This window comes from Malus domestica, chromosome 14, assembly GCF_042453785.1.
Source record: "Malus domestica chromosome 14, GDT2T_hap1".
In the NCBI taxonomy this organism is placed as follows: domain Eukaryota; kingdom Viridiplantae; phylum Streptophyta; class Magnoliopsida; order Rosales; family Rosaceae; genus Malus; species Malus domestica.
In genome coordinates, this window is record NC_091674.1 from 11,904,560 (window position 1) to 11,976,648 (window position 72,089).

The 72,089-nt window shown below is 37.6% G+C and overlaps 3 long non-coding RNA genes across 8 annotated transcripts; all 3 read right to left on the bottom strand.

Moving 5' to 3' along the window:
- Window positions 1-9,963: 9,963 nt before the first annotated feature.
- Window positions 9,964-10,501, bottom strand: LOC114822882 (uncharacterized). Its single transcript, XR_003771053.2, has 2 exons — window positions 10,269-10,501; window positions 9,964-10,230 (listed from the first exon to the last, which is right to left on the bottom strand). It is a non-coding gene; the product is annotated as an uncharacterized lncRNA (long non-coding RNA).
- A 5,725-nt stretch (window positions 10,502-16,226) lies between these two features.
- LOC139191570 (uncharacterized) lies at window positions 16,227-16,765 on the bottom strand. Its single transcript, XR_011575635.1, has 2 exons — window positions 16,532-16,765; window positions 16,227-16,493 (listed from the first exon to the last, which is right to left on the bottom strand). It is a non-coding gene; the product is annotated as an uncharacterized lncRNA (long non-coding RNA).
- A 7,218-nt stretch (window positions 16,766-23,983) lies between these two features.
- On the bottom strand, window positions 23,984-39,652 carry LOC108174880 (uncharacterized). 6 transcript variants are annotated; one of them, XR_011575517.1, is made up of 13 exons: window positions 39,377-39,652; window positions 38,799-38,950; window positions 29,144-36,421; window positions 28,867-28,932; window positions 27,818-28,298; window positions 27,176-27,376; window positions 26,724-26,965; window positions 25,797-26,624; window positions 25,388-25,684; window positions 24,855-24,959; window positions 24,552-24,707; window positions 24,306-24,456; window positions 23,984-24,221 (listed from the first exon to the last, which is right to left on the bottom strand). It is a non-coding gene; the product is annotated as an uncharacterized lncRNA (long non-coding RNA). The 6 variants fall into 6 exon arrangements; XR_011575516.1 differs by having other exon boundaries at window positions 23,984-24,456; window positions 25,797-25,872; window positions 26,584-26,624; window positions 39,377-39,649; XR_011575514.1 differs by having other exon boundaries at window positions 23,984-24,456; window positions 27,176-27,365.
- Between the last annotated feature and the right edge of the window lie 32,437 nt (window positions 39,653-72,089).

A 72,089-nucleotide genomic window follows, 5' to 3' on the forward strand; every position in this document is an offset into this window, starting at 1 on the left:
TACATCCTCAGATTTGATCCAAGGAATGGTAACACTTTAGAATAGTTTTCTTGAAAGATATCAAGGAAAGAAGCATCATAAGATAATGGATTTCTTCATTAGGAGAAGAACGAACTTGAATAAGATTTAGTTCGTTGGATATTATCAATTACCCATATATATAGGATATATACTTCTAAAAACAATATGATTGTCAATTAGAAGATCTTCCAAATTTTTCATGACTCCATAAGATGTAGTTGGAAAGAAAGACAGATCTTAAGCATGTTAAGATTTGGGGTTGTGTGTTAATACACAATATTTGTTTGATAACAATCTTGTAGGATATCCTTAAATTAACTTTTGGATATCGCTTCTATAAACCAACTAACAAATGTTGTTTTGTTGGGTAGTTCATTGTAATCCTACAATGTGATTTGCCTAAGAGCAAATGAACGAAGGATAGAACTCAAAGAATGGTTCTTTGAGAGACAAGAAAGTAATCAACAAATATAACAACCTAGTTCCTATACCATAAGCTCCAAGGTAGTCGAAAAGGATTTATAAACCGTCTCAGTTGAATGGTTTGAACTTTATGACTATGTCATAGAGTTGCACCTCTTAATTCGAAAGAAATAAGAATGAAAATCCTTATGACTACATTGAGTGCATATACGATATATACTCATGGGAATGGTAAAGTACCATTTGACCCGAAATAATGAAACCTTCATAAGCTAATTGGTAGCTTAAGGTGACTACAATCAAATAGAATGGTTGACTTTGAAGGAACCATTTTTGACGTAGTCTTAGTTTCAATTAATTTGAAGATTGCTAGCTACAACTAAATGGTGATTCAATGTTTGGACATAATATGGGTTTCCGAAACCATTATTAAGATAGTCTTGATAATATATGTCTAAAACTATGAATCACAAGACATATAAGTTGTAGAGATCCATCCATCATGGATCTTAGCAAGCTAGTGGGAGCTATAAGCGTCTTATGAGAGAAAGGTCAAATCGTTTGATTTCTCATAAAGATGTAAATGAATCTTTTGTTTACTAGTTTTACAAAAGATTAGTGGGAGTTAATCATATTCCTAAATTTGTATATATATATATATATAAATATATATGTGATATATATGAATATATGTATGATATATTAATTTTGGAAATGAAAAGAATATTTCTTCATTAAAGTTATGACTTTAAACATTATATGAAGATAGAATGTATATGGGAGACATAGTCTATACACATGGGATGGAAATCTATATTGATAGATTTTAGGATATAATTTGATTATATTAATCCCTAATAATAGACAAAAGATGCTAGGAAGTTTCTCATATGATGATAAACTTTAATCAGAAGAACAACTCTAGTGAGACTAGGAGGTAGCTCTTCTCAAAGGGAACGTACCCTTTGACTCCCAAAGAAATAATGCGTAAATAGAATCCTTTATGCGTAAGCATAAAGGTGATTTATGTATTTCATATTGTATGAAAAACATTGATATGGGTTGTACCTAGAAAGGTACAAGACGATATCAGTGTACGCCCAGGATCAGAACCATGGCAACTGTTAAGTAAGTCCTTAAGTATTTAAGAAATACTAAAGGATAAATTCCTCAAAGAATGAGGAAGAATCAGAGTAACGTAATGGAAGCGTAAATGTATTAGATTATGAATCTAATCCATCATTGGATGTTTCTTCATTATGAATGAAGAGATAAACAGATATCTCTTTATTATGACTAAAGAGATATTTGGATGGAAACATTAAAGTAATGACTTTAGTGTGTTCCATTATGAATGCAAAATATATTGCCATATAGAAGCTTACAACAATGTTGTTTGGATGAGAAAGTTCATTTATGAACTCTCTATTCGGTTCCAACCAGAAAGTGTATCTAGTGTATCGACACTATAACACTAATGGGGCGATAGCTCAAGCCAGGGAGTCAAGGTCTCATCAAGATCCGAACTCATATGAGAGACTGAACCACATGATTGAGAATCATGTATAATGGTGACGTCGTTATTCTCAAGGTTGCTTCTATGGATAACATATAGATATCCATTGCCTAGGCCTACTATTCAGCCATTTATGAAATGACTACAGAAGAGGTATCATCACTGATGACTAAGCTGATTGGCTCTAGTGCAAGTGGGAGATTGTTGGAAATGTGCCCTAAAGCCAATCATATGATGATACTTTACGGACATTTTACATGTTAAACTAATCTAGTTTAATATAAAGGGCAAAGATTATTGTTTGAGCCGTCTCATATAAATGTTATATGCTTAAACGATAAAGTCCAAGGAATATGTGATTGGAAGAATGTAATCTAATGAAGTTAGATTCATGAGACCATTCTTTTGTAGACACATCCTAAATGTTCCTGATCATAGGATTGCCAATTGGGCATTGACAGTCCGTCAAGATCGGTACGTGCTATGTCTTCTCTCAGGGAGAGTGACTAGTCTCGAGTCATTGGTGTGTGTGACATCAAGACAAGTACGTAGGTGCTCAGTAGAGAATGAGTTCACTGAACGTGATCAACGAAGAGTTCTCATACTCATGTCATATGAGAACTCATGTTTGGGATAATGCAAATTAGTCCTTTGACCTGAGGCATCACAGTTGTCTTGTGGTTAAGGATCTTTGATTATGTCAAAGTCACCCCATCGGGGTGTCCACGGCATCGTTGGGGTTAAGCCACTTAGTCATGGAGGCAAGTGAATGCGCAACAAGGGATCTCTAACCTTCAAACCGTTTGAGGGAGAATACTCTATGATATGATTTAGAATCTCTGGCCAGAGTATGAATGAGATTTAGAAAAGTCGTTCTAAATCACATTCAATGAAATCATATAAGCACACGAATCACATTGGATAGTAGACATGAATAAATAAACTATCAAACCAAACAATGTGGTCAGGAGTATTAGATTAGAGAAAGACCGTATTGCATTTGTAATCCCAAACTGAATAGGTTTTCTCTACCTCTTCTGATTAGCTTGGGTAACCATGATATGCTGCAAGGTGTCACTCATGGTTTGTGGAAGCCCTAAACGTGTGTAATCACTAAAGGGAGAATTGAAAGTAAGTTTCAATTCACAATCGATTTGAAATGGTTTTAATCGCCCACTGCCTCGCTAAAAGGAACCTAATGGATCGCACACCATAAGAGGTGGAGATTGGAGATTAAATGGAGATGAGTAAGAATGATTAAATGGTTTAATCATTTATTTATGACAAGGATTAATTAATATGTTAATTAATCAAACGAATAAGTTCGTTAAAGACCTCGGGATATGTTTTGGACCTTAAGGCCCAATGGGCTTCGAACGTCAAGCCCATTGACTTAAGTTGTATGACAACTTAATGAATAATGATTCACTAAGACCCAAAAGCCCAAACAACACCCCATGGCCGGCCATTTAGAGGAAGGGTAGTGAACTTGCTTTAATTACAAGTTTGCCACTCAAATGAATAAAGGTATAAATATGACTTTATAGCCTTTTATTCATTAGGGTTTCTTTTAGAGAAAATTGGTGAGAACTTGTCTCTCCATTTTCTCTCTAGGAGGCCGGCCCCTTGGGGGGTGCATCTTGCAATCCCACTACTCCAAGGTCACTCATTTCTTCTCCAATCTCTCCTTGGTGAAGAGACTTAGAGGTTCCCTACTTTGGGAACTTGGAGAAACCTATTCTTCCATCCAAAAATATAGATTTAAGATGCAAGGAATGAAGGCCCTCTCTTTGGGTGATTAGCCTTTGCTTATGCAAAGAGGAATCTACAAAGGTATAAATCTCAACTCACTTTGTTTTGAGTTGATTAATGGTTCACCAATCTACTAGGCTTTGAATTTCTTGGTTAATGTTTTGTTTTTAAGTGCGTGCTAGCATGATTCCGCCTTTAATTGTTAATTGCATGCTATATGATGTTGCTTAAATGAACTTGTTTTCACAAAATTTTCCTTCAAAGGCCCAATGGGATTTGAATGTCAAGCCCATTAACTCAACTTGTATGACAACTTGAATAAACAAAGGGCTTGAAAGCCCAATAAACCCTTAAGGCCAGCCAAATAGAGAAGGGTAGTCAACTTGCTTTAATTGCAAGTTTGCCACTCCATTGTGAGGTGGTATAAAGGCAATTTTATAGCCATTTCATCCTTAGGGTTTCTTTTAGAAAAAAGATGAGAACACAATGTCTCTCCCTTTTCTCTCTAAGAGGCCGGCCACCCTAGAGGATTTTAGCTAGCAATCTTACTTCCTCTAGGTCACTCATCTCTTCTTCAAGTCCTTCCTTGGTGTGGAAAAATGAAAGGTTCTCAATTTTGGGAACTTGGAGAATCCTTTCTACCATCCTCCTCCAAGAAATCGATGGAACTAAGAAGCAAGGAATGAAGGCCCTCTCCTTGGGTGATTAGCCTTTGCTTATGCAAAGAGGAATCAACAAAGGTATAAAATATCTCAATTCACTTTGTTCTTGAGTTGAGTCTTGGTTCACCTTTCTGCTAGGCTTTGAATTTCATGGGTATTGTTTTGTTTTTGAGTGCATACAAGCATGATTCCGCCTTTAAATGTTAATTGCATGCAATAGATGTTGCTCAAATGAACATGTTTTTCACAAAATTCCCTTCAGTTAAATATGTGAATATATGTGTTTTGTAAAGTTTTTAATCTATTGAATCTGTGAAGAAATTGTGAAATTTTTAATATGTTGAATTCGTGAAGATATTGTGAAGATTTGTGTTTTTTTTGCATCTGTGAAGATATGGGTTTTAATTGGTGTTGATGCCCAAAACCGGAGGGGTCTTGGAACAACGTAAATCCGACCATGAATCTGCAAGAAAACACAAGATGCATCGTGGTTCACCCCAATGTTTGGGCTACATCTACATTGATATTGTATTTCTCTATTTGTGAGAGGATTGTGAGGGAGAGAGAGCTTGAGAGCTTTGCTTTGAATATGAAAGGCCTTCTGATAGTGAGGGTTGAGGCCTTTTTATAGACTAAGGGCTCATCCCCTTTTTACATATTTGCCCCCTTCATTTATTACATAATTACATTTGAGTCCCCCGAATATTTATACGAGGTCTAATTACGGAGGCCCTAAGTATGGTATAAACAGTAGTCTCCCAAGTCTTCAGTTAAGAGAGTTTTTTGGTTGGAGACTTGAAATTCAGTCCATGTGTGGGCCGAAGTAACTAGATGTCGTCTAAAACTGATACTCGATATGAGGTGGTGCCCAATCTGAAATGATGCTTAACCAGAAGTAGCACATGTTGCGAGGCTGCTCTGCTTGTGGCTTACGTTGCCTTGGTTGGTTCGGCTTGTGGCGTTGAAGGTGAGGGAGTCCCTTTTATAGAATAAGGGCTCGCTCCTCAATACATGAATGATGGGCTAGAGTTGATGCTCTCTAATGAAGGTGAGGGAGTCCCTTTTATAGAATAAGGGCTCGTTCCTCAATACATAAGTGATGGGTTATGAGTGATGCTCGCGGCGAAGCGGTTGCTCAGCAGGCGGCGATACTCTCTAATGATGGTGAGGGAATCCCTTTTATAAAATAAGGACTCGTTCCTCAATACATAAATAATGGGCTAAGTCCCCCAAGTATTTTTCATGAGGCTAGTTATGGAAGACCTAATATATGGTACATAGTGTAGTCCCCCAAGTTTTCAGTCAATAGAGTTTGTTGGCTGGAGACTTCAAATTGAATCCATGTATGGGCCGAAGTAGTGGTTGTTCGGAGGCAGTATTTATATACCATGCACTGAAGCTTTGTAGGTGAAGCTTTGCAAGTGAAGCTTTGAAGCTGGAGCTTTTGTAAATGAAGTTTTGAAAGCTGGAGCTCTGTAAATAAAGCTTTCGAAGCTAGAGCTCTGTAAATGAAGCTTTTGAAGCTGATTGACATGAATGATGCTCATGAATATTTATGTTGATTGACATGAGTGATGCTCATGAATGTTGACATGAGTGATGCTCATGAATGTTAACATGAATGATGGTCATGAATGTTTTATGTATGATTGACATGAGTGATGCTTATGAATGTTTACGTATGATTGATATGAGTGATGCTCATGTATAATTTTGGAGTACTGGACGTACTTTTGATCACCTGGTTGATGATAATAACGGCAGGGTGCCAAATAATTTTGGAGTACTGGGCGTACTTTTGTTCACCTGGTTGGTGATAATAGTGGCAGGGTGCCGAATAATTTTAGAGTACTGGGCGTACTTTTGATTACCTGGTTAGTGATAATAGCGGCAGACTGCCGAATAATTTTTTGTAGTACTGGACGTACTTTTGATCACCTGGTTGGTGAAAATAACGAGCCTGGCTCTTTTGGGCATATGGGCCTTCGCCCTCCACATAACATTTCAGCCCATTATTTTGGGCTTGCTTTTTTTTTATTTTTTATTACCCTCTGATAGGGTTTATACAGATGTTTCCGAAAGATATTAAAAATAAATTACATCATTCAAAAATAAATCCGACCCTCTACTCAATGGGTCACGCCCATAATTCCCTTTTCTGCATGCCATCACCACCGCAATTATGTCTGCTTCTTTTTATCTTCTTTTGCTTTCTGCTTTTGCTTTTGTTTCGCTTTTTTTTGCTGCATGGTCCACGAGTCCACCCTCCAAGGCTCCATAATATTCTCCCACACTACAATTTGTGCTTTCTTTAATAGCATTAAATTGTTGGTGGACTTGGTGCCGAGAAAATAATCTCTTTTTTGGCTCCACTATATGAATTAATAGTTTGGCAACCTTCGTAGTCTCTGATGAGCATCACAACTATTATCGTCTTCCTTTATTGCTGTCACTTCGGCCCTACTCTTTCTTATTTTTGATGAAATAAAGTAATTCCTTTCTCTTCCATCTTATCAAAAGCTGAAAGAGCACTACTTGTATTGAAGTTTCCCACCATCTCACTCCCTTTAGTTGCAATCTTTGCAAACTGAGCACGTGCTTTGAGGGTATCTTTTTTCGAACTTGCCTCATGTATCTTGCTTTCTAAAAGCCATGTATTAGACACAAGGTTATCAACAACAGCTTTTTGTTGATCAAGTTGAGATTTCAAAGTATTAGCATTATTAGCAAAAGATTTACGCCTCTTTAGAGTCCCACGTGCAAGATCATCCTCTCCTTTTTGACGGGCTAACTGTGCTTTGTGGTACCAGTCTTCAGAAGCTTGTTTAGGTGAAGGTGGCGATGGAAAACGGGGTGCTAACTGTAACTGTGCAGAAAGAAATGAAGAGGCCTGATGAGGGATGTGATGGCCTTAACCTTGTCCCGCTTGTCTTTATAAAATCCTTCGCCCCATCCAAGAACGGCGCCGCCGTGAGAGTTGTTGTAGGAAGATTGCCAGAACATGGTGTAGGTCCAGCTTTCACGCATGCCTTCGATCAGGGCCTGAAGGCGCTGCATGAGGATTTCCTGGTTGAAAGACGTGGCGGACGGCTGGAATTGTGTGCCAACAAGGGCCTTGGGGTAGTCTGAGGTGGACGTCGAGGATTGCGGCTGGAGTGGAGCGTGAGTGGGTTAAGGTGTGGGCTGGGACGGTGTCAGTGGGGGGTTTTGCTTAGGGTTTCTGAATCTGAGCAGTTTCCGGATCAGTTCGTTTGCGATTTGCCCTTCCTTTCACAATTCGACCAAAAGGGTCAAATAGGTCAGCCCTAAATGCTCGATTTCTTCCGCATGTGGCCTGCCTCAGAAATCTAGGTTCCTGATAGATTTGATCCCCAGGGATCTAGGGTTTTTGGGATGAACTCAATTGACCTTGTTCCAGTCCGGATCGTTACGATTTAACCTTTAGGAGAATCAAAACAAATAGGTCAAATGGTGGATTGGTCAGAAATGCTAGATTCCAAGTTCAAATTCGTTGCAGAAAAAGGGAAATCATTTATGCAAAGGAATCGTGGGTGTTTGGGATTTTGCTCCTAGAATTAGAAGAATGAGTCAAATGGATAGTTGGAACGTATAATAGGGGAAGAGTTAGTTCTTTTTCTATGTGATCTTCGCCACCTTCTCAGAAACAAAGACGCGGAGGCAGGGGATAAAGAGAGGGAGAGATAGTCTACGCGAGTTCAACGGTTAGGCTAATTTTGGTGAATGATTGTCTAGGAAGAATCTTTAAGCTGTTTCTCAACAATTCTCAACAAGAGAGAGAGAGAGAGTGTGAGTAAGTGAGTGAGTGCAACGTTGTGACTTAACAAATGGTGTCGGTGGGGGGTTTGGCTGCAGGGTAGGCTTTGTCAGCCATTATGTGTTTATAGGAGAGAAGGATTGGGAAGGTGTTTGATAGTTTTTTATAGATAATACACAAAGAGAGGGGGATGAAGTGTTTGCTTGGTTAAGAAAGAGATGGATTTTTTTTGTGATTTTGCAGATTCACGGTGGAGGTGAAAAAATGAAAGAGAACCGACACAACTTTTCGTATCGTTTCCCACAGACGGCGCCAAATGTTGATGCACAAAACCGGAGTGGTCTTGGAACAACGTAAATTCGATCGTGAATCTACAAGAATGTAAAGAACACAAGATGTATCGTGGTTCACCCCAATGTTTGGGCTGCGTCCACACTGATATTGTATTTCTCTGAGAGGATTGTGAGGGAGATGGCCTCTGTAATGTGAGAGTGAGGCTTTGAGAGGGTGAAGGGGCTTAGAACTTGAGGATTTATGAGGGAAAGAAGGCCTTTTATAGACTAAGGGCTCCTCCCCTTTTTACATATTTGCCCATTCATTTATTACATAATTACATTTGAGTCCCTTGAGTATTTATACGAGATCTAAATACGGAGGCCCTAAGTATGGTACAAACAATTGGTAAGTTTGTTAGTTTTTAATTCGGTAAATTTATTTGTGAAAATGGCTGGCTCTCAGATTGATCAAAAGCGGCTGCCACTTTGCTTCCTCTTTGGCTCAGTGAGTCATTGGCCCCTAGTGTGGTGGCTAGTGGGATCCAGGCCCTGACTGCAGAGTCGGCAGTAAGGACAAGTTCCACCACCCCATTGCCCCCTGTTCCACAATCTACCAGGTAACTTAGCAACACTGTTGCTGTCACCTGCCCCACCACCCCCTAATCACATCACCCACGACTGGCAACGTGGAGGTTGAATTGGCCCCTATGAAGGGAGGTGATGCGTAAAATTACTTAACACACAAATTAAACCCTCTTTTTGACAATTGTAGTATAGATGTAAGTAGGGTATCGTTCTAGGCCGGGGATTAGGAGGGATTGCTAATCTATTCTAAATTAATTTAAAAATATTAAACAAGACTCAAGGACTCAAAACTAGGCTAAAAACTCTAATAACTCGAAACACACTTAAAATGACTCAAAATAATGAAAACAATCAAATTAAACACTAGGAACTGAAATGGACGGAAATTAAATTAAAAGACTAACAATAAAGAAAACTAACTAAATAATATAATTTAATAATAGATGGGTGTTTGGTTTTGATGAAAAGTACAGAATTGATAAAAACATAAAATTAAGGTAAAATGATAAATGACGGACTAGCTAGAGGGTTCTTCTCCACACATGTTATACTTGCATACAAAATGATTTCCAGTTGTTCATTTAATAAATTGTGAATCTCAATACTCCAGATTAACCGTGAACAGCACTTTTTTAATCTTCAAGTTTTCCTTAAGTTATTGAATTGGACGGAAAAACGCATACAACAATTCAAAACATTCTTCAAAAGTCCCCTACGTGAAAAGCACAATAGCGATACAATCAAAGATCATTAAACTTTGTGAAAACTATAAGCATTGACGAGGCATTCGTAACTATGAAAAGCATGATACTCTTGCCAAGAATTTACTTAACGTGATTGTGACTAGCAACCTTTACTACTTGTGAAAATAAGTTCATAACGATTAGGTGAAATTCACTTATATTCTAGCATCAAATTCATGCATGTAAATTAAGCGTGCACTCTCAACCAACATACACAAATCAGTTTTTATACGAACGGATAAGTAAATTGAAATCACAACTTATGAAATCACAACCGAAGGTAATCAATTCATATTACAAATATATTCATGGCTTTGAATTAACCTCTAGCCAAAATAAATTTAATTACACATTATTAAAACAAAAATAAAATAGAAGTTTGAAAAGATTTAACCGAGAGAAATGGAGTGAAGCCTCTAATTTTCTTCTCACTGTGCCCGTCAGTCTCCCTTCTCCCCGTGTCTATCTCCTCTCCTGCCTCTGCGAGCTGACCTCCTGACCTCTCTCCCTCTCCACGTCTGCGAGCTTCACGCTTCCCTTCTCTCCGTAGCTTCACGCTTCCCTTCTCTCCGTAGCTTCACGCTGCCCAAAGGGCAGCCCTCTGCCTTCCACCAATTCCCCGTACTCCAGACCCCCCTTACTTGTCTTGCTGTGCTTCTTTATATTTTTCCCGCTGCTCCTTCCTTTATTTTTTTATATTTTTTTCTTTCTTTTTTTTTCAGCTGCCCCAAAGGCAGCTCCCTCACTCTCCCTTCTATTTCTTATTCTTTCCGTTTCTGCGCACCAACCCCACTTCCTTTTGCTCCTCACTTTATTCTTTACAGTCTGCCGTCTGCTTCTTATCTTCTTCTTCCGCCCAGCTGCAAAGGCAGCTTTTATTGCTTAGTTTTCTTTTCCCCGCAAGGCACGCTGCAAAGCAGCTTGCTGCTTATTCTTTTTCTTTCTTTTCGCTGGCAGTTTTGCTGCTCTCCTATATTATATCCCCCTCTGACCTGCCTTCCATCTCCTTCTTATTCTTTTATTCTTTTTGGCAGCCTTGCTGCCTTCCACTTCACGCTTTGCCCCAACATATTTCCACATGTGTTGTCCATGCAAGCTTTCCATCTTTTTGTCACTGCCAAGGCTCACGTTTTCCTCCTAGCTGCAAAGGTAGCTCCTCACTTTTTGTTTAGTCTGTGACATTACACAAATTAATTAATTCATTAAAGAAACAAATATGTGATTTTCATTGATGGGAAGAAGACAATTAATAATTTAAAAAGACGAATTTAGCCAAGATTCAAGTAATTAAGAACTAGATAATAACTAAAAACTCATTTGTGCCATTTTTATTTTCTTTGCATAACAAATCCTATAAACACAAAAATAACGTAAATAGCTCAAAAATATAAGGAACTAACTAAGAAAAGACGAGTGAATTTGAAGTAAAAATATATATAAATATGATCCGATCAAATACCCCCACACTTAACTTTTGCTAGTCCTCGAGCAAAACAAAGAAAACATGAAAAAGTACTAACATGAAAAACATTAGCTTCCCTCTATGTGACCCTCATAGAATTTCATTCAAGAAAACAAATCATCAAGAACCATAGCTAGCATCAAGGAACTAATCCAAGTTCATCTTCCTAATTCAAATATTAGCAGTAATCTTTAAATCATCCTTGAAGTGTAGTGTGTGAGATAGCCATGCTAATGCAATTTCAAGTTTTTATTTTTAAAATCATCATATGCAAACTAGCAACCTTCTCAGGGGATATGCACTCAATCACACATGTGTTTAGTTTTAATGTGTTTCGCTCAAAGAATCAAATGTGAAATTTCTACCATAAGCTTGCATAAAGATCTCATCTCCACAATCATAATTGCAAAACTTAAATCAAGAGGACTTTTATTGGATGTAATGAGGTTTAAGGAGAGGGTTATTGAATTGAAAGAATAGGTAAACACAAGTTCCAAGCTACATTGCAAGTAATTCTTTTCTTTAGATTTATAAGAACTCAAGCTCTCCAACGATTCTTCTTAAACCTCCAACCACACCCTTAAACTGAAAATTAAACAACTTTTCATTTTCTTTGTATACAATCTTTCTTTCTTTTTTTTTTTTTTTTTTTTTTTTTTTTTTTTAATACAAACATGAAATACCCCCACACTTATTCTTTTGCCAAACACCTTCAAAGTACTTCACAAACATTTCTCATAAAACAATCTCACATTGCTCACTAGCTTGCTTGGAAAGGGTAAGGAAAAAAGTTTCAGGCATAAGGGTAGACATATCTGGTGATAAGAAATAAAAGGCTCAACATACACAGCTCAAATTGGCAATCTAATGATATCCTTTTTATTTGGGAAACATGGTTATTTGGGCCATGGTGGTAAACCTAATGCCTCTATCATTTCCAAGTTCATGCAATCAATGACAAACATTTCGAAAGATCGTTACGCAAGTTCTAGAGATGTATCTCACATAAGTTCATCACACATGAAAGAATAGGAGTGTATGAAAAATACACACACTTTCAATAGGCTCAAAAACTCACATAGGATGTATATGGTCACTAAATTCACATATGAAGCTTTAAGTCATGCTTTAGTTTCACATCAACAAGGCTATGTGTATTTGGTTTTTCAAAGATGATCAAACATGTACAAAACTAACAAGAGAATTAGGAATTTCACAAAACACATGTTAACTAAGTTCTTGATGATCATGGTTCAAATTTTATTCAATTATATCATTGGGTCGGGAAACTAACAAAAATCTAATTCAAAACAATAAGGAAAACAAGACAATATTTTTGGATTTTTAAATTTTCCGAATTTTTTTTTTTTTTTAAAGAAAACAAAACTAATTAAGAACACAAAAAAAACAACAACACAGAAACAAATGAAATTGTGGAGATTTCTACCCCCACACTTAAACTTGACATTGTCCCCAATGTCAGAAAACACTATAACGCAAATAAAAATAAAATAAAATAAATAAATAATAAGAAACAAAATAAAGCAATTAGACTGAAAACTTCCCTAATTTGCAGCAAAGTCAAGCGATGACCCCCAAGCTAAAATTCTGCAATCAACTTCAAGGGTAGAAATAACCAAAAGTTCCTGCAAAGAAAAGAAATAATTCAGTTAAGTAACGCAAGAAAATTAATCAGAGAAGAATTGCAAACGAAAAATTGAAAATTACGATAAAAGATAATGAATAAAACTAATAAGTAATCATTGGTCGTGCTTGTTGACTTTCCACAGCTTTGATCTCGAACTGATTTGGAATTCTGAGCGAGGATTGCACAGTCTGCATTCTTCTCTGCTTGTTTCCTCTGCATGGCGGGCAGGCACAAGGTAGTTGTGTTGGTCTGATTCTTTCTTCAATCTTTCCAAGTGCCCACCTCTTGCTTTCTTTCTCCTTGTCCCTAGCTGAGGATGAATCAGCACGTTGTCTCCACATGCTTCGAGGTATCATTTTCACCTCCCTTACTTGTCCCCCAAGTAGATGTGGTAGACAAAACGGAAGCATAAGATGAAGAAGATGAGTACTCGAGAGCAAGGCTAGGTAAGCAATCAGGAAGGGGTTCCAGGCAGTTGGCTCCAGATCGGAAGATTTATACCAAGTGCTGGCTGATTGCTCGCTTTCTCCTTGTCGGAAAACAAAGACAAGGAGAAGGACATGGAGAAAGCATGATATGAGATACTCTTGCTTTCAACCTTTATGATATGAAATACTTTTGCTTTGAATGGGTTGTTCGCAGGAGTATCCCAAGGAATGAGGAACACAGAGTGACTCGAGAGGATTCTTTGGGAATGCATTTTCGGAGATGAAGAAGTGTTGAGAGGGTGTGCTGAGAGAGTGTGCTTTTGCTGTGGAAGGCGAAGGTAGAAACTTATAGGACTTGTCTTCACAACCGGAACTGTTCTCTCACTTAGTGTCGGCAATCGGTGGATGGGTGAAGAATACAAATTACGCGCTTTCTGACAAAGCTGCCCGTAATTTCCGCAAAGCTGCCAGTTGCATGTGACAAGTGCTGACTAGGCTGAGAGAGACAAATGGTTGGAATCGGCAATTCGACAGACTACCCGTGATTTTCGCAGAGCTGAGTTTGCGTGTGACGGGTGACAACACGTCTGGACGAATTGATCTTGCGAAATCCGGGATTCGGCTCGTGGTTTCTGAGCAAGCCCAACTTTTAAGAAATTAAACGCCTCAATTGAGAAAAGAATCCGGCTTTTGAGAACGGAGACTCCTCTTTTGAGAAAAGAATCAGGCGTTCGAGAAAGGAGCCCCGACTCTTCGATTTGCGAGAGGACGCCTCTTCGATTTCTGAGGAGCGCCTCTTTGATTTCTTCCTTTTTATAGAGACGTTAAGCTTGTTCCACAACACACTTGAGCTCCCTCCTGTAAACACTCCCTTCTTGCACTTCCGAAATCTTGATGAGTCCGACTCTTCTTTCTCAACACCTTCAGAAAATGGCAGGCCCTTCTGATCGACGTTTTGACTTGAACATTCGTGAAGAGGCAGCTCCGCCTTCACCAGACAACATATGGCGCCCTTCCTTCATATCCCCTACCGGTCCTCTTACCGTTGGGGATTCGGTGATGAAAAATGACATGACCGCTGCGGTGGTGGCCCGGAACCTTGTCACCCCCAGAGATAACAGACTGCTTGCTAGACGGTCCGATGAATTGGCGGTTAAGGAGTCTCTGGCTCTCAGTGTGCAGTGTGCGGGTTCTGTATCCAACATGGCCCAACGCCTATTTGCTCGAACCCGTCACGTTGAATCGTTGGTGGCTGAAATACAGAGTCTCAAGCAAGAGATTAAAGGGCTCAAGCATGAGAATAAGGAATTGCACAAGCTCGCACACAGCTATGCCACCAGCATGAAGAGGAAGATTGACCAGATGCAGGACACCGATGGTCAAATTTTACTTGATCATCGGAGGTTTGTGGGTTTGTTCCAACAACATCTGCCTTCGTCTTCTGGAGCGGCACCGCGTAGTGAAGCTCCAACTGATCAACCTCTGCCGCCTCCTCCTTCTGTGGCCCCGCCGACTGCTGAAGCCCCGCCTACTACCGAAGCACCACCCGACCAATGAATACTATTAGTTTACATCATTGTAAAATATTTGTACTTTTTTTTTTTTATTTTTTTTTTATTTTTATTTATTTTTATTTATTTTTTAATTTTTTTTTTTTTATCATTAATTTTAAATTTTATCTTTTTTTTTTTTTTTTTTTTTTTAAATGTTTTTTTTGTAAATTAATGTAAAGAGACTTTGGTTAACCTTCCCCCACACTTAAACTAAATAACACAAACTCACAGAAATCAACCAAATAACACAACTAACTAAACAAAATAAAATGAAAGCAGTAAAGATAAGGGTGGAAGAATGCAAAGCTGATTGGGTTAGTGATTCCAAAGTCTCCCTTCGTTGAATGCTTGGGTTGCCTCCCAAGAAGCGCTTGATTTAACGTCTTTAGCCGGACGCATCTTTCCTTTAAATTTCCCTCGGCTCCATTTGAACCTAAAATCAAAGAAAGAAAAATAAATCAAATATCAAAAGTAAAATACACAAACACCAATATAAACATAAACAAAAACAAAAATAAAAGGATTAGCAAAGTTGCTAATCCCCGGCAACGGCGCCAAAATTTGATGCGTAAAATTACTTAACACACAAATTAAACCCTCTTTTTGACAATTGTAGTATAGATGTAAGTAGGGTATCGTTCTAGGCCGGGGATTAGGAGGGATTGCTAATCTATTCTAAATTAATTTAAAAATATTAAACAAGACTCAAGGACTCAAAACTAGGCTAAAAACTCTAATAACTCGAAACACACTTAAAATGACTCAAAATAATGAAAACAATCAAATTAAACACTAGGAACTGAAATGGACGGAAATTAAATTAAAAGACTAACAATAAAGAAAACTAACTAAATAATATAATTTAATAATAGATGGGTGTTTGGTTTTGATGAAAAGTACAGAATTGATAAAAACATAAAATTAAGGTAAAATGATAAATGACGGACTAGCTAGAGGGTTCTTCTCCACACATGTTATACTTGCATACAAAATGATTTCCAGTTGTTCATTTAATAAATTGTGAATCTCAATACTCCAGATTAACCGTGAACAGCACTTTTTTAATCTTCAAGTTTTCCTTAAGTTATTGAATTGGACGGAAAAACGCATACAACAATTCAAAACATTCTTCAAAAGTCCCCTACGTGAAAAGCACAATAGCGATACAATCAAAGATCATTAAACTTTGTGAAAACTATAAGCATTGACGAGGCATTCGTAACTATGAAAAGCATGATACTCTTGCCAAGAATTTACTTAACGTGATTGTGACTAGCAACCTTTACTACTTGTGAAAATAAGTTCATAACGATTAGGTGAAATTCACTTATATTCTAGCATCAAATTCATGCATGTAAATTAAGCGTGCACTCTCAACCAACATACACAAATCAGTTTTTATACGAACGGATAAGTAAATTGAAATCACAACTTATGAAATCACAACCGAAGGTAATCAATTCATATTACAAATATATTCATGGCTTTGAATTAACCTCTAGCCAAAATAAATTTAATTACACATTATTAAAACAAAAATAAAATAGAAGTTTGAAAAGATTTAACCGAGAGAAATGGAGTGAAGCCTCTAATTTTCTTCTCACTGTGCCCGTCAGTCTCCCTTCTCCCCGTGTCTATCTCCTCTCCTGCCTCTGCGAGCTGACCTCCTGACCTCTCTCCCTCTCCACGTCTGCGAGCTTCACGCTTCCCTTCTCTCCGTAGCTTCACGCTTCCCTTCTCTCCGTAGCTTCACGCTGCCCAAAGGGCAGCCCTCTGCCTTCCACCAATTCCCCGTACTCCAGACCCCCCTTACTTGTCTTGCTGTGCTTCTTTATATTTTTCCCGCTGCTCCTTCCTTTATTTTTTTATATTTTTTTCTTTCTTTTTTTTTCAGCTGCCCCAAAGGCAGCTCCCTCACTCTCCCTTCTATTTCTTATTCTTTCCGTTTCTGCGCACCAACCCCACTTCCTTTTGCTCCTCACTTTATTCTTTACAGTCTGCCGTCTGCTTCTTATCTTCTTCTTCCGCCCAGCTGCAAAGGCAGCTTTTATTGCTTAGTTTTCTTTTCCCCGCAAGGCACGCTGCAAAGCAGCTTGCTGCTTATTCTTTTTCTTTCTTTTCGCTGGCAGTTTTGCTGCTCTCCTATATTATATCCCCCTCTGACCTGCCTTCCATCTCCTTCTTATTCTTTTATTCTTTTTGGCAGCCTTGCTGCCTTCCACTTCACGCTTTGCCCCAACATATTTCCACATGTGTTGTCCATGCAAGCTTTCCATCTTTTTGTCACTGCCAAGGCTCACGTTTTCCTCCTAGCTGCAAAGGTAGCTCCTCACTTTTTGTTTAGTCTGTGACATTACACAAATTAATTAATTCATTAAAGAAACAAATATGTGATTTTCATTGATGGGAAGAAGACAATTAATAATTTAAAAAGACGAATTTAGCCAAGATTCAAGTAATTAAGAACTAGATAATAACTAAAAACTCATTTGTGCCATTTTTATTTTCTTTGCATAACAAATCCTATAAACACAAAAATAACGTAAATAGCTCAAAAATATAAGGAACTAACTAAGAAAAGACGAGTGAATTTGAAGTAAAAATATATATAAATATGATCCGATCAGGAGGGGACGCAGAGGGACAACTCCCTATCGAGATGAGGAACAAGAAGACCCGCGGCATTCGTCGGGGCTTGAAAACAAACTGGATCACTTGGATGACCTATGCTTCAATTTGAATTGTCTACCTCCCCAACCATTGCCGAGCGTGCTTCAATGTCAACAATTTGTTGACCCACTACTAGGGGTCGATTCGATATGGTTACTGTACCAAAACCCTCGTACCAATTACCGTACCAAACTTTTGGTTTGGAAAAATCTATTACCATTACCATACCAAACTTTTGGTATACCGAAGTTTGGTATTGCCAAATAGTTTGGTTGGCATGGTATTACAATGGCAATTGCCACTTTTTTTTGGGACGAAATCTATTTTTCTGTTTTAACCCAATTCAAGGGCAAAACTTTTTTATTGTACCTTTATCTCATACATTGTAGCTTAAATTCATCTATTATTCATCATTCACAATTCACACATACAATAATTCAAATGATGCATTAGGATTTATGATGAAAATTAAGCTTACAATCTAAATAGAAGTTACGAACCAAAACAAATAGAAGTTAACAATCTAAATAGAAGTTAAAGTTTCAAACCAAATGAAAATTGAAACTAAACTTCAAAAAGTAAAATTCATTGATCAATTCTTCAAGTTTGAGATGTTGAAACTTTTGGAGGAGGCATTAAACTTGTAGAAGATTGAGCTTGTGTCAAGCCTACATTACAAACAAAGAAAACATACTAGTAGCAAGAAGAATTAAAGTTGAAAACCATTTAACAACAAATTTACTAAAAAAATTAAAGCATATCTTACTTGTTTCCATTTCTTCCATTTCCTTGTAAAATTGAAGCATATCTTCTGTTGGTTCATTGTAGAAGTTTACTCCATCCGTCCTAAGTCAATCACTAGTACACACTAGTGCCTCTACCATTTTAGGAGTCAAGGATGCCATAAAAGGGTCCACAACCCTCCTCCCTCGGCTAAATGCATTTTCACTAGCAACGGTAGAAGTAGGGATTGCAAAGATATCATTGGCTATTTGTGAAAGAATTGGGAACTCTTTTGTTTTTTATTTCCACCAATTCAAGAGATCAAAGCCACCAACAACAATGCTAATATAAGGAGCGGCGAAGTACTTATCAACTTCATTGGATATCTCCAAAAGGCCTTGCTCCCTCATTTCTTGTATAAGCTCCTTCATCATTTCAATTTTGTTCTCATCACCCCCACAAGCTTGAATTATGTACTCCTCATTTAGTTCTATAGCTCCCAACGGAACCCCAATGGTAGTAGAAGAACCCCTCTTATACTCATTATACAAATTAAGCAAGCATTTTTTAATCTCCTTAAGCATCCAAGCTATCTTTCTATCATCCCATCCAAGTATTCTGAGGCTAATAGTAAACATTTGAAGTTTATAACAAGGGTCTAGAACTTGGCCAAGAAACATAAGTGGGTTCACATTCTCAAAACTTCCCCAATACTTGTTAAATTTATGCATCATTGTAGTAGCCACCCTTTGCAATGTAGGATTGGTAGGATCTTTCTTTTTTCTTTCTCAATCTCTATTTGTAAAGCAACCACTTGATCCCATAGCAAAGTTGATGTAACATTTTTTGGTGCACTAAGCTTCAAAGTAGAATCATGAAACTTCTTAAGAAAGTGCGTAAAGGCTAGTGATTTCTCCTAATCCTCCTCATCCAGAGGTCTCACTCTCTTTCCCAAATTCTTCTTTGAATCCATCTCCATTTTTCAAAATAATCACGAAATTGCACATTCTCCTCCACCATCCTAAGAAACACCTTCCTAAACTTGTATGTAATGTCAAGCATTTTATATGTTGCATTCCACCTTGTAGACACATCAAAAGGCACATTTGACATCTTGTCCATCTTTAATAAGATAGCAAAATCCCTAAACTTATCCAATCTAACCGGTGAAGAATGAATGTACTTGACACAATTTTGAATCTCCTTAACCGACTTAGCAAGCTCCTTTAACCCAATCTTGACAACTAAATTTAAGATGTGATAAGAACACCTCATATGTATGTACTTCCTACCAACTAAGAGAGAATTCATTTCCCCTAGCCTCTTTTTCATGTAGTCAATCGCAACATCATTGGCGAAAGCATTATTAGTTGTAATGCTAAAGATCTTCTCTATCCCCCATTGGTTCAAACACACCTCTAAAACTTTCCCAATGTCTTCTCCCTTAGGACCAGTGATCATTATGAAGTTTATGATTCGTTTGTGCAACTTCCATTCACTATCCATGAAGTGAGCAGTAACTACCATGTAGTTAATGTTTTGTACCGATGTCCAAGTATCGGTTGTGATACTACCCTTTGATTATGCATTGCTTCAAATAATGTAGACTTCTCCAACACATATAAATCCCACACACCGGTCGCAATTTTCTTCCTATTTGGAATCTTGAACTGAGGTTGAGTCTCTTTCATCATATCAATGTACCCACTAGGTTCATCCACCTTAAATGGTTGTTCATCCTTAATGACAAACATCACAACCTTTAACTCAAGTTTTTTTTTTTTTTTTGTTAAAGGTGTGGGGGACCAATCCACCACCCATAGACTTATTTGTTAAGACTGGTTGATTATTATGTGCTTTCATATAAAGAGGTGAGTCTTTACAAGCTTTTCTAAGGTGATGTCCTATGCTTGATGTCCCGCTTGATGTCCCATTTTTCTTAGGATTGGCCGGAACCTCTTTTTTGCATTATGAGAAAATTGCAAGGTGAATGTATTTCCCTTTACTCAAGGTTCTTTTCACTCTCTTAGCATGTAACCAACACTCCGATCACAACCCACTTACATCTTCATATTCATCGGGCATATCTCTCTTACCACTTCCCACACTTTCATCCCTTTCTCCTTGATTTTGTTGTTGAGGTTGTGTTTCAAGTGTTTGGGGTTGAGGTTGGGGTTGGTGTTGGGGTTGAGTGTGGAAGGTGTACTAGTAGTAGAGCCACGCAGAGATTGGCTTGTCCTAGACTTCATCTTGACTTAATACCGAAAACGAAACACAACATTATATCGTATACACATCATATCCAAATATAGTAGAAGCTAATTCGTATACACATCATACCAAAAATAGCACCCATTCCAATTGTATCAATTAAAAAGAAAATAAAAAACAAGTCATGATCAAAGTAATTAATTAAAGTTGTTCGAAGTAAGCAGAATCATGCATCACCTTTAAAAAAGTCATGATCAAAGTAAGCATTTGGATTATGGAAAAAGGAAATTCCCTCTCCCTGTATTTATCTCACTTTTTTACATATGAAATGATAGTAGGCATGCTGCATGCATCCCACATAGCTCCAAATCTCACACCTTTCTATCACACACGGACACACCCAGCTAAAGCTAATCCCTTATCCCTTCACATTTCACACCTAAAACCTCAAAACTAAACCCAAAAAAGCAAATTATACAAACCCAGCAACCCAAAAGCATAAAAGCATAGAAGAAAAAAAGATATGCATCATTGACAGGTGATAACTCGATCAAAAGGTCATACAATTCCTAATCGATTGAGTCTAATTCCATTTAACAAATCAATTACAAATCCCCAATTTATCAATTTAGGGTTTTTAAAATTTTTTTTTATCTAACTTTAGAGAACTAACCTTGATAGACGGAATCGTGAGAGAGACGAAGATAAGATGGATGAGTGTGTTCGACGGGAAGTGTTCAATGGGAGAATTTGAGATGGGTGGGTGAGTTTTTGTCTCCAGCATAGAGAATAGAAGTAGAACGGCTGAAATGAGAGAGTGAGTAGTTTGTGACTCTGTGTTTGTAGGGTTTTATTTTCAAATTATTAGAATATTATAAATATGTGTGTATATAATTATATTATATTATATTTTTGATACGTTACAGTAATACCGTGGTAATGATATCCATTACCAATACCGTACCATAAAATTTCGGTACGGTACAATACCATACCATTACCGATTGGCATAAAAAATTTGGCACAAAATCGGTATGACCAGGTTGGCAATTCGGTTGGTACGGCAATTTGGCAAAAAAATCTACCCCTACCCACGACTGCGGGCCCCTGATCTAGAGCAAATACCCCATGGACGCTTATTGGTGGATTTCTCATCAGTAACAGGTTCGGGACGAGATACGTACCCACTTTCGGTAGTCTACAACTAACAATTAAGATCATTTTTTTTAAATTTTGTTTTTAATTCATTGTTTGTTTCTCGTTAATGAAAATGTGTAGACCAACTTCAGTTGGAACGAGCGGGACGAAGTATGTGAGGATTACATCAATTGGGCCTGGAACGGACTGTACAAGAAGTGGAAGTACAAGCTCCCCCAGTACTATGACTCCTGTCCGACACCAGAGGTAGCATGGGCGGACCCTCCTAAGGAGTTCCTGGATAGGGTGCACGAGTGGAATTGGGTTTGCACCCACTTTGAGAGTGCCAAGTTCTAGGTGATAATTTTTTTGTATATTATATTAATTTGATTTTTATTGTATTTTTTAATATTTTTTATGTAAGCATTCTTCCATAACTTAGTATTTTATTTTTAAAGGCTTTAATTAAGGTTTAAATTCCAATTGATCTAACTTCGTATTGTTTGTATTCTTTTAGGCTTCAATAGTATAAAAGAAGGACGAGGTCCTCGCCACTCTCCCAGCAGCATCCTAACGTGCCTATGGAGGAGCTGATACCTGACCTAGAGGTGTGGTGCTAATGGACGGGGTTGGACGAACAAAGGGCAAGGAAATCTGCCGCCTTGGAGCAAGTCGAGTTAAATTGGGTCCTGTTCTTCGTGGAGTTCTACTGCAGCAATAGAGACCGACTCTCGACTTCAGCAAGTGGAGGAAAAGCTAGCATGTCAAAGGGGATTAGCCCGCCAGTACTTCATGGTCGTATCCTAGAGCTTATTAGCTTCTGGCATTACGATTCCATCATTGTCGCCCGAGCTTGTGCTGCCATCCTAGGAGCCTCCCCAAAAGCTGTCCCAGTTGCCCCCCCCCCCCCATGCAACCGCCCAATGAGCTGCCCCATCAGTGATCATAACCCCTCCTAGTTTACAGTTCCTTTTTTTTTTGTTTTAGGAACTGCTCTGAGCACTCCAAAAATTTCATTCTACACTCTTCACAAGTATATTTTTCTTTCTAATTGTAGAAAGTTTAGAGTGTAAAATGACATTTTTAGAGTGCCAATAACAATTCTCTTTTTATTTTTTATTTTTTATTTTTTTTATTTTACGTAATATGTTTGAACAAACAAATTTTTTTAGTTGTATATATATTTTTTTTCAATTGAACAATATATTTTTTCTAGGTTGTAATAAAAAAATTTAAACCGACATAACGTTTGTCGGAATATACTGTTATCTTATTTTAATATAAAACGACGATCAGGTGTTGTTCGTCGTTTCAAATTATGTTCGTCGCCTAATATGAATACTACACGATGATGGTTGGGTAAGTTGGAACTTAACCGACAGACATGAAAGTCCATCGAGTAAAATTCTACGCGACGATCGCTACGAAACTTGGCAGACGAAAAGCGTTTTCGTCTCGTAATAATTTTTTCTTTTCTTGTAGTGATAACAAATGCTACAGATTTTGAATCGGTTGGTATTTATTTCTAGTGATAGAGATAACTAATCTTTCTATTATCTAAAGCATTAACACGGTAAATTTATTTCAAGCCTGAGTGATGCAATTAAAATGAAATGATGGAGCTCTACAAGCTCATTAGAGAAATTGTAGGAAGAGCTACCTTTCCTCGTACAAACATCTACTTTCTCCTTCAACTCCATGGCCCTCACACTCATTTCCTTCCCATCGTCATCTGCCATAAGTTTTTTAATAGCTCTTTCTATCTCTCCTTTCTCTAACTTATCCTCCAATTGAAACCCTACTCTCCAAACTTGGTTCACATACCTTGCATGCACCTTTCGATCGCTAAAACAGGGCTGGCATAACATTGGAACCCCTTCCGATAAACTTTCTAGGGTTGAGTTCCAACCACAATGGCTCCAAAACACACCCACCGTGGTATGAACCAAAACTTCCCTTTGCGGTTCCCATTGCACAATGCGACCTCTTGTTGGATGTTGGACTCTAATTCAACGGCTAATAGATCAATATAGTTAATAAGGATTGACATGGAATGTAAGTAGGATTAGGGTTTAGTTATAATCTATAACTTGGATTCCAAGTAAAGTATATATTTCGGTTATATTTGGAGAATAAGGGCTCCTAATACTATCATATTTGGATTGAGATTTGGTAGATTGTATCCTTATACAATAAGGAATCCTAATGACATTATTATGTGAAGATGCATTAGGGTTATGTTAGTATAAACGAGAAAATATGCCCGCACGTTGCTGCGGGAACCTGTTGTTTCAGATGTAATTGGATGAATAAAACACATTTAAGTTGAATAAATTCAACACAATTATGTAGCTTTAGCAGGGATACATGTAAACAAATTCAAAGGTAAAGACCTGAAATTGAGCTCAAAAACTGGAAATCTCACTTCAATTAAGCAGTTTTTCAGATGTTTACAGCTAAAATAGGCATGATAACAAAAAAGAAGCATCATTTCTTGACCAATCGGACACTAACAGAAAAACCCTAATTCATATTATTCATATTACAAATACACAGGCGACCAAATAGCTAATAAAGTTGGACAATTTGACCCCAATCCAACACAAAAATTGTTGTGGTTATACATGCAATACCCGCCTAAAATATCAACAATTCTAGATTAAAATGGAAAATGAAATGAAGCAACACAGATTGAATACAATTTGGGGAAAATTATCTCACCTAGAGCTCCGAATCTCCAAGAGGTCCTGATCCAAGCAGGCTCTGAATTGGGCTGAAGCCATTAGGTTTGGGGGGAGAGGAACACAGAGCTACTGTGAGAGAGAGAGCATGCGTTGTCCTTTTCTTTTATACAGCCACTGGACCGCAGTTCCTTCACAAAAAATTATATGTATATGTTAGTTTTTCAAGTTCTAGTCTTGCAATCAACTAAAGAACACCATAATCAAAGAGTTTGAAGGGGTTTACCTTTGGATTCTTCCACTTTCAGATGGAGTTGCTTGGTGTATCAAACTTCTAAGCTTCTTCTTCTTCTATAAGACCTTTTGGTCATCTGCCTTCATCATTTCCTCCTCATCGCCTAATTCCTCATCATCTACATGCCAACACTGCCTCTAGAAGAGCCTTACCAACAACCAAGTTAATAAGCATAAGTTCAAACATTAAACGAATATAAAATTATATATGTACAAAAAAAAAAACAGTTCCATTTTTACATGAACAACTAAGCAAAAGCATTATTACAACTAAGCATAAATTTTGACGACAAACCTAAACCAGATGCTTTCATCATTAACATAAAATACCATCTATATGAATACTAATTGCACACTCCGTCAAGGTCCTATGGATAACTATGAATGTTTTCAAATTCACCTGCCAATGACAAACACAAAAACAATACAAAAAGTTTAACATGAATCAAAACATATGTATACAAAATGGTAAGCATATTAATCCATAAGATATTGATGATATTGGCATACAGCCAATAAGAAAAGTATCATATAAGTGTTGCATAAATAAAATGACACAGTAATCCGAACAACCACTACAAGCGGCAATGCCATTACGAAATAATGCAACTTTCTTTTGATCAAGAACTTAAAACACCAAGCAACTTCACATTGTTCACCAAAAATCAGAAACCAATAATTCATACACATTCACAGATCTTCATAACAATTGAACAACAACAAATTAAGCTAAGCAAATAAAAAAAATTTCTTGGAATTCAATCGAAATTAGTAGAAGATCAAATTACGCAAAAGAAATGCACAGTCATGGCATTGAAATTGAAGTACCTGTTGTGGTGTAACTGGCCCAGCGTCCACCATTTCAAAATCCCCAAATCGGCTCTGAACTGCAAAACCCAAATCCAACAAAAACTAAGCAAAATGAGTAGGATTAAAAAATTCAAAGTTGAAAGCACCAAATGAAAGAAGGTGAACCAGTAGATCTACTATATTACCCTCAATATTCGACGTTGGAATGCAATGCAACACTACAAATGACGAACAATAAATATGAAAAAAATAAAACCCTAAAAAGGATACGGCAATGCATCGGCGGAATGATCCGAATGTACCACAAAAACTTTCCTGCAAGCCAAAACAACAAATTGCCACTATAAATATTTCAGATGTATTGAAAAACCAAAATTGAAGCCATGGAAAAACTAGAAAACCCAGAATTCAGAGTGAAATTTTTTACCTTCGGATGAGTTGGATATACTAAGACATGCCATTGCAGTAAGCGGTCTTTCCTAACCCAGGCAGGCCGATCACCACTTGCCCAAAAAACCATTTTTGGGTTTTAGCATTGAGCAGTAATAAACCCAACAAAGAAATCAATCAGGTAAAACTAACATCTCATGTCAATTTTTCAATTGACTATTTAATTATGTAAATCTCACCTCCAAGTGTTTTAAAATCACAGAAGTTGTTAACTATGTCATCTGATAATCAATAAATTTAAGAAAATTTAAAATGAATTAGATTCACTCCAAATGTTGATATTATATGTTCACATATATATTCACACCAACAAAAAATTCAATTTTGAGCAGCTGGGATCAAAATAAAAACAAAAGACACTAATTCCAATGCCTACACATAAACATCGCATAAAAACACTCATTTTCAAATGGGGGGCAATCTCATATAAAGTTGTATGTTTATATGGGTAGCAAATAAGCAGTACAGATGCAGACACATTTATAAAGCTAAACCACATATCGATTTCATAAGCATATTTTGCTCAAGCTTTTATCAAGGGAGACATGAAAAATCATACAGAAACATCCATGAGCAAATTGGACAATTTCAATATATATGGAAGCATGTATGAAATCATAATGAATTACCAGAAGCTCACACTCCATTACATTAATGAAGCCATCCATTTATAACTCAGGCACAAAACTATACAATGCTTGCAAACATTTAGCCATAAACCAAACATCAGAACTGAATCTACGATTTAAGGATCGATCACATACTAGCTTAATAGCCACCTCTTCCCCACTATGTACATTTACACCTAACACCAGAAGAGCAATTTCATTACAAAACACATTAAATTAACACAATGAATAATTTTCTAAGGAAAAAAAAGGATATCAAGCACTGATTACCATACCTAAATAGAGTTCTTCGAAAGACCCACTCCCAATCTTCCTCCCTAGCTTCAACTTCCCAACAATCACATGCTCCATGATGCAACAATGTCCAATAGGATTCGACCCACATGCTCAAACTAGCTTTATTTCACAACAATTTGTGCAAAATTCTGCCTTCCCAATCAAATCCAGCTGCACGACATGCTCAACCAGCGAAAATATGCATATCCCCTTCTGATTCATCCACTCTAAAATCTGCAACCTAAAACACATTATTACAAAATCAGAGGAATTTCCAATTACTTATGATACAAACAAACACATAAACTAACAAAAATCCTAATTCCCTCTTTCACTCACTTTCTTTAACTAAAATTTAATTACTTTTATGCTTCTTTCAATTTTCTTTCATTTTCTGAGCAACAAAACAGGGGATAACACAAATTGCAAGGTAAGAAAGAAAGATGGAAACCTAGAGGGCTTGGGAGAAGCATTTCCGCTTTCGAAGGTCGTGAATGATGCGCTGAAGCTCAGTGACTCGGACTTTGTTGCCATTGTAGACCCAATCGTTGAGCTCTGGAACCACATTCAAGCTAGGGTTTTCGAGCGGGCTGATTTTGTTGTAGAGGGTCAGCTACTTGGTCCTGCTCATGTAGTAGGTCCTGCTATTATACTGGGAACGATTATAATAGCACATATTAAATAAACACACAATCAAGAAATCCGAAGGCAGTTTTTGGATAGGAAGGAAAAACAAAACAACATTAATCTATCATCCTTTTCGGCCACAATTTTTCAAAGCTTCAATTAACTTTATAGTCACAATTCATTTTGTTAAATATTTTCTTCCTGGAAAGAAAAAATTAAAAAGATTAACATTCCCAAAACATGAATAAGCAGATTCAAAGATTAATCTCCACATGAAACACTTCCAGTAGGAAGAACAACAAACACACTCATTTCAAAACATAAATAAGCAGATTCAAAGATTCAACTTTTGTACAGAAATGAGCCAAAAGCACATGCTGCTTTAATGTATGACACCCCAAATTTGAGCTATATTTGAGACTCAAAAGTGTTTACACAGAAATGTTAAACAACGCAGATCTCTAACCTGATCCTTGTGTGCATCTCGCAGTCATTCTCGCTGAAACTTCTACATCAACAACCTCTTCAATTCTGAAACAGATACACTGGGAACATCTTTTGAATCTCTTCCCTCTTGACGTTATTGTAAACGCATCGCCAAATCAACATTCGCAGGCACACCAAAAGCTGCCTAACAAAAGAAAAAAAAAACAAATTTCACAAATCACCTAAATGAAATTCAGCGCAAAATTCCAAAAAAAAATTGAAAATGAAAGCAGGAAAGAGTGAGAGTAGTGTTCCAGGCCGATGTCCAATTCATTATGGAGTTGGAGCATATCTGGGAATATGTTTCGGCTGGTGGAGTCGAGACTAGTTTTTCAGCTCCTCCAAAAGGCCTAAAGATTGTGCTCCACCGACTCCTTCGAATTGGACCAGACCAGTAGCAGCAAAAGGCTCAACAACATGTGGCTTTGCCATTGAAAAAAGAACGAAGAAGAAGACGACAACTGAAGTGAATAGAAGGAAAAGAATCAATATTTGAATAAATTCAATGTGCCGCAACATGAGGTTTTGGAGTCATTTATATATTAGATTTCCCTTAAAAATAGGACATATGGGAAACCAAATAATACCCAAATCTCAACATTAGTGTAGTAGATGAGTGAATAATATATGACAAAAAAATTCAATGGTGCATACTAAAAATGAGTGAATAGAGTAAGACAGAGTACATGAGTGACTTTGAAATCAATGAATTAAATTCCAAAAGTGAGTGACAAAGAATAATTAAGGCAGAAGCTTAACTACCCTATCAATTTTAAATTCAATGTCTGTTCATTGCATATGCCTTCACTTATATATTAAATTTTGTTCAAATTCAATGTATGTTCACTGCATGCTAATCTGTGTTTCGGCATACTCTTACGGGGTTTGGTCACAAAACTATAACCATTTTTACAAATTCCATAAGCCAACAATGGAAAATGAAACTCACGAAGCAACCTAGAAGGAGGCAGACAACAGAAATCAAAGAACGGAACAGGTGAGAACCAAAACGTTAAAAACAACACATACCCATTTCAAAGCCCAAAAATCATGCAAAGATAAAAAAATCCCAAAAATTAAGTATATTAGCACTCCCTGCAAAAGCCCAAAATCAAAACATTAGAAAAAAAAAGAATTTGATAACATTATACTTTAAAAACACTAAAATTTCCAGTCAAAGGAAAAGTAATACCTCTGCAAAAAATAAAAATAATCAGGAGATAAAAAGTCAAATCGCAAAAAATAAAATCAGCAAAATAAATCTTATAGTTTGATAAAAATTTAGGAGAAGGGTAAGATTGGATACGCAAAGAGAGGGTGGCCTTGTATTTCTTCTACTTTGAAATGCAATCCTCCTTTTCCCGGGGCCCTTCAAACTTCTCTGAGTAACACCTGCACATAGAAACAATATCCATTTACCCTATTCAGAAATCGAAAAATGGATTTTAGAGAGAGGAGAGATAATTAGGGTTTAAGAGTAATCGTGGAAACTAATTGTGCTGAGAGGAAGCAATTGTGGTCTGCATCTGAGAGGAGAGATAATTAGGGTTCAAGAGTAATCGTGGAAACTAATTGTGTTGAGATTGAAGGAAATTTTGTGAAAAAACATGTTCATTTGAGCAACATCTATGGCATGCAATTAACAATTAAAGGCGGAATCATGCTAGTATGCACTCAAAAACAAAACATTACCCATGAAATTCAAAGCCTAGTAGAAAGGTGAACCAAGACTCAACTCAAGAACAAAGTGAGTTGAGAGATTTTATACCTTTGTTGATTCCTCTTTACATAAGCAAAGGCTAATCACCCAAGGAGAGGGCCTTCATTCCTTGCTTCTTAGATCCATGGATTTCTTGGATGAGGATGGTTGAAAGGATTCTCCAAGTTCCTAAAGTTGAGAACCTCTAATTTTTCCACACCAAGGATGGACTTGAAGAAGAGATAAGTGACCTTGGAGGAGGAAAGATTGCTAGCTAATCTCCTCCAAGGGGTCGGCCTCCTAGAGAGAAAGGGAGAGACATGTTCTCTCCAATTTTCTCCAAAAAAGACCCTAAGAATGAAATGTCTATAAAGTTGCCTTTATACCACCTCACAATGGAGTGGCAAACTTGCAATTAAGCCAAGTTCACTACCCCTCTCTATATGGCCGGCCATTAAGGGTTCATTGGGCTTTCATGCCCTTTGTGTTTTCAAGTTGTCATACAACTTGAGTTAATGGGCTTGACATTCAAATCTCATTGGGCCTTGCGGCCTAAAACTAACCCAAGGTCTTTAACGAACTTTATTCATTTGATTAATTAACATATTAATTAATCCTTGCCATAAATAATTAAACCATTTAATTATCCTTACTCATCTCCGTTGTTTCTTCAATCTCTACCTTACACGGTGTACGATCCATTAGGTTCCTTTTAGCGAGGCAGTGGGTGATTAGAACTCTTTCAAATCGATTGTGAATTGAAACTTACTTTCAATCTTCCCTTTAGTGATTATACACGTTTAGGGCTTTCACAAACCATAAGTGACACCTAGCAATATGTCATGGTTACCCAAGCTAATCAGAAGAGGTGGAGAACCTATTCAGTTTAGGATTACAATGCAATACGAACTTTCTCTAATACAAGACTCTTGACCACATTGTTTGGTTTGATAGTTTAATCATGTCTACTATCCAATGTGATTCATTTACTTATATGATTACCTTGAATGTGATTTGGAACCACTTCCGAAATCTCATTCATACTCTGGCCAGAGATTCTTAATCATATCATAGAGTATTATCCCTCAAACGGTTTGAAGGTTAGAGATCCCTTGTTGCGCATTCACTTGCCTCCATGGCTAAGTGGCTTAACCCCAACTATGCCGTGGATACCCTCTGATAGAGTGACTTTGACATAGTCAAAGATCAAGGACCTAACCACAAGACAACTATGATGCCTCAGGTCAAAGGACTACTTTGCATTATCCCAACCATGAGTTCTCATGTGACATGAGTATGAGAACTTCTCGTTGACCGTGTTTAGTGGAATCATTCTCTATTGAGCACCTACATGCTTGTCTTGGTGTCAATCACCAATGACTCAAAACCAGTCACTCTCTCTGAAAGAAGACACAGCACGTACTGATCTTAACAGACTGTCAATGCCCAATTGGCAATCCTATGATAAGGAACGTTTAGGATATATATACGAAAAAGAATGGTCTCATGAATCTAACTTCTTTAAATTACATTCTCCTAATTACATATTCCTTGGACTTATCATTTAAGCATATAACATTTATATGAGACGGCTTAAAACAATAATTTTTGCCCTTGATATTAAACTAGATTAGTTTAACATGTGAAATGTTCGTAAAGTATCATCATATGATTGGTTTTAGGGCACATTTCCAACAGAGATGAAGCAATTGTGGTCCCCATCTTCACACAACAAATTGGAATTTGGGATTTTAATAGTAATTAGCAGTCATTCAAAATTTACTAGTCACAATTAGAGCTTAAGTGATACCTTGATTACAGTCATATATACGCATGCTCACATACTAAGACCTAAACCCTAAATCATTCCAATCCTTCTCTTTCTCCTCCTTGGAGATTCTGATTCAAGTAAAATCAAACATTCAAACAACTCATTTCTCACTTGATTGATTGGTACCAAATGAAGGTCAATAATACTTATTTGTAATTTAATTAATAAAAATTGACGCTTGAATCAAAAAGTAAGAAATTAAAAGAGAAATGGAGAAATACCTGGAATGGAATAAGTGAATCGTAGATGAAGGAGTTTATGTTTTTGTTTCTGTTTCAAAACCAGAACCAAACCAATTTGGGACAAAAATGAACAATGCTTTCAATTTTTTCCAAGAATTTAACAATTGACCTAAATCAAAATATTAAGAGGCGAAGAGCTTACGTATGTATTAATCAAGAAACAAATAAATTAAATCGGTGGAAGACCCTAATTCACAAAAACAAAGACATAATCCGAGCACCTAACTCAACCATTTATAAACATCCATTACAATTTGAATGAAAGAACAAAATATAAATGAAAATTGTAACAAAGCAAATGGCAATTAGACACTAAACAATGAAAAAAAAACAGTACATTACCTTTTGAATCAAGGGAGAAAATTGAAATCCCAGACCTTGCCATTCGTCCCTCACCCATCCCCTCCTCACCGACTCCGTGCGTAACCCGTTAACCCTAAAGAATACACACACCCATGCTTTCTGCTCTGTATCTCTCTCTTGGCCCATCTCTCTCTCTAAAATGGGAGAAAATCCCATACATCCTGGCAGAGCACCTACCTAAATCTCTCTCTCACTCAGTCCAACCCGTAGCTCCAATCTATCAGGCCCTGTGTCTCCCTCCTTTGTAGTCGCTCTGTCCCCTCTCTCCGCTCGCCAGAGGCACACCCAGCTGTCTCCGAGTCAAAAATGGGAGCGATTGTCTTCGACAGAGATGCCCCCCTCCCCTCTCTGTTACCGAGTCAAAGGTGAAATGCAACCAACAGCAGAAAATAGGTTTTTAAGCCAGAGTGGCAATTTTGTAAATTAAGTCAAAGTTGGTTAAAAGCATCCTATCCTAGTGGCAAGCTTGTAAATAAAATGAAATGTGGTTCAAAACAGTGTTCATTGGTACAGTGCAATTGAAAAGCCTTCTTTAGACTAAAGTAATACTAAGGCTAAGTCCCTGCACATACCACCAAATCCAACACTCAGAAAACACCCTATAGGTTTGAGTTATACAGTCGTGGTGAGTGTGCATAAGGCCTTGCTTGTGATCATAGGGTGCTTGAGTGTTTGCTGCTGTGTGTGACTTGCTGTGCTTTCGAAGATTTCTTCTCAGCTCACATGAACATATTAAGTCTAACACCTCTTTCTCCTATAGCTTCAGCAAAACCTTGAGGCAATAGGTCAATCCAATCGGAACCACAAATTGAGCCAGATCTAATGACATACAAGAAAGGTTGCTTGCTGTTAGCTAATCTCCAAGCCATTTTTTCCGCTAGTTCTTTCTCACTAGTAGATGCTAGACTCCCTAATCCCTAAGCGTACATAGATAACTGCTGGAAGCTGCAGTTGCAATCTTGCCAAGAGGACCTATTGTGAGATTGGAACTTGACATCGTTGCTGAATCTGTGCTAGTGATGATCGTCCTCCGAGTTTGAATGTCCTTAAACACACAAAAATGAGGTTAAAAACAATCAAACAACTTAAGGTAATGGTTATTTGAACCACCGAAAGAAGATTATAAGCAAGTGACAGAACCATGAGAACAATATCAAGGTTGATATTGTTAGTACGGGATACCGTACCCTCTCCCAGAATAGTGGAGGCACCACCATCAGCCGTGGTAAACATCAGTCTAAGTAGATGTTAGATGTTCTTATGTTTCCAACAAGCTTAGAATCAAATGTCATATGTGCAATAGCACCGGACTCAATTATCCAAATATTATTAACAACAGAATCATAAACTTTAAAAGCCTTACCCTCTTCACCTGTAGAGGTGATCAAGGCCGTGCCTCGCTCAGCCACAAGTTCCTGTTCATCCATCGTCTCAGCAATGGCAGCACGTTGTATGTTACGGACAACCATCGCTTCAGTCTTCTCCCCTTCACCCTTCATAGCATCCTTCCTGTCTGACTCGCAGCGTACGTAGACATAGGATGCTTGGAGGCTCAAGGTATGTTGGACCAACTCATCGAGGCCTCCCAGGAAAACACACGTTTTCCATCACTTTTGAGTACATTCCCGTGTCGTGTAGCTCCGAACTTTTATTAATTATCACATTATATCAAACCCTAACCATATAGGTTTTCTTAGTCATGAGTGTAACATGTGCGCAAAAATAGATCGGACCATTTGATATCACAACTGATCGGAGCATATTTATGCGACTTAGTTAGCTTATTTTCTTGCACTTTTATAGTTAGTTTGTGGTTATTATAGTGTTTTAAGCTATTTTCGTGTGTTTGTAGGTCCAAATGACAAAGTATGCAAAAAGGTGCAATTTGGAGCCTTTTGAAGCAGTTTTGAGCATAAAATGGATATCACATGCTTGGAGTCAAATGGATGGACGAAATTGAAGATCAAAGGAGGCAAGAAATGAAGAAATGAACATGAAGAACAAAGAGTTCAGAATTGGAAACCAAAGTTTCTAAAGTTGGAAGTTGCTATTCTTGGAGGTTTCCATTCTTGAAAGCTTCTACTCTTGAATTGGAAGTTTCCTAATCCTTTTTCAGCTTTGTTCTAAGCCCATGCCGCACCCTAGGGCCCTAATCCTTTATTTTTTGCTAAGTTTAAACCCTAATCCATCTACCCTAGGGTTGTGCCGCACCTAGTGTTCTAGAAGCCTAAAAATCTGCATTAAACCCTAATTCTTTTCTCCCTTGGATGGGCCAAGCCTTTTATCTCCAAAACCCTAACCTTTTCCCATCAGATTTTGTGAAAACCCTAGCTTTGCCATGCCTATAAATAGATGTTTTAAAGCCTAAATTCGTCACCACCCTTCACACCATTCAGAAACACCTTGCTGCAACCCTAATCACCATTCTACATCAAGAAACACCATCCTCCATCCATATACATCTCTGCCGCACCTTTCGGAGAAGAAGGAGAGCCTTGTCGTGCATTCCATTGATGAATGAGGGCCTTGTGCGCAAGCCATCTGCATCCTTGGGAGTTTTAAGAGTTCTTTCTTCCCTCGTTTCAGTTTCGATGTTTATTTGAATTTGCTTTTCAATTGCTATGAACATGTGGAACTAAACTCTTATTAGTTAGTGGTGAATTTGAAGCCATGGACATATGTTAATATGAATTGATTCCTTTCAGTTATTGTTTCGTAAAGCATGAATGCGGTTTACTTATCTATTTGATTGATAACTTATTCTTGTGTGTTAATTAAGGAGGCCTACTTAGTTTGCATGCTTGAATCTGATGCTAAATTATAAGGGACTTTCACCTAATCGTTAGAAACTTATAATTACAAGTAGTGGAGATTGTTAGTCACAATCGTGTTAAGTAGATTCTTGGCAAGAGTATCATGCAGTTCATAGTTATAATTGCCTTGTCAATGCTTATGATTTCCATGGAATTTAATGATCTTTGAATGTATCTCTATCATGCTGTTTATATAGGGAACTTGAGAAGAATAATTTGGGTTGTTGCATGCATTCATCCAATTCAATGAATTTAGGGAAATCTGAGAGTTAATTTATACATTCACGATTAATTTGGGGCATTGTCGTTCATGGTTTAAAGAAACAATACTGGAAATCGATTTATGTTGCATATGTTCATGTGTGGAGAAGGATCCTCTAACTAGCTTTTCACCCTTGAATTCATCTTAATTTCGTTTTAGTTTAACTTGATTTGCAATTTGTTTAGTTTTAATTCAATTTCGTCAGAAATCAAACCCCCTTTTCTGTTTTATGTTTTTAGGTCAGAATCTGTCCTAATTAGGTTCTTTAGAGTGTTTTGAGTCAATATAGGTTAGAATCTGTCCATAAACATTGTTTGGGTCTTAGTTTAGTCTTAAATTCGTCCAATTTCATCTCTAGAATCTGTTTTGAGTCTAATTGTTAGTATTGTGCTGTTTTGAGTCTTTTAAGTGTTTTATGAGTTAGTTAAGTTACAATCTGTTTTCTTTTAATCTTTTGAGTCAAAGTAAGTTTTAATTTCGTCCAAATCACTTGTTAGGTTTAGAATTGAGTCAATTTCACTTAGTTTTGCAGATTTGAGTGACTTAGGTCAGTTTAGACTCTATAGAGTCTATTCTTGTGTTTTTAAGTCTAGTTTAGTGTTTTAGAGTTTTATTTTAGTAGATTAGCAACCCTAGTTAATCCCCGGTTTAGAACGATCCCTACTTACATCTTTGCTACAATTGTCATCAATAGGGTTTAATTTGTGTGTCAAGTAATTTTCACATCAACAACAGCTCGAGTTGTCTATGTTTGTTGGTCAGAATAAGCGGTTTGGACTAGTACATTAACATACAAACGTTTATTGCATCCAATGTAGTAAACTTGGCATTCGTGTTCGTGTCTCATTCTCTCCTCTCTCTATCTCATTCTACAATTGTAAGCCGATTTTCCAAACTTGGCTGAGATACCTTGCATGTACCTTCTAATCGATAGAAAACGGCTTGCCCAGAAAGATCTAGTAAACTGCAACATTGAACCGACATTGAAAATCTTGCAAACCAAGCATATGAGTTCAGAAGTCAGTTTGTAAAGCCCAAGGACTTATATGTTACAGTTTGCATAGAGCATATATAATATACAGCATTCCATTGTATGCTCACTGTGATGTCCTACAAATCTTTGAGGTTGTATCCAAACATATTTCAAAATTAGAAGATAGGATATACGGAGATAAAATCCATAAGTAGGCATCCTAAAGAATCATATACCTTCTTATCTCTGTTTAGTAAAATCTTAGATAAATAGAACACACCTCAAACTGCATTAAGCATTAGAAAAGCATAAAACCTGTAACTAAAGACGTTTCGATATTTCTATCTTGATTTAAGGCCATTTGCTATGGTAGCCTCACGTTCCTGACGACGCCGTTCTCTCTGCAAAGAAGAAAGAGGATACGAGATGAGTGCAACCAACTCACTGACTCAATCCATTCCAATCCAATCCAATCAAAGCGGTTTAAACTGCAATATTTAATCAAATGGTAGATGACAGAAAATATATTTAAAAGTGAAAAACTAAGAACATAACACCTTGCAATTAGATTTCAAAATTAAAAGCGACAGAAGGTTTGATTGGTTATTGACAGAACACCTTGCAATTAAAAGTGACAGAAGGTTTGATTGGTTATTGAAGATTTCAAAATTGACATGCACAACCTTCACCAATATCGACCAGTTCAAACCGTGCACACAAAAAGCTTCCCCTTCAATATTATACAACCCCATAAAATATGCATGTAATCAAGTTTTCACACAGCCACAAGTACTGTGGTTGGCATGCATTTTGTAGAACAGTCTGGCTAGTGCAAACGAGACAAAGTACAACAGGCATGGGAGCAAAATGCAGAAAGCAAATTGACCATTTGCATAGCATATCATGAACAGGAGATATGGTTTTCAGATTTTAGAAAAGTGTGGTTTAGATTGAGTATGCATCACATAGACTGGTTTATAGACATCATCCCAATACATCAAGAAAGGCCATAAAATCTGTGCTGCAGTTAGCTGATACACATTCTAAATATATAATAAATAAAATTCTTGTATTCCTTTTTTGCGGCCTGAAATTTTCCTCATATTAGTACTTGGTACCTACAACATAATACAAAAATTCCTAGGTCCCTTAGGTTTTCCTCCCAGCAGAAATCAAAGAGAACTTATCTCTGTTATGCAGATATTAAATAGTCATTTCTTTTATCAATTACACAGGGGGACAATAGTACCACATGACTCGTATCTTTGAATTTATAACCAAGAAGTGTAGTTCTTAGTATGGCTCACCACAAGTCTACAAGTTAAAAAGGCTGGAGAAATCTAGTGAATTCGTAGCATTCTTTCTAGGCTCAAACTGCATCTTTTAGTTTTATACACTTGGGGAAAACAATAATAAAGATCCTTCACCAATTATGGGGCTTTTTGTTAACTATTTCGTTTTAGTTTTTTCTTCTCGATTAGTAATAACGAGGAAATACAGGAGAGAAGAGATGGCAAGAACAAGATAGAAGAAGGGTGATGGGAATGATGTGGAAGAAAGAATAGAATGTTACAGAACATGAAAACCAAAAAACAAAAACAATTAAGTAGGTATAGTTTCTAGTCTTTAGTTTTCATTTTTTATGCCATTCCATGTGCATTTCTCCTTCCTCCTTCCTACCACTCCCTCTACAATATTCATCCATCCTTCCATGTACTCTCTCTTTCTCTCTTAAAAAAATGAAAACTAAAAACAAAATGGTCATAAAACAGGCATTTATAAAGGTTTAAGCCTAATGGAAAAAGGACACTAGACCTAATCCAAGAAAGAAATTCTAATAGAAAGTTTAAAACAGAAATAGAAAAGCACAATCTAATCCTAATCCTTATAAAAGTAAGGAACTAAGAAACAATTGATCTTGTCGGAATACAGTTGTTTATTCCCAAGTCCATTCTCACAATGGGGAGCCTATTAATAATTTTGTGCCTAGTCAAGGCTTAAAGAATATGTTTAATGTTGGAATAAATCATATTTTGGTCAAGTTTTCTGCCACTTTTTCTCAAAAAAGATTGTTTGATGGGACTCGTATGCTTTACAAGTCTTAGTTGGGTCAAGAACTTAAGATTTCCAAAAGTATTTCCTTTTCTCATTTTTAGAACACACCAGCTACTAAAATTTTATTTCTCATTCTAGAAGTTTGCTTCCCACCCACAGGAGAACACCGTTGAAATTAATAGCTTGCATATCCCAAACTTAAGTTGGTCAAGCAAGTACTTGCGGACAAGCCTTCCTCTGGGTATGAGGAAAAGAACAGAAAAACTTTGAATAATCATCCAACTATAATAAGTGAGCATTTTCTAATTTCCCAAATTCATTCCACTAATGCCACCATATGTTTTTAGAGATACTGTCATGATGACACCAGAAAGCTTCAATCAACAAAACTATCCCTATGCTGAACACACACTAAAACCAAAAATGATACTTAGGTTTGACAACTTTCACCTCACTGGTACAAATCCATTAAGATGAAGATATTATTAATGCTGTAAATGAATATAATAACATCATGTACAACAGTACAAGCAAACATAGTCATACAATATCAAGTAAGCCATCGACTATACTTTATTTTAAGTTGCATGCTGCATGTGTATGCCGAACATTGTTGATGATGTTGGGAAGATCCAGTGATCACCTAACCTAAAGAAAGTTCAATGCCAATTTCTTTTTCCTCTGGAAGATGGTTTGCTTGACAAGCAACAAATGAAAACTTACCCGTCTTTCCCAATAGGGAAGGAAGCAGACGAAATCATAGACTGGAGTAATGGTTGAAACTAGTACAATATTCAGTCCAGTAAACACCAAGAGCGCAGTCATTGGCCGAGTTCTATGCGGCATCTTTCTTTAGTATTAAGATGTTTTTAGCCCTGTAATCAAAACCACAAAGTTCAGAAACTCTTTTCAGAAAGCAACATAAACATGCACACAATAGTCATAGGTAAACGCAGCTCAAACATGCCCGGTTGGTCCTTATGGTTGAGTTTTCGAACTGAGCCGTAACAATGGAGCAAAAATTACTATAACACAAACAGTAAACAATAAGGGCACACACAGCATGAATAAATTAATAACAAACTTTAATCATGTTTGAATCATTGAGCTCAACCAGTTGCATAATACGATTTGAACGGCCACCAAAAAGGGGAAAAACAAGATTCATAGATACCCAATTGAAATTAAGAGATTGACAGACGCATTTCGTCAAACAGGTGGTAGGTGAGGTAGGTTTCATATATATTTCATCACAAATTGAAATATAATCCAGCAACACTGTTGAAGCTTTGGGAGATTACCTTCAATAACTGTTAAGTGAAAGGCGTTTCAGTGATTGTTTAAAGGGAAGGTCGAAAGAGTGGGAGCGGGTTTGGAGGAAGAAGGGGGGCTTTGGCGTTGTATAGCGTATGCTGAGGGAGACCGGGCCCAAAGACGGTGGATTTTTATTTATTTATTTATTTATTTTTTTAACAAACAACGTTATTTGTACCAAGGGAAGGGGTTAGATTTAGCCTCATAATGAGCTAGAAATAACATGATTCAAATTCGTATTTGGCAAGAATCAAACTTAAAATCTCTCACTTACAAGTAAAGAATAATACTACTAGATCATATTACTAAGTGGGGTATTTTTTTATTTTTATTTTTTTCTAAACAAACAATATTATCTACATTAAATGAAATAGGAAGTTGGCATAGCCTCACTGTTGAGATAAAAAAAAATCCACCAGAAAAATTAAATTGGGCTTCGTTCCAAGAAAAAAAAAACATTGATGCCTAATGCCCAAACATCAAGTAGCTAGCCCTTTTCTGATAAAAAATAAGTGGATAAAAAAGAGGGAGCGGTTACTCCACGTTGGAAAGAAAACTGAAATGGGAGTTTTCTCTTCCTATCTCTAAAAACTACAACAGATAGTGGAGGTGGTTCCAATTCCACTACCCACACCCACTTTCCTTCATCAAAACCGTAAAGAAAAAGTCTATAAAGACTTGTCTCTGTCGAGGAAAGGGGGAGGATAGAGACAGAAAAAATAGACATACGGGAGAGATGGCAAATGACCAAGAGATAGCAGAGAGGAGTAGCTGATAGGAGCATATTTATGCGCCTTAGTTAGCTAGTTCTTATGCATCTTTGTTATGTTTTCTTCGTTAAAGTAGTCTTTTAAGCTACTTTCATGTGTTTTCAGGTTTAAAGGACATATTACATGAAATGATGCAATTTGGAGCTTTTAGAGCAAAAAGTGAGCTTGGAATGAAAAGGACATGCTTGGAACACAAGGTTGGGTTGAAATTGAAGAGTTCGAGATTTGAGGTTTCCTACTTGAAGTAGGAAAGCTAAGCCTAAAAGTTTCCATTTTGGGTTGATCTTTCCTAAATCGGAATTGGCAACCAAAGTTTCTAAAGTTGGAAGTTTCTATTTTTGGAGGTTTCCAATTTCGAGAGTTTCTATTCTCGGCTTTGGGCTTTTGGATGACCCATCTTTGCCTCTTGGACCTATGCCGCACCTAACCCTAACCCTAGCCCACTTAATCAGCCACACCTAGGCCTTGTTCACATGAAAAAAATCTGATTACTTACCCTAAGCCCATGCCGCACCTAATGTTCTAGAAACCCTAGTTTTTGGTGGATTTCCTAACCCTAGCCGCACCTAAACCCTAGCCCATTTGTCTAATCTGATTTCTTTAGGGTTTGGCTGCCTATATATATATGTTTTACCTCCCTTGGCCGAATTACAACCCTCTCCATAATCCAGAAATTAATCCTTCATGCCAGAAACCATTCCCCATCTTCAACAGCACCTATCCTTCATCATTCACCATATTTTCTGACCCAAAACCACCCTAGCCGTCCCATACACCTATCCTACACACTTTTCCACCATTCTACACCATCCATAACCCCCAAAAACCATCACAAACCCCTGTGCCGCAACCAAGGAAGAGGAGGAAGGTTCTTAGATGTTCCTGCTGTGCAATTTAGATTGCTGGAATTTTTAGGTGTGATCTTTCTTATGTTTCAATGTTTCAATTCAATAAACTTTGTGTTGTGAGTATGAGGAACTAAACCCCCTTAGTTGGGGGGTAATTCGAAACCATGTACATGCTTGCAATTTGATTCGATTACATTCAGTTGTTATTTCATAAGTTGTGGATTCAATTCGTTCATCTATTTGATTGATACTTATTTATGTATGTTGATTGAGAGTGCACGCTTAGTTTTCATGCATGAATATGATGCTAGATTATGAGGGAGTTTCACCTAATAGTTACAATCTTATAATCACAAGTAGTGAAGATCGCTTGAAAACGATCGCGTTGAATGAATTCTTAGCATAAGTTTCATGCAATTCATAGTAACAAATGCTTCGTCAATGCTTATGTTTTTCATAGAACGTAATGATTCTTGCTTGTATCTCTATTATGCAATTCATGTAGGGAACTTGTAGGGAATGTTTTGGGTTGTCGTATGCAATCATCCAACTTAATAACTTGTGGAAAAACTGAGGGTTAATTAGTGCAATTCACGGTTAATCTGGGGCGTTGAGTATTTATAATTTATTGGAAGAACAACTGAAAATCGTTTTGTTTGCAAGTGTGACATGTGTGGAGAAGAACCTCCTAACTAGCCTTTTATCCATCTATTTCACCAAAATCGTTTTTACAATCTGTGCTAATTAAAGTTTCTGTTTTGTGTTAAATTTTCGTCCAAAACAAATCCCCCTCTCATTTGAAGTCTTAGATTAGTTAGAAAGTATTTTGATTTGTGTTTCTAAGTATTTTGATTCAAGTTTTCATCAAATTTCGTCCAAATTAGTGTAGGTGCTCAAAACTGCCCAGAAAGTGGTTTTTAGGCAGTTTTGAGCCTTCTAGTTGCTGTTTTGAGTTTTAGGTTTGTTTAAGTCTTTTAACCTTTACTTTTGCATTCTTTGAGTCTAGTTTAGTGTTTTAAACTTTGTTTTTGAGTTTTTAAGTCAGTTTCCAAGTGTTTAGCAATCCCTCCTAATCCCCGGTTTAGAACGATCCCTACTTACATCTTTGCTACAATTTGACAAAAAGAGGGTTTAATTTGTGTGCTTATCTATTTCGCATCAGTAGCAAAAGGAGAACCAAAACTCTGCTGAAATTCAAGAAGGTTTGCAGAAGACAAAGTGCGGAAGAAGTGAGAAGCGAGCAAGAATCTCTCTCGGTCATAAATGAAGACGAAGAACTCCAAGTAAGGGAACAGAAAAGTAGGTGGACGACAAAAAGGAAAAGCAAAGACTCAAAAGGTATAAATCCATTTTTTGGGTTAATCTTTCCTTTGTGTTTTGTTTTGTTTCTCTCTACTTTGCAGAAAAAAAAGAAGCAATTTGTTTCTTCAACCTCTCCCATTCCCCCGAAGCAAAAATGGAGGTGGTTGCCGTAAAATTTTAAGTGGTCCAGACCACTCGACGGAGCTTGAGACGAAGCTCTATGGCCAGACGCTCTCTGCTCCTTGTCGCTACCATTAGTTCCATGAATTTATTGTGGGTGGTCTAAACCACCCCGTGAATTTCCAATCAAATCTAAGTGATCGATGCTCTTCATCGTCCATGCTTCGTCCCGGGAAAGAAGCCGTCTGGGGTCCTCCACCTTCACCACAACCTAGCTCCCATGAATTTCTTCGGGGTGGTTTAGAAGTTCCAACCAAGTCTAAGTGATTCGCTCCCCGCCTTTGCAATCAACTCCATGAATTTCTTGTGGGTGGTCTGAACCACCCCGTGATGTTCCAACCAAGTCTAAATGACCACTGCACCTGTAGTCGCCGATCACCACCATTTGCAGTAGCAACAAATTTGAACCTACAGCGGATGACAACAAAGAAAACAACTCATCCTCGCTGTCCCTGTTCACATATGCAGCAGCCCCTCAACTAACGTTCTCCAAAATCAGATTGATGAGTAGATTTTATATTGTATATTTTACCTTAATCTTAGTATATTTTAGTTAATATTTTGGAAGAATTTTGATACTTTGAATTGTATTTTCAATATAGGACTTTCGACTTCCTCTGGAGCAAAACAGGAACAAATGGACGAATTTTGGAGTAATTCCAGTTGAAGGACGTTTGTGAGTCACTTAGCTTGATCATATCAAAATTTGGGATTTTTCCACCAAGCGGTTATTTTCTGGCAATAAAATAAAGGAGCGATGCACAGTGTTGGAAAATGACGTTTCTGGGCTTAAATTGCGTTTTTGGAGCTCAAGATGACCTCGGATGGTTTCGTGGCCTTCTGGAGAAGTGTTCAGAATATTTCAAACATTAGATCCAGCTATAATGGGCCAGCTTTGGAGCAGCTTATGGGTCCAAAACGTGGCTGTTCAGATTTTAGGCGAATTTTACCATTTAATTTAGGGTTGTGTTTCCTATTTTTGATTATTAATTCTTAGTCTCCTAGTGGGAATAAAGGACCTGTTTTTAGGGTTTGTGGATGGCTTAGCAAATATATTGCTTTGCCGTTCTTTATTTTTTACTACGCTTTATTTTATGCAATTTTAGAGATAGAGATAATTGCTAGGGTTTTTGGAGATTTTCTACTTGAAAGTGTTTTCAATCATTTTCTTAATAATATTTTCTATGATTTCAATTATGAATATGCGTAACTAATTCCTTTTGCTAGGGCGAAGCCTTGAGCCTTAGCATGAATATGTGATTTTTATTTAATTGCTTATGATTGATTGCATGCATACTTTGAATTATTAATCACCGGGATAAAAACTATCTAATTGTATTAATGCCTGATCACCATTAGGATCTTTAGAAAAGTAATTTGATGCAATTTTGGTCGGAAGTTCCTTGAAATTGACACTGGCTTCTTGTGATTAATAATTGTAATTTCACTTAGGATGAACACCACGTCTTAAGGGTTGCATGGTTTTTCAAAGGGTTTTCATAAAGCATAATGAGTTTTTCATGTTCAGATTTGTTCCGAACGTCTGGACGGGTTGCATGTTAGATATACGTTCTATATTGGAGGTTCCAAGTAGAATATGAATTAGGAAAATCTAACATTCAAAGTGGCATGTGTAGATCATAAGTAATTGGTAAAAGTTCATAGGATTGATAGGTGATGGTGGAACCCTGGTGCTTTCTTAATTTGATTTCTCCCAAAACTGTTTTCTTTTCCCTCTAGTTTTAATATTGCATAGTGTCTTAGTTTTATTGATTAAATTCGTTTTTAATTTAAGTAGGTTATAAAATCAATCATCTCAATTTCTACTTTACAATAATTAATTGGAATTTGGTTTGTTTCGAATTATTTTGTTTGTACCATACTTGATCAATCTTGAAACTACTGAGCATCGGTCAACGTTATATTGTCAAGGACCCAGAAGAGTTTCCCTCCAACCAGGAGGCTAATCACAGCGCGAAACGTGTCGACATCAGAAGCCAATCATAACGCGACATGTGTCAACATCAGAAGCCAATCACAACACGACACATGTCAATGTTAGAATGAAACTAGAAACTCTCTTCTATAAATAAAGATCATTCTCTCACAATATTTCCTAATGTCATTTGTACTAAATCATTCACTAGTACTCACTAAAGGAGAGCTTAAACCTATGTACTTGTGTAAACCTTTCATAATTAATGAGAACTCATCTACTCCGTGGACGTAGCCAATCTGGGTGAACAACGTACATCTTGTGTTTGTTTCCCTGTCCCTATCCATTTACATACTTATTCATACTAGTGACCGGAGCAATCTAGCGAAGGTCACAAACTTAACAATTTATGTTGTACCAAAGTCCTCACGGATTTTGTGCATCAACATTTGGCACCGTCTGTGGGAACGACACTTATTCCCACTCTCTTCAGCTTTGTTAAGCTGGTTTCCACCATTCGTATACTCTCTTTTGACCAGGCATCCCTTTCCAACATGGGGAGTGAAGGAAGCCACAACACACAGAATGACACCCCTCTTGCACTTGGCGCGAAGCAACGAAGGAAGGAACAAAAGAAGTTTGCTCTTCAGGCTAAAGTCGATGAGCTGGAAGCTCAGAACAACAAGATAGCGATGAAGAATGAGATCCTCCAAGAGCAGTATGAGAAGGTCTTTGAGATGCTCCACGAGGCTAGATAAACTAAAACACAAAAGCTCATCACCCTTGTGGAAGTCAACCATCAACTGGGTGCCCCCCAACACAGAGGGTCATTTACCATCGACATGGGTATTCCTGTTAAGGAGTGAGCTACTCATCGAAATGACGACCAACATGAGACTTTTCTCAACCCAGCTACTTCGACCCGAAACAGGAGAAGTGAAGGAAAACACCTCCTTACAGAAGGAGTGGAAGGATCGAAAGCCGTCTTTCGCGACTGTCAAGACTTTCTAAAGCAACTCGAGATAATCCCATCCATGTAAGCTCGAAGATCAATGACCCAAGGGTCTCTGAAAAACTCGGTCCCCTCCTATGTCCCAGGCCAGCTACCAATTTGGGGAAGGGGAAACAAGTCCTAGAGGAACACAAAGGTATAGGGGACTCAGAGATGTTCCGACAGACATACCTTGGAAGTCAGTACGGCGAATCAAGGGAAAAATCACATGCTCTTGATCAAACCTTCCTACTTCCAATAGGAGATGGAGATTTACGAAAGAAAGCTCCAGTGGTACATGACTCCACTCAGGACCCTTTTGTCCTACAGCTCTTTAAGGAAGTAAACAAGTTGAAGGCTAAACGACAAGCTGAGATACCTGATTGGAACTAACCTAAGCCTGATCCTCTTACAAGGAGGATCCTCGACACCCCCATCTAAGCAAAGACAAAGCAGAAGCTTGGCTTGCAACTCTATACTGGAAAGGAGGACCTGATTGAACACCTTAACCTTTTTGAGTCCACCATGGCATACCGGATGCACACCGACGAAGAGCGATGTCTTCTCTTCCCCTCCACCCTCTCTGGCGGAGCTCTAAACTGGTATTGCCATCTTCCACCTGAGACGGTAGACTCATTTGAGGAATTGAAGAAACTGTTTGTTTCTCAACACATTTTCCAGACCGATCGCTTGCATTCTATGGATGACTTGTACACTATTCGCCAAAAGCCAGACGAGTCATTACGTATGTATGCTAGCCGCTTCAGTCGTGAGTATTCCCGTTGTGCCGAGGCAGACGACAAGACTACCCTCAAAGCCTTCACGGCAGTCCTACATGATTGTTTTTTCAAGTACATGATTAATGCCAACACTTGGAAGACTTACTCTGAGGTGATGGCACATGCTTACAACCATGCCTCCGCCGAGGCAAAGACATATCAAGGGAAACACCCCACAGCCACCCCTTATCAACAAGTAGGGAGTGGAAGCCAGATCCAACTAAATAAGAAGACCTCGACCTTCCAAACAGTAGCGGTGCCTCCCCTGCCTTACTTAATACTTCACCAAGTCAACAGACATATCAAACTTAGGGTAAAAGGAAAGATTTCCATCCTCACCAGTCTCATTTTAGTAAAAAGAGTAAGGGACACTATCGCGATAACCAAGGGTATCGCCACAATAATGCCCTTCCCCAGGTAGTCAACACAGTGAGCCAAGCAGGTGTCAGGAAATGCTCTACCTCGAGGTATGAGACATACACACCTTTGAACGCCACATGCGTGGCCATTTACCCTAGCATAGCACACTTGATATCAAAGCCAATACCGAGGCAGTCGGGTTACAAGCCCACGAAGAACACGGGCACGTTTTGCTGCTACCACGAGCATAACGGCCATGACGGCGAGAAGTGTATCACCCTTCGTGATCATATTGAAGCTTTAGTGCGTGAAGGAAAAATTGATCGATTCCTTCTTCCCCTTCAAGGGATAACGATAACCAACACCAAGTGCATGTGATATATTCCATAAGCGGCTGCACACCCATATCTGAATCTTCCAATAGGGCCATGAAAAACAGTGAACGAGCTTTAAGGCCTGGCCACCAAGTGTTTCACGTGGAAGACATCAGGGGAGGCAAGTATCAAAAGCCTAATTGGAATCCAATATGTTTCTACCCTGAGGAAGAAAGAGGTATAATCTACCCTCACAACGACCCACTGATCGTGGAGGCTCACATATCCAACTTTGAAGTACGACAAATCCTGGTAGACACGGGGGCTTCGGTCAATATCATGTTTGTTGAAGCTTTCAAGGCATTTAATATAGCTGAACACTTGCTCGATCGCTCGATTTCTCATCTGATAAGCTTCTCCAGTGATATCGTGCAACCTTTAGGGAGCATACACTTACGTTTCATCATTGGTACAGGCCCTTACATAACTATCATTACCACTAACTTCCTAGTGGTTGATTGCCCAACGGCATACAATGTCATCTTTGGACGCATGTCATCTTTGGACGCACATGCACTAATGATCTCAAGGCCATGGTATCCACACATATGTTGTTGATGAAATTTCCAACCCCCTATGGCAATGATTACATCAGAGGAGATCAACTTAGTGCACGATCATGTTACAACACTTTGGTCAAGCAACAACAGCTGCCTGTGCCCAAGGAAACCTTTTCTATACATGACCAAGTCATAAAGACTAGCCCGGATGAAGCCAACTTGGATCTTCACGGTGGCAACAGTCAACCCGACGATCCTCGAGATGACTCTTTCACCCAGCAAGCACAACCTGCTGAAGAGCTGAAGAAAGTTTCTATCTTAAAAGATTATCTAAATCGCATGGTGAAGATTGGCACCACCTTGTCACCACCTATTTGGTTGGCATTAATCTCTTTTTTGCAAGAGAACACTGAGGTTTTCGCCTGGTCATACGAGGACATGCCAGGCATCTCGCCCGATATCATCTGTCATCGCTTAAGTATTGACCCCATGACCAGGCTAGTGAGACAGAAGTGAAGATCTTGTGATGCTGAATGGTACGAGGCAATGAAGGCAGAAGTTGAAAAACTTAAAGGCATAGGCTTCGTCCGCAAAGTCAATTATCCAACGTGGGTAGCAAATGTTGTCTTTGTTAAGAAGAATCTGACCAAGGAAAATCTCCTACTCCAAAAGGTCTTGTGGAGAATGTGTGTTGATTACACTGACCTAAACAAAGGATGCCCGAAGGATAGCTTTCCTCTTCCTCTCATAGACAGACTTATAGACTTTATGGCAGGGTGTGAACTCTTAACCTTCATGGATGCTTACTCAGGATACAACCAAATCCTCATGAACTCTCCGGACCAAGAACACACAGCCTTCACTACTTACAGGGGACTATATTGCTATAAAGTCATGCCCTTCGGCCTAAAGAATGCAGGAGCGACTTATCAAAGACTGGTCAATTCAATATTCACCGAATAAATTAGGAAGAGCATGAAAGTTTATGTTGATGATATGCTAGTTAAGGGCAAACATGCTGACCAATACATCACCAACCTATCTGAAACTTTCACCATTCTGAAGAGGTATCGAATAAGGTTGAACCCCAACAAATGTGCCTTTGGCGTAGGCTTTGGCAAATTCTTAGGCTTCATGATAAGCCAACGAGGCATTGAGGCTAATCCCGAGAAAATCAAAGCAATCCTCGACATGAAGGAGCCGGTAACTTCAAAAGACATCTAGAGCCTTACTGTCAAGGTGGCAGCCTTAACTAAGTTCATCTCTAAGGCCACAGACAGATATATTTTTTTCTTCAAAGCACTTAAGGGAATTAAGAAGTACATTACATGGACTGATGAATGTGTCGAAACATTCAAGAACATCAAAGACTAAATGAGTAAAGGCCCTCTGCTTTCCAAACCTGAGGTTGGTGACACTTTCATTATCTATCTGTTGGTATCGGCTTTAGCAGTAAGTTCCGTTCTCATTCAAAAAGATGGTAATGTCGAACGGCCTGTCTACTACGCTAGCAAGGCTTTACAAGATGCGAAGAGACGATACTTCAACATTGTGAAATTGGCTCTAGCATTGGTCATGTCTGCTCGAAAACTTTGCTCTTACTTCCAAGCACACTCTATCATCGTGCTTACCAATTATCCTCTTCGACAGATACTCCAAAGTCCTAACATTTCCGGGTGAATGATCGAATGGGCGATAACATTGGGTGAGTTTGACATCTCCTACCAATCAAAGCCAGCTGAGAAGGGCTAAGCAGTGGCAAATTTCATTGCCGACTTCACATATCCTGTTGACATTGTTTCTACGCCTAAAGAAGTGGTTTCATTACCCTCGAAAGCTCAGAAAATAGAACCAAAAGCCCCAACATGGAGTTTATATGTTGATGGCTCGTCCAACCAACAAGGTTGTGGAGCAGGACTAGTCCTTACGACCCTTGACAAAGTGGCGATGGAGTATGCTCTTCGTTTCAAATTCAAAGGGTCGAACAATGAGGCCGAATATGAAGCCCTCCTATCTGGCTTACGTTTGGCCAAACATCTTATGGATAAACGAATTGATATCTTCAGTGACTCCCAATTAGTGGTTTGAAGGAAAATTTTGTAAAAACATGTTCATTTAAGCAACATCTATAAGCATGCAATTAACAATTAAAGGCGGAATCATGCTAGCATGCACTTAAAAACAAAACATTAACCAAGAAATTCAAAGCCTAGTAGATTGGTGAACCATTAATCAATTCAAAACAAAGTGAGTTGAGATTTATACCTTTGTAGATTCCTCTTTGCATAAGCAAAGGCTAATCACCCAAAGAGAGGGCCTTCATTCCTTGCATCTTAAATCTATATTTTTGGATGGAAGAATAGGTTTCTCCAAGTTCCCAAAGTAGGGAACCTCTAAGTCTCTTCACCAAGGAGAGATTGGAGAAGAAATGAGTGACCTTGGAGTAGTGGGATTGCAAGATGCACCCCCCAAGGGGCCGGCCTCCTAGAGAGAAAATGGAGAGACAAGTTCTCACCAATTTTCTCTAAAAGAAACCCTAATGAATAAAAGGCTATAAAGTCATATTTATACCTTTATTCATTTGAGTGGCAAACTTGTAATTAAAGCAAGTTCACTACCCTTCCTCTAAATGGCCGGCCATGGGGTGTTGTTTGGGCTTTTGGGTCTTAGTGAATCATTATTCATTAAGTTGTCATACAACTTAAGTCAATGGGCTTGACGTTCGAAGCCCATTGGGCCTTAAGGTCCAAAACCTATCCCGAGGTCTTTAACGAACTTATTCGTTTGATTAATTAACATATTAATTAATCCTTGCCATAAATAAATGATTAAACCATTTAATCATTCTTACTCATCTCCGTTTAATCTCCAATCTCCACCTCTTATGGTGTGCGATCCATTAGGTTCCTTTTAGCGAGGCAGTGGGCGATTAAAACCATTTCAAATCGATTGTGAATTGAAACTTACTTTCAATTCTCCCTTTAGTGATTACACACGTTTAGGGCTTCCACAAACCATGAGTGACACCTTGCAGCATATCATGGTTGCCCAAGCTAATCAGAAGAGGTAGAGAAAACCTATTCAGTTTGGGATTACAAATGCAATACGGTCTTTCTCTAATCTAATACTCCTGACCACATTGTTTGGTTTGATAGTTTATTTATTCATGTCTACTATCCAATGTGATTCGTGTGCTTATATGATTTCATTGAATGTGATTTAGAACGACTTTTCTAAATCTCATTCATACTCTGGCCAGAGATTCTAAATCATATCATAGAGTATTCTCCCTCAAACGGTTTGAAGGTTAGAGATCCCTTGTTGCGCATTCACTTGCCTCCATGACTAAGTGGCTTAACCCCAACGATGCCGTGGACACCCCGATGGGGTGACTTTGACATAATCAAAGATCAAGGACTTAACCACAAGACAACTGTGATGCCTCAGGTCAAAGGACTAATTTGCATTATCCCAAACATGAGTTCTCATGTGACATGAGTATGAGAACTCTTCGTTGATCACGTTCAGTGAACTCATTCTCTACTGAGCACCTACGTACTTGTCTTGATGTCACACACACCAATGACTCGAGACTAGTCACTCTCCATGAGAGAAGACATAGCACGTACCGATCTTGACGGACTGTCAATGCCCAATTGGCAATCCTATGATCAGGAACATTTAGGATGTGTCTACGAAAGAATGGTCTCATGAATCTAACTTCATTAGATTACATTCTTCCAATCACATATTCCTTGGACTTTATCGTTTAAGCATATAACATTTATATGAGAAGGCTCAAACAATAATCTTTGCCCTTTATATTAAACTAGATTAGTTTAACATGTAAAATGTCCGTAAAGTATCATCATATGATTGGCTTTAGGGCACATTTCCAACATGGTTAACCAGGTCACCAACAACTTTGATGCTAAGGATAGCTCTATGGCAGCATATCTGGCACAAACACAATTGTTGCTCAAGCGCTTCCACTACCAGATCACCCAAATTCCCCGAGCGGCAAATAGTCATGCAGATGCTTTGGCTCGCCTCACCTCAGCAGTGGAAAACAAGATTGGGAGAAAAATTCAAGTTGAATTGTTGGCAGCACCAAGCACCATGGCTGCGGAAGTGTGCAACTTACAATAGGAGGATAGTTGGATTACCCCGATTTATAGATTCCTTGCTCATGGCACCCTTCCAAATGACAAAGTCCAAGCTAAGCAGATTCGATACAAGGCTACCCGTTACTTGATCATTAATGACCAACTCTACAAGCGGGGTTTTAACCTACATACCTAAGATGCCTTCCGCCTGCAGAGGTGGAAACTGTTCTTCGGGAAATACATGAAGGAGTTTATGGAGATCATGCTGGATCTCGATCCTTAGCACACAAGGCTTTTCACCAAGGATATTACTGGCCAACAATCCACCAAGATGCCATCAGAATATCTTGCTAATGTGATAAGTGTCAACGCTACGCAACTATTCTTCACTCCCATCCCAAACCGCTCACTCCTATGATCAGTCATTGGCCCTTCGCCCAATGGGGACTTGATTTGATCGGCCCAATGCCTGCAGGGAAGGGCAAGGTCCGCTATGCAATTGTTGCAGTTGACTATTTCACAAAGTGGGTCGAAGTAGAACCCTTGGCAACCATTAATGAGGCAAAAATAGAAGACTTCATATAGAAGAACATCCTTTGCAGATTTGGCATTCCCAATGCGATAGTCACTGATAACGGGTGACAGTTCGACAACAATAAGTGCAGGATGTTCTGCTCTAAATTTAACATCAACTTATGTTTTGCCTCCCCACCTCATCCCTAGTCTAATGGACAAGTTGAAGCCATCAACAAAATAATCAAGTGAACTTTGAAAACCAGCTTGGACAAGGCTAAAGGTTGTTGGCCAGAATTTGTACCCCAAGTTCTTTGGTCATACCGCATTTCGTATCGGACATCAACAAGAGAAACCCTATTCTCACTTACCTTTGGTACAGAGGCACTTTTCCCAGTTGAGCTTGAGCAAGCAACGTTCCGAGTCCAGAACTACGTGCAAAGCGAAAATGACAAACAATTTACCTTTAACTTAGATCTAGTCGAGGAACACAGAAATCAAGCTCACTTGAGGAATGTCGCTTACAAGTAGTGGATCTCCAACTACTATGACTCAAGGGTCAAACCTCGTTCTTTCAAAGTAGGGGACTGAGTATTGAAGAAAAAATTACTTTGCGACAGAGTCCCGAGTGAAGGAACACTTAGTCCAAACTGGGATGGACCGTTTGAAGTTGTTGGCATCAGTCGCTCTGGCTCCTACAAGCTTAGAAGCTTCGATAGCAAGACCCTTGGCCATCCATGGAACGCTGATCACTTGAAGTACTATTACAAGTAAACTCACATTGTACAAGTGTTAAGCTTCAGCAGTTCGACATCCTATGTAACGAAGACTATTTGGCATGAATTCAATAAAGAGGTGATTTAGACAACTCGGTTCTAATCCTCTTACATTCCTAGCAATGAAACACTCGGGTTCAAAGTTTCAACATGAATGCTTCCTACATGAAACAAAGTCTAAGTATATGTCAACAAGACTATACAAATAAATGAACAGCTTCACATTATATTCGTTCAATCATACATTCCAACACATTCATACATAAGCCAACTGTGCTTCGAACGGGTTCAACATACTTTGTGTCATTCGACACTTGCTACAATGTGCCTCAACACCTTGCCCTTATTCTCACCAACTAGGTGATGAAATGTGAAGAATGAACTCATCTTCATGCCACCAACTAGGTGATGAAATGTACAACCCGTACTTTCCTTCATGCCACCAATCGGTGATGAAATGTACAACCCGTACTCTAATATCTTTGGCAACTTGCCACTCATGCCGCCAACCAGGTGAAGAAGGAACTCATCTTCATGCCACCAACTAGGTAATGAAATGTACAACCCGTACTCTCCTTTTATGCCACCAACCAAGTGATGAAATGTATAACCCGTACTCTAATATCATTTGGCAACTTGCCATTCATGCCACCAACCAGGTGAAGAAGGAACTTATCCTCGTGCCACTAACCAGGTGATGAAATATGATGAAAGGTGATGAAGGAACTCACATTCGTACCACTAACCAAGTGATGAAAGCAACTCACCATTCATTCCACCTACCAGAAGACGAGTGGTACAACTTGTACATGTGAACTCCTAGGATTCACAGATAATCAAAAACCCTAAAGCTTGACAACTCAACTAGGGGAACACTTATGCCCAACAAGAGTTATAGTCACCAATAAAGTATTATTACAAGCCAACAACAACTTCAATGCATGGCCTACGAAGATCAAGCTATTCAGCCCTCTTGCATCTGCTTCAGACATTTCTCCTCTGTAACAATGCAAACACTACAACTTGTAGAAAGCTTCACACACTCTTGATCAAGACAGTGTGAAGCAAAACCAATTTATGGTGCCAACAAAAGCTTCATCAAAGGAGTTCAACCACAATTCTCAAAAGCTTCACACTCTCTGAATCAAGACAGTGTGAAGCAAAACGCATTTATGGTGCTAACAAGAGCTTCATCAAAGGAGTTCAACCACAATCCTCAAAAGCTTCACACTCTTGATCAAGAAAGTGTGAAGCAAAACCAATTTATGATGCCAACAAAACCTTCATCAATGAAGGGCAACTACAACTCATAGAAAGCTTCACACACTCTTGATCAAGGCTGTTCGAAGCAAATTCAATTTATATGGTTCATCCAAACCTTCAACCACTACAAGGTGTGGCTTGCATCACAATCTCTTGCTCAACAGTGTAGAAGCAAAATTTGTATATGTTGTCTCTCCCACATTTTCCAATTTCTATTTTCCCCACAAAAAAAAAAAAGAAAGGAAATTGGGAGATTCAACAAATTTCTAGTTTTCCAAAAAAAAAGGGGAAATTCTACAAAGCTTCATCAATGGAGGACAACTGCAAATTCTCAAAAGCTTCACACTATCTTCATCAAGATAGTGTGAAGCAAAATCAATTCGTGGTACCCAACAAAGCTTCACCACAAAAGCTTCACCAACAAAAGCTTCTTCAATGGAAGACAACTACAAATTCTCAAAAGCTTCACAATATCTTGATCAAGATAGTGTGAAGCAAAATCAATTCATGGTACCCAACAAAAGCTTCAACTCCAAAGCTTCACCTACAAAGCTTCAACTCCAAAGCTTCACCTACAAAAGCTTTAACATAAAAGCTTCACCTACAAAGCTTCAACTCCAAAGCTTTAACACAAAAGCTTCACCCATAAAAGCTTCACTAACAAAAGCTTCACCCACAAAAGCTTCACCCACAATAGCTTCACCAATAAAAGCTTCACCCATAAAAGCTTCACCCATAAAAGCTTCACCCACCACAAAAGCTTCACCTATAAAAGCTTCACCCACAAAAGCTTCACCCATTATAAAAGCTTCACCCACCATAAAAGCTTCACCCACAAAAGCTTCACCCATTATAAAAGCTTCACCCACCACAAAAGCTTCACCCACCACAAAAGCTTCACCCACCACAAAAGCTTCACCCACCACAAAAACTTCACCCACAAAAGCTTCACCGATCACAAAAGCTTCACCGATCACAAAAGCTTCACCCATCACAAAAGCTTCACCCACAAAAGCTTCACCCACTACAAAAACTTCACCCATCACAAAAGCTTCATCCATCACAAAAGCTTCACCTACAAAAGTTTCACCTATAAAAGCTTCACCAACAAAAGCTTCACCCACAAAAATTTCACCCACCATAAAAGCTTCACCTACAAAAGCTTCCCCCACAAAAAAATGCTTCACCCACAAAAGCTTCACCCATAAAAGCTTCACCTACAAAACTTCACCTACAAAAGCTTCACATTATCTTGATCAAGATAGTGTGAAGCAAAATCAATTCATGGTACCCAACAAAACTTCAACCTCAAAACTTCACCTACAAAGCTTCAACACCAAAGCTTCACCTATAAAGCTTAAAATATATATATATATATATTCGAAAATTCGAAAATTAAAAAAAAAATTTGAAAAAAAATTCAAAAAAAAAAATAAAAAAAATTGCCGAGGCCTCATCTTTTTTGGGCCTAACAACTTTCATAACAAATATATATGAATGAAGAGTTTTGGGCTACCATTTAGAAAGGAAATGCCTCATTCGTCAACTCTCTCGATCGGAGACTTGGGAGACTCCTACCATATGCTACTGCACCTTGATACTCGGAAGTCTCACGACCACTCAGTGACTTGGATTTTTCAAGTCTCTAACCGAGAAATTTTCCTTACTCGGGAAATTAAGGGATCACTACCTCAACATACATGCTTCACTCTCAAAGCTTCAACAAAAGAAAAAATTCAAAGAACTTAGTGAAGAAGACCTTGGTGTATTTAACACAATACGTTGAAATGAAGCAAAACTTGTTTATTGATATCTCCGATAAGTTACAAATATATACATATACATGAATAAAAATAAACAAACAAGATAGAGCCTTCACAAAGGTTGCTTAGGAGAAGTCTCAACAGTCGGCAAAGCCCTAGAAAGAAGATGCACCAGAGGGTGATTATTCGGAGCCTTAGTACTAGGCAGAACCCCAGAAGGAGGAGGCACCGAGGGTTGATTATTTGGAGCTTCATTACGCGGTACAGCCCCAGAAGACGAAGGCAATAAATGCCTTTGGAACAAACCCAAAAACCTCTGATGATCAAGTAAAATCTGACCATCAGATTCCTGCAGCTGGTCGAGCTTCCTCTTCATGTTTGTAGCATAGTCATGTGCGAGCTTGTGCAACTGTTAATTCTCATGCTTGAGCCCTCTAATCTCCTGTTTGAGACTTATCATTTCAGCCGCCAATGATTCAACTTGGCGGGTTTGAGCAAATAGGCGTTGGGCCATATTAGACACAGAACCTGCACACTGAACACTGACAGCCAGAGAATCCTTAACAGCCAACTCAACAAATCGTTTGGAAAGTAGTCTGTTATCTTTGAGAGTAAGAAGGTTCCTGGCTACCACTGCAGCTGTTATATCATTCTTCATCATAGAGTCCCCAACGGTAAGAGTGTTGGAAATGTGCCCTAAAGCCAATCATGTGATGATACTTTACGGACATTTCACATGTTAAACTAATCTAGTTTAACATATAAAGGGCATAGATTATTGTTTGAGCCGTCTCATATAAATGTTATATGCTTAAACGATAAAGTCCAAGGAATTTGTGATTGAGAGAATGTAATCTAATGAAGTTAGATTCTTGAGACCATTCTTTCGTAGACACATCCTAAACGTTCCTGATCATAGGATTGCCAATTGGGCATTGACAGTCCGTCAAGATCGGTACGTACTATGTCTTCTCTCAAGGAGAGTGATTAGTCTCGAATCATTGGTGTGTGTGACATCAAGACAAGTACGGTAGGTGCTCAATAGAGAATGAGTTCACTGAACGCGATCAACGAAGAGTTCTCATATTCCATGTCACATAAGAACTCATGGTTGGGATAATGCAAAGTAGTCCTTTGACCTGAGGCATCATAGTTGTCTTGTGGTTAAGACCTTGATCTTTGATTATGTCAAAGTCATCCCACCAGGAGGGTGTCCACGGCATCGTTGGGGTCAAGCCGCTTAGCTATGGAGACAAGTGAATGCGCAACAAGGGATCTCTAACCTTCAAACCGTTTGAGGGAGAATACTCTATGATATGATTTGAATCTTTGGCCAAAGTATGAATGAGATTAGGGAATGCGTTCCGAATCACATTCAAGGTAATCATATAAGCACAAGACACACATTGGATAGTAGACATGAGAAAATAAACTATCAAACCAAACAATGTGGTCAAGAGTATTAGATTAGAGAAGGACCGTATTGCATTTGTAATCTCGAACTGAATAGGTTCTCTAACCTCTTCTGATTAGCTTGGGTAACCATGATATGCTGCTAGGTGTCACTCATGGTTTGTGGAAGCCCTAAACGTGTATAATCACTAAAGGGAGAATTGAAAATAGTTTCAATTCACAATCGATGTAAAATGGTTTTAATCGCCCACTACCTCGCTAAAAAGAACCTAATGGATCGCACACCGTGAAAGGTGGAGATTGGAGATTAAACGGAAATGAGTAAGAATGATTAAATGGTTTAATCATTTATTTATGGCAAGGATTAATTAATATGTTAATTAATCAAACGAATAAGTTCGTTAAAGACTTCGGGATAGTTTTGGACCTTAAGGCCCAATGGGCTTCGAACGTCAAGCCCATTAACTTAAGTTGTATGACAATTTAATGAATGAAGATTCATTAAAGCCCAAAAGCCCAAATCCCATAAGGTGGCCGGCCATATTAGATGAATTAGGGTTGTTTGGTTATTTAGGTCACTTAAAGAAGTGACTATATAAATGACTTTATAACTAAATATTCATTAAGTGAAAAATGGGTTTTATTTTGGGGGAAAATTGGTGAGAATTGTCTCTCCATTTCTCTCTAAAGAGGCCAACACCTTGGAGGGTACATCTAGCAATCCTACTACTCCAAGGTCACTCATTTCTTCTACAATCGAACCTTGGTGTCGAGAATTAGAGGTTCTCAATTTTGGGAACTTGGAGAACCTATTCTTCCATCCAAATCCATGGATCTAAGAAGCAAGGAATGAAGGCCCTTATCTCTTTGGGTGATTAGCCTTTGCTTATGCAAAGAGGAATCTACAAAGGTATTAATTTCAACTCACTTTGTTTTTGAGTTGATTATTGGTTCACCAATCTACTAGGCTTTGAATTTCATGGTCATGTTTTGTTTTTGAGTACATACAAGCATGATTCCGCCTTTAATTGTTAATTGCATGCTATATGATGTTGCTCAAATGAACATGTTTTCACAAAATAATTCCTTCAAGTGGTATCAGAGCCTAGGTCTAGTAGTTGGTGAATCCTTTTGTGTTTTGTAGTTCATAAGTTTGTGATCTAAAAGTTGTAATTGTTACAAGCTTTATTCTTGCTTCTTTGAAAGTAAATTTTGTTGGAAAATTTGCTATCTCAAATGTTGTAGATGTTGTTCATATGAGCATGAATATTGGAGCTAAAATTTGGTGCCATGCTTTTGGGAAAATTCGGCCAAAATCAAAGGGTGATTTTTTGGGTTCTTGTTTGACTTGTTAAAAGTGTTTTAATGTGTTCTTTGGAACCCCTAAGTACCCTAGTTTGGTTAGATGTTATTTCCCTTAAGTAAGAATGGTTTTGGAATGTTTTTGGGTGGAAAAAGTTCATGGAAAAATTTGGGTTTTTCATGGATGTTCTTCATTATTCTTGATGTTCTTGCCAAGAACAAAAAGGTTTGGTGTATTGATTCAAAGTTTTGAATTATTTCATAAAGTATATGTGATATGTTTTTAAATGATTTATTATGTATTTAAAGTGTTAGATATTTGTATAAATGATGATTGAAATAATTGTGATTGAATTATTTCATAAACTTATCTTACATACACTTGCATGTTTTTGACAAAACTCACTAATCAACACACACACCAACCTTATCCCTCCCCAAAACCAGCCACTCCCTCAAAGGGAGTACTTTTGGGGCTTTTATGCAATTACATAAAGTTTTGATACTTTTGTGTATTTGCACTTTGGCCCAAAAGTTTACGTTTTTACGTTAAGGTCCAAAAACGCTAAAGGACAAATTGTTTTGATCCTTTAATGATGTTTTTGCATTATTAAAAGTTTGGGTTCTAGTTGTATTTACATGAAGTTGTGACTTTTGTGTATTATACAAAGTGACCCCAAAAGTTTTTGTTATTGCAATATGGCCCAAAAGTTGAGGTTAATTGCATGATGGCCCAAATAGGATGAGAACAAAATTGTTTTGTCTCTTTAAATGAGAATTTGATTTTCATTTTGTTTAGCTCCATTTAAATCAATCTTATGGATACAAAAACCAAATGAAAATGTTGCATTCAATTAATTAGTTAAAGTGTTAATTAATTAAAGGGTGATTATGAACCTAAGCCTAATATAATTGAGCTATGTGAAAGGCGTTTCAAATTTGTTTGAACCATGGGAATGTGTAGATTAGATTTTGGTTGTAATTTGATTTGATCAAATGTTGTAAAAGGGCTTAAGCTCTTCTTTACTTTAAAGTAATTTGTTATATGCAAATGTTGTAATGAGCATAAGCTCACCTTTACTTTGAAGTACTTCTTTCTTGCTTTATACGATATGCATGAAAATGAAGTAGTTGGGTCCAACGCCCCTAAGACAACACGCCTTAATGTGATTAAACGCGTAACTAAAATCAATCACCATTCCTAGACCGAGATTCAACACAAGGCTCGTGTTGAATCTAAACAAAGGTTCATAATCATCCTTAGGCCCTAAGGCAACTATGTAGTCCATCAAATGAATGCAAAGTTTATGTTAGTAGTATCATATACTCTTGCTTTAAAAATCGTTTTAAAAGCATAGTGGAAGTATTATGTACAACTAAAACAAAGGGATGGACCAATAGTTGTAATAGGACCAAAATAGTTTTAATAGAGATTAAAGTGTATGTTTATATGTGATGAGACACAAAACCCTCAACCAAACCAATATTAAGTTGATAAGCGGAGAGTGCTTTGAACACTCTTTCGTGGCCTTCCACCGTGGTAGGCTCCGATCGTTTGTGACTCGTACACCGGCTTCACCCTATAATGGGGGAGTACAAAGTGCGTGCTTACACTCAGGAGGAGTTCTATATACATACATGATGAAGTGAGGTAGGCAACGAGTTTAGCCAACATGATATAATTCTGAGGCTATGCTTGAACCCCTACACGAACTAGGCATGGTGGGAATGACTTAACTAAGTGCAATGACGCCAACATGATATAATTCTGAGGCATCACTCTCTAGAGGCCAAATAAGATGGGTACTTGCATTAGTTGCAAATGAGTAAGCGTACTCTCTCATTATTATTAATGCTAGCCAACATGATATAATTCTGAGGTGGGCTTGGTAATAGTGAGTCTCCCATAACCTACTAGGAGTTTCATCCAAAACTCTCGAATTCCTATGAGGGATATGGAATTTGCCAAAAATAGTGGGTGGTGCTATTTGATTTAAAGACCCAAATCAAATGGCTTAAAATCAATCAATCTATATTCGTTATGTATTTGATTACCAATATATTTGCAAACGCTATCCAACACTTGACAAAACCGAACGTTTAGTTTACGGACTTGGTACTACAAAACCATAGATTGTCTTTAATGGCTTGTAAAAGTACCAAAGTAGTCTCATCCTCACAATCTTACTATTGATAATGTATCATTAGAAGAATATGTTAGAAAAGGTCTATCATAAAGAGGACAACACTTTTAATGTCATAATTCTTCAATTACAATTTGTTGTATGAAGAAATACGAGTTGCTTTGAACAACTCTTAGTCAATACAAACACTTAGTGCTTGTTTCTTTGTTACATGAACAAGGAACTTGAGAAGAAAGCACAAAGGCATGAACACTTTATGTGCCATGTTTCTTCACTTACAAATTGTTGTATGAAGAAATGAGAGTTGCCTTGTACAACTCTTGAAGGTTTGTAATTATGTTTAGAACATAATGGTTGGTTGACAAAAATAGTCCATTAACATGGACTTATGATGATTTTGAATCATTGAATGTTGAAGTGATAAACCACTTAACGAGACGGAAACTAGGCAAGGACTTCACCTTTGTGTCCCTATCCTAATGGTTCACTAAGTTTATTGTAAACTATGTAGTGAACAATAACCACATGCTCTCCAAAATTGTTTGATGTGTATAACACAATTGAAAAAGGTTTCAAGAGAGATAGTGGGAGTTTAAGGACCATGTCTAATGTAGTCAAAGGTGAAAGTCAGATAAAGAAGATAAATAACTCCAAGGGAACAAACTTTCTTTATGAAAGGATGGACATTGGAAGGGGTATTTGCAAGAAATGTCTTGCAAGTGTCAAGAACACACCTTTCGAAGGTGTTGTAAAATGTTCTTGAAAAGTTCAAAATAGTTGGTTCTTCTACTTGAATGCATGATTCCGTATTAGTAACAAAGCTTTACAATCGTTGTAAAAGTGTGACTAATAAGAAGTAGAAGATATATGAGAGAAGAGAAAGTACTTCACATTCGAAGAGTGAATCAAATGGAGATCTCTGCGAAAGCAGATGGTACTTACTTCCTCATATGAACTACCAAAGAAATTGGAAAAACATAGATTGTCTTTGTATTCCAATTTTAAGGAACTAAATTCCGTCACTATGTGAAATGGATAAATGTTTTGTTTGACAAAACAATGTTCTTTATTAATCAATGATTGGATTATGGTAATCTAATTAATTATCTCTATAATAGAGATAATATGGTGGTGTTAACTGTTTAGAAAATAATGATGCTTAAAACCCAAAAAAAAAAAAAAAAAAAAAAAATTGCAAGGTAGTGACGAATCCCAACTAAAGTTGTGATACCTCTAAAACATAAATTACGAGTTGGCATAAATGGACGCTTTGGATCGTTAGGTCCGGATCCAATACCTTCTTGTTAAAATTGTATGGAGGCGAAATGTTCGAATCTTTATTCTTTTGGAAAGAAGAAAGAATCACAAAGTTGTTGAGGGTAATTCACTTAGATGTTAGTGGCACTTGTCCACAAACATAATATTACTCATGTTGAATAACATTCACCGAAGATCACTCTCGGTTGGACTATAGTTTATTTTGAATAAACACAAGTTCGAATACTTTGCAAAATGTTTCAAAGAATTCAAGTAATGTAAGTTGATGAGTAAGACATCTAAAGTATTTACCTCCTTAGATTTGATCCAAGGAAAGGTAACACTTTAGATAAGTTTCCTTGAAAGATATCAAGGAAAATAGCATCATAAGATAATGTATTTCTCCATTAGGAGAAGAACGAACTTGAATAAGATTTAGTTCGTTAGATGTTATCTATTACCCATATATAGGATATATACTTCTAAAACAATATGATTGTCAATGAGAAGATCTTCCAATATTTTCATGACTCCATAAGATGTAGTTGGAAAGAAAGACAAATCTTAAGCATGTTAAAGATTTGGGGTTGTGTGCTAACAAGCAATATTTGTTTGATAACAATCTTGTAGGATATCCTTAAAATAACTTTTGGATATCGCTTCTATAAACCAACTAACAAATGTTGTTTTGTTGGGTAGTTCATTGTAATTCTACAATGTGATTTGCCTAAAAGCAAATGAACGAGAGATAGAACTCAAAGAATGGGTTCTTTGAGAGACAAGAAAGTAATCAACAAATATAACAACCTAGTTCCTATACCACAAGCTCCAAGGTAGTCGATAAGAATTTATAAACCGTCTCAGTTGAATGGTTTTGAACTTTATGACTATGTCATAGAGTTGCACCTCTTACTTCGAAAGAAATAAGAATGAAAAATCCTTATGACTACATTGAGTGCATATACGATATATACTCAAGGAAATGGTAAAGTACCATTTGACTCGAAATAATGAAACCTTCAAAGCTAATTGGTAGCTTAAGGTGACTACAATCAAATAGAATGGTTGACTTTAAAGGAACCATTTTTGACGTAGTCTTAGTTTCAATAAATTCAAAGATTGCTAACTACAACTAAATGGTGATTCAATGTTTGGACATAATATGGGTTTCCGAAACCATTATTAAGACAGTCTTGATAATATATGTCTAAAACTATAAATCACAAGACATGTAAGTTGTAGAGATCCATCCATCATGGATCTTAGCAAGTTAGTGGGAGCTATTTGCATTTTATGAGAAAAAGGATCAAATCGTTTGATTTCTCATATAGATGTAAATGAATCTTTTGTTTACTAGTTTTACAAAAGATTAGTGGGAGTTAATCATGTTCCTAAAAATTTAAATATATATGATATATTAATTTTGGAAATGAAAAGAAAGCTTCTTCGTTAAAGTTATGACTTTAAGCATTCTATAAACGATAGAATGTATATGGGAGACATAGTCTATATACATGGGATGGAAATCTATAATGATATATTTCATGATATAATTGGATTATATCAATCCCTAATAATAGACAATGGATGCTAGGAAGTTTCTCATATGATGATAAACTTCAATAAGAAGGACGATTATAGTGAGACTAGTAAGTTGCCCTTCTCAAAGGGAACGTGCCCCTTTGACTCCCAAAGAAATAATGCGGTAAATTGAATCCTTTATGCATACGCAGAAAGGTGATTTATGTATTTCATATTGTATGAAAAACATTGATATGAGTTGTACCTAGAACGGTACAAGACGATATCAGTGCAAGCCCAGGATCAGAACCATGGCAACTGTCAAGTGAGTCCTTAAGTATTTGAGAAATACTAACGGATAAATTCCTCAAAGAATGAGGAAGAATTAGAGTAACGTAAGGGAAGCGTAAATGTATTAGATTATGAATCTAATCCATCATTGGATGTTTCTTCATTATGAATGAAGAGATAAACGAATATCTCTTTATTATGACTAAAGAGATATTTGGATGGAAACATTAAAGTAATGACTTTAGTGTGTTCCATTATGAATGCAAGATATATTGCCATATAGAAGTTTACAACAATGTTGTTTGGATGGGAAAGTTCATTTATGAACTCTCTATTCGGTTCCAACCAGAAAGTGTTTGACACTAATGGGGCGATAGCTCAAGCCTGGGAATCAAGGTCTCATCAAGATCCGAACACAAATGAGAGACTGAACCACATGATTGAGAATCATGTATAATGGTGACGTCGTTAGTCTCAAGGTTGCTTCTGTGGATAACACATATAGATATCCACTGTCTAGGCCTACTATTCAGCCATTTATGAAATGACTACAAAAGAGGTATCATCAAGATGACCAAGCTGATTGGCTCTAGTGCAAGTGGGAGATTGTTGGAAATGTGCCCTAAAGCCAATCATGTGATGATACTTTACGGACATTTCACATGTTAAACTAATCTAGTTTAACATATAAAGGGCATAGATTATTGTTTGAGCCGTCTCATATAAATGTTATATGCTTAAACGATAAAGTCCAAGGAATTTGTGATTGAGAGAATGTAATCTAATGAAGTTAGATTCTTGAGACCATTCTTTCGTAGACACATCCTAAACGTTCCTGATCATAGGATTGCCAATTGGGCATTGACAGTCCGTCAAGATCGGTACGTACTATGTCTTCTCTCAAGGAGAGTGATTAGTCTCGAATCATTGGTGTGTGTGACATCAAGACAAGTACGGTAGGTGCTCAATAGAGAATGAGTTCACTGAACGCGATCAACGAAGAGTTCTCATATTCCATGTCACATAAGAACTCATGGTTGGGATAATGCAAAGTAGTCCTTTGACCTGAGGCATCATAGTTGTCTTGTGGTTAAGACCTTGATCTTTGATTATGTCAAAGTCATCCCACCAGGAGGGTGTCCACGGCATCGTTGGGGTCAAGCCGCTTAGCTATGGAGACAAGTGAATGCGCAACAAGGGATCTCTAACCTTCAAACCGTTTGAGGGAGAATACTCTATGATATGATTTGAATCTTTGGCCAAAGTATGAATGAGATTAGGGAATGCGTTCCGAATCACATTCAAGGTAATCATATAAGCACAAGACACACATTGGATAGTAGACATGAGAAAATAAACTATCAAACCAAACAATGTGGTCAAGAGTATTAGATTAGAGAAGGACCGTATTGCATTTGTAATCTCGAACTGAATAGGTTCTCTAACCTCTTCTGATTAGCTTGGGTAACCATGATATGCTGCTAGGTGTCACTCATGGTTTGTGGAAGCCCTAAACGTGTATAATCACTAAAGGGAGAATTGAAAATAGTTTCAATTCACAATCGATGTAAAATGGTTTTAATCGCCCACTACCTCGCTAAAAAGAACCTAATGGATCGCACACCGTGAAAGGTGGAGATTGGAGATTAAACGGAAATGAGTAAGAATGATTAAATGGTTTAATCATTTATTTATGGCAAGGATTAATTAATATGTTAATTAATCAAACGAATAAGTTCGTTAAAGACTTCGGGATAGTTTTGGACCTTAAGGCCCAATGGGCTTCGAACGTCAAGCCCATTAACTTAAGTTGTATGACAATTTAATGAATGAAGATTCATTAAAGCCCAAAAGCCCAAATCCCATAAGGTGGCCGGCCATATTAGATGAATTAGGGTTGTTTGGTTATTTAGGTCACTTAAAGAAGTGACTATATAAATGACTTTATAACTAAATATTCATTAAGTGAAAAATGGGTTTTATTTTGGGGGAAAATTGGTGAGAATTGTCTCTCCATTTCTCTCTAAAGAGGCCAACACCTTGGAGGGTACATCTAGCAATCCTACTACTCCAAGGTCACTCATTTCTTCTACAATCGAACCTTGGTGTCGAGAATTAGAGGTTCTCAATTTTGGGAACTTGGAGAACCTATTCTTCCATCCAAATCCATGGATCTAAGAAGCAAGGAATGAAGGCCCTTATCTCTTTGGGTGATTAGCCTTTGCTTATGCAAAGAGGAATCTACAAAGGTATTAATTTCAACTCACTTTGTTTTTGAGTTGATTATTGGTTCACCAATCTACTAGGCTTTGAATTTCATGGTCATGTTTTGTTTTTGAGTACATACAAGCATGATTCCGCCTTTAATTGTTAATTGCATGCTATATGATGTTGCTCAAATGAACATGTTTTCACAAAATAATTCCTTCAAAGAGGACCAGTAGGGGATAAGAAGGATGGGCGCCATATGTTGTCTTGAGAAGGCATGGCTGCCTCTTCACCAAAGTTTAAGTCAAAACGACGGTCGGATGGGCCAGACATTCTCAGAAATGATGAAGGAGAAATGAGGTGCAATAAATCTCTGAAGTACAAAAATAAGGGGAAATGAGATGCAATAAATCATGCAAGCAATAACTTTCTGAACGTACTTATTGCACACAATTGGTGCCCCTATAAAAGAAAGGGCAACAGGGTTGTTGGTTCATAAATCTCTAAAGTACAAAAATAAGGGGAAAAATCCTGCAAGCAATAACTCTGTGAATGTACTTCTTGCACGCATATTTTCTTGAGTAAAATATGTCGACAATCCCCACACTCAACATCAGCTACTCGGGTACCACAGATAACTTTGCCAAAGATCTCTGACAAAGTTTAGACACATAAATTTTGAAGGTCCAACTACCCTACCATTAACCACAAGGGTAAAGGAACAACACAACTGCTTGATTGACGTAAAAAATTAAGTTGACACACAAGTTAAACCCTATTGATGACAATTGTAGTATTAAGCAAGTAGGGATCGTTCTAGACCGGGGATTAACTAAGGATGCTAATTAACACAAATAACACTCAAAAACACTAAACTAGACTCTATAGACTTAAAACTGACTTAAAACGCTCAAAACAACAACAAACAATAAAAAAGACTCAATTCTAGACCTAACAAGTGATTTGGACGAAAATATGACTTAACTCGACTCAAAAGACTAAAAGAAAACAGGTTTTGACTCAACTAATATGATTTAATGAATGGGGGATTGCTTTTGACGAATTTTAAAACTTAAAAACAAAAACTTAAGAAACAAACTTAAGAAGACATGAAATTGATGAAATAGAATGGTGAAAGGCTAGTCAGAGGGTCATTCTCCACACATGAAATATGCATACAAATCGATTTCCAATTATTCTTTCGACAAACCATGAATGACAATGCCCCGAATTAATTGTATTGAACTAATTAATTCTTAGATTTCCCTAAAATCATTGAATTGAATGGATAACGCATCACAACCAAATTATTATTTATCAAGTTCCCTAACTATGGAATACGCATGATAGAAATACTTAACAAAGATCATTAAGTTCAATGGAAACCATAAGCATTGACGAGGCATTCATAACTATGAAAAGCATGTTACTCTTGCCTAGGATTTACTTAACACAAACGTGACTAGCGACTTTTACTACTCATGAAGATAAGTTCATAACGATTAGGTGAAATTCCCTTATACTCTAACATCAAATTCATGCATGCAAACTAAGTATGCATCCCTAATTAACACACAAGAACAAGTTCTTAATAAAATAGATAAGTAAACCACATCAACGATTCATGAAACAATAACTGGATGAAATCAATTCATATAAAACATATAATCATGGCTTCGAATTCACCTCCAACTATAAAGAAATTAGTTCCTCATGTTCGCAATTAAACAAAGATAACTTAAATTAAACATTGAAAGTAAAAGATGGAAAACACCTAAGAACGCTCCAGCATTCCCAAAGGGATGGGCATAGGCACGGCACAAAGGCTCCTCTTTTTTCTCCTTCCTTGCAAGCTGTGGCACTAGAGGGGTGAATGTGTTTGATGGATGTATGAATGTAGAATTATATGGTAGAGGGTGGTGAATGATTTATGCGACAAGGGTTGGTATTTATAGGGTTAAAAACCCACGGTACAAGGTAGCAAAGGAAAAGGATTTTGAAGGCCTAATTTGTATAGGAAATTAATACACAATCCTTGAAGGAAAAGGGTCCTCTAGAAGTCAGAAATCCAAAGGAAATAGGGAGAATAGAATCAAGTTTCTAGAACTTCTAGAAAGGTTTTGGGGCGCCAGATTTGTAGGACAAGGAATAAGGCATTCTAGAAAGGTTGTTTTGTGGCTGATTTCCTACAAAAGCAAGGGATAAGGTGCGGCACCTTTGTAGGAGTGGATAAAGGCTTCTAGAAACCAATTTTAATGTGTTTTATTTGTACAATTATCTCTTAGAAATAGCTAGAATTTAGGCACAAACTGATTTAGAAAGGATAAGATGAGATCAGGCTTGATGAGGCAAGGATAAGATAAGATAAGGTTGGATAAGGTTCCTTCTTTTAAGCTAATTCCTTATCTTCTTTTTCTTGGATTTATTTCTTCACTCTTTTCAGCTCATTCCTAGCCTCTTGAACTTCAAATTCGTCCATCCATCTTGCTTCACTCATAAGCTATCTATTTGATGCCCAAAACTGCCTCAAAAAGCTCCAAATTGCACTTTATTGCCAACTTTGTCATATGGACCTACAAACACATGAAAATAGCTTAAATCACTATAATAAACACAAACTAACTACGAAAATGCAAGAAAACAAGCTAACCCCTACACTTAGCTTTTGCTAGTCCTCGAGCAAAACAAAACAAACAAAACAAAACCTAAACCTTCCAACATTTGTCTCAGGGATTTCCAATGCAACATGACATGTTAAAAATCATCATTCCCATAGATTTTAGTCATCTTCACACTTGAGCACATACTTAATCATAGTCACCACTTACTAGTTCACATTTAACCAATTAAAACGATGCTTTGAATGTAGTAACATGCCTTAGAGAATTTGCTCAATTCCTTACAAGATACTCTCTATTTTCACACACATTTTCTGACTACACACCCTACACTAGTTATATGTGAGAAGATTGATATAAACATGTATACGAACACTCACTTGTATGTATAACAAAGAAAGCATTTTCTGGAGTTATTAAGCATGCTTAGATAAATATGATCTCATGAATGGAATGCTACTACTTAGACGCGAGAACCAGTGAACCGTATGCTCATACCAATCCCAAACTCCACATATTGAAACACATAACACCCAAGATAAAGTCAAAGGGTTGTAATGGGGCTAAGGGTATTGGCTAACAAAGAAAGGTTAAGGATAAACAAAGGTTCTTAAAGCAATAGTAAGCAAAGTAATGAAATCAACTTAGAATTCACTCTTGAATGTAGCAAATAACTTGAAACACTAAGGGGATTTTGTACAACTAAGGGTCATATTCAAACTTTTTGGACCCTTTCTTCAACAACCAATACTTGTGAGTTAATTCTCACTTATTTTCAACTCTTTTTCTTTTCTTTTCAAAACATTTTTTTTCTTTTCTTTTCTAACCTGTGCCCTATACTTAGGCACACAAAACACAAAAATTCCTTTCCCCCATGCTTGTTTTTCTGCATAATGTTGATCAAAAGGAATTCCCTCTAAGTCATGCTTTACTATCCTTTAAGAACAAGGGTATGGGCATTCCTAATCTAGGCTAGGTAAGGATAATGTGGCTAACAAAGAAAATGGGCTAAACAAGGCTCAAAAGGGTTAAACCTACAATACATATGCAATGGGTTAAGGCTTTTTTGGCTCTGGTTTTAACTAAACAACTTCATCTTGTTATATGTTATGCACTCAATTTTATGCTTTGAATGAAAAGGGTATGAGTTCTAGTATTTCGAACTAAAGTGATAAAACGCATTCTAAGTAGCAACCAAGCAAAGAATTAATGAGATCATGCAACGTCTTTAGAAAACAAGAAATCATAGATTAATAACTCTCCAAATAATGTTTAGGCTCAAGTCTCTCAAGGTTGTAGCGTTAGTTTGAGTTCCTTCCTTCAAGCATGTTACAAAAACTGATTTTTCCTTTGTGATTACATGTGAATTCGTAAACTATAACTATAACCAAGTATAAACCAAAGAGTATATCAAACTTGCATCCATGTTTGTAACGTTCTTTAACAGTCATGCAATTAAAAACCAAATCCTCATCATTGTGTTGGAAGGTACCCTAAGACACAACCAAACAAACAAAACAACTCAAAAAACGACTTTTTTTTTTGTTTTTTGTTTTTTTCAAAACTTTTTCGAATTTTTTCTTGAATTTTCGTATTTTCTTTTAAAGACACATAAAGACACATCAAAACACACTAAAAACACTCAAAAACAGTGAAAAACAACTTTTGAAATGTTAGATAGTAAAATCCTACGAATTTTTCAACAAAAACACTTTGTTTACCCCCCCCCCAACACTTAAACCAAACATTGTCCTCAATGGTTTAAACATAAACTCACACATAAGCAAGCAAATGACACAACTAACGAACATGACAAGCATGGCAAAGTAAAAGCAATAAAGAGTAGGGTTTAGGAACGTAAATCTGGTTGTGATGCCGGAGCTTCCTAGGGCTTCCTTATTTGCATGGGTTGCCTCCCAAGAAGCGCTTGCTTTAACGTCTTCCAGTCGAACGATACCTCTGTTTAAGCTGCAATAGGGCCAACGACATGGAGGGGTACATTCTCCACGACATGCTCCTCAAGGGCCTCATAATAAGGCTTCAAACAATGCCCATTCACCTTGAATTCTTGTTGCGTCTTCAAACTTTGTATTTGGACTGCACTATGAGGAAAAACATTTGTAACAACAAAATGACCAATCCACTTAGAACGCAACTTACCCGGAAACAAATGAAGGCAAGAATTGAAGAGTAGCACTTTCTGCCCTATAGAGAACGTCTTGTTACAAATCATCTTGTAATGGAATGCTTTCGTCTTCTCCTTGTAAATATGTGCATTCTCATAAGCTTCATTCCTAATTTCCTCAAGCTCATTCAATTGAAGCTTTCTATGAAGACTTGTGGCATCAATGTCCATATTGAATGTTTTGACGGCCCAGTGTGCACGATGCTCTGACTCAACGGGAAGATGACATGGTTTCCCATAGATGAGCCGAAAGGGTGACATCCCAATTGGTATTTTGTAGGTAGTACGATATGCCCATAATGCATCATTCAAACGCAAGCTCCAATCTTTACGAGTCGGCCCAACGGTCTTTTCCAAAATTTACTTGATTTCCTTACTCGACACCTCGGCTTGCCCACTTGTTTGAGGATGATAAGGGGTTGAAACCTTATGCGTGACATTATACTTCTTGAGCAACGCCTCAATGGTTCGATTGCAGAAATGAGACCCTCCATCATTAATAAATACTCTTGGCATTCCAAACCTAGCAAATATGTTAGTTCTAATAAAATCTGCAACCACTTTAGAATCATTAGTATGGGTGGCTTTTGCTTCCACCCATTTCAATGCATAATCAACCGCAAGTAAAATATAAATGAAACCATGTGAGGAAGGAAAAGGTCCCATAAAATCAATGCCCCAAACATAAAAAATTTCGACACTAAAGATGGGAGTTTGCGGCATTTGTTCTTTGGGACCTATATTGCCCAATCTTTGACATCTACATAAGTCATGCAAAATGTTCTAGCATCTTTAAAGATTGTAGGCCAATAAAAACCACATTCTAACACCTTGAGTGCTGTCCTTTGGGTGCCAAAATGTCCCCCACATGCATAAGTGTGACAAAAGGTTAAAATTGAATTAAACTTAGAATGATGCACACACCTGCGTAGAATCTGATCAGGGCAATATTTCCACAAATAAGGATCATCCCAAACATAAAAACGTGCATCATTTTTCAATTTATCACCTTGTTGCTTGTTTAGGGTGCTTGGAACTTGTTTAGTAACCAAATAGTTAACTAAATCGGCATACCATGGCACACTTACCTCAATGGATAGCAACTGCTCATCAGGGAATGTTTCTGGGATAGGCACAGCATCCTCCTCATGCACCAAACGACTCAAGTGGTCAGCCACCACATTTTCACTTCCTTTCTTGTCTCGGATTTCCACGTCAAGCTCTTGGAGAAGTAACATCCACCGAATAAGCCTTGGCTTGGCCTCCTTCTTTGTGAGCAAATACTTCAAAGCTGCATGAT